This window comes from Netta rufina, assembly GCF_964035555.1.
Source record: "Netta rufina genome assembly, chromosome: 8".
Taxonomy (NCBI): domain Eukaryota; kingdom Metazoa; phylum Chordata; class Aves; order Anseriformes; family Anatidae; genus Netta; species Netta rufina.
In genome coordinates, this window is record NC_140131.1 from 4,653,559 (window position 1) to 4,724,735 (window position 71,177).

Below are 71,177 nucleotides of genomic sequence, written 5' to 3' on the forward strand. Positions count from 1 at the left end.
GGAGGAGAGAAAAGATTTTATGGTGTTCAAGATGAGCAGGATGGTCTACCTGAGGTATGGTTTCAGGGGTGCTTGCACATTGAGCCTATAGACTCCAGAAGCCTCCTATAAAGGACATAACTTTATCTTGTCCTTGTGATGTTGTGCTTAGATTTAACTAACTAATCATTTATTATGACCTGGAGGGTAATAAAAATTACTATGCTGAAGCTTTTATTGTTTCATTTTGATACACATTAAATTTTGGTGCTATCTTTTATTGGTGTTTCTCACTTCCACTTTCTGTGCAAGTTTGCATTAACAACCCGGGTATGAAAGCGGGGTAAGGCTGCAGACACGACATGTGCATGTTCTGCACTGGGTATGCCCAGTTCCCTGGTGAAGACTCTTGTCTCAATGGGTTTTATTACATCCCTTATTACATTCCTACCCTGGTCCAAATAAGTCATCTTAATGGGGGCTTCTTTAAACCTGCAGTAGTCCTGTATTGTGGTTTTGTCACCTGTGTCTCGCCACTGATTTGCAGTTACCACCACACTGCTGCTATGTGTAAAAAAACTGGTGCTTCACTTGTCATGGGCTTCACAAAGAGCTGAAGTACCAAACTGTGCAATTGCCACTGCTAATGCCATTGATGTGTGGAAAAAAAGAGCTCCGTAAATGTGGAAAAGCTGTATTTTCTCCACCTCCCTGCCTGAAGGTGTTTCTGCTGCGATGTGTGCTGGATCTGGTCAGCATGGCTTAAGAAGGTCCAGAAACAGTATTTTGGGTCAGCTGTAACTGCCAACTTTCCCAGAATGAAACCAGCTCAACTCCTGCTGCCCCCAAAATCATCAGGAATGGGTCCATTTCCAGCCGGGATTCATTTGCTGCCCAGCTTTTCCTCTCAGGTGGACACTTCACATTTACCCATGAGGCTGGGACATGGTCTAGGCTGTGGCTGGGGTCTTGTAACCCCGTGTGGTAGCCACAGGGTTTCTAAATCACTTCCCATGTTCCTATTCCTCCCTGTCAGATGAACGTAGCTGCTCCTCCCTGTATGGTGTTGCTGGCTGCAGCGGCCTACCAGCGCAGCCTACCTGCCAGCCTTTGCAGTGGTGGGGCCGGAGAGCTCGGTGACAATATCAGTGCTCCTGGCATCCCCACACAGGTCCCCAGGGGCATACAGAACAGAAATCTTCTTTACAGAGAAAGTAATGGGTGTAGAGACAGAGAGAGGTTGTTGGAAGCACCCTGGCGAGTCCTTGTGGAGGTGTTAGCAGTCCCCACATTGCCAGCTCAGGGTTCTGCTGTGCTTGCTGAAGAACCCAGTAAGCACCCCAAAAACCCGCCAGCTTTCAAGGCAAATTACACCTGCTGATCCTTTTATACCCCATTTGAACACCGTCCCACTTGCGTAAATCAACAGCACTAGAGATGCAGACAGCAATTATTACCATTATGGACATTTGTGTTTTATCTGTCAGTAGTGCAGGACTCGGAGTCCCACCATGCTGGGCATGACACAGCCCCACAACAAACACCAGCCTCCCCCAGACCCTCCAGGACCCGGTGTTTCTTTTGGTTTGGGCAGGACTGAACATTTTCTTCCTTCCTGTGCCTCTGCATTAGCACTGGACGAAAAGGGAGGTGACAATTTCAGAGCTGCTCCTGGTGGGCAATCCTCGGCTGCTGTAAAATCGCAGGCTCGGAGGGATGCAGGCGTTTGGGCACTCAGCGTGACATTGACCCCGAGGTAGGAAACAGCCCTTATCTCCTCTCCTGTTAGCTGGTTATCTGGAGCCTGCACCTTGCAACCTCAGGTGTATTGTCATCAATCATTTGCTATTTTCCGTTGCGTACTGGTTTCTCGCTGCCCTTCCTTTGTTAATAACCCAGTTTGCCTATATCCATAAAAATATCTGATTGTGATACCGTTTATCCAAAGCACCATACATCCATCATGTACTTATGAGAGAGATAAACAAGGTCTCCTGGGAAATATGCCGCAAGAAATATATAGGATAAATAACTATATCAAATGTATGTCAGTGTGCAAGAGGGGAAAATCCATTCATTAAAGCCAGGGTGGAACTGCAGTGTTTTATTGTACCCTCTAAGCTTTTAGTTTAAGTAAGAAATGTACATTTTTGCTGCTTATCTCATCTAGCACAGCTCTCATGCTGGCCACTTCAGCAGGAGATATATTAGCTTCTTTGACTGGCATTGTAAATGTGTAATTGCTCATAATCTCTCTCTCTCTTTTTTTTTTTTTTTTTTTATTTATTTATTTTTTATTATTTATTTAACAGACCTTACAGGCAGCTTCTCCCTCCCTCTGACTGCAGCTTCCCTGCTCCAGAGCTGCTGCTGGGAGGACACCCAGGCTCTGGGTGAGCTGGGAGCAAACCTCGGGGCTGCTGGTGTTCCTCTGCTATCGTCCCTTTAATCTCTTGGGTTTCCTATTGTAGTGTCAGCGACTCTCCAGCCTGGCATCTATCCTTCTAGAAAGGTCTCCAAAGCTGAGGCTGCAGGTCCCCTTCCCACAGGCCTCCTCCTCCCTCCCCAGCCTCCCAGGCACCATCTTCCCCTCTGATTACTTCTTCCACCGGTCACAGAAGACACACGCTGCTCTCTAACCCAGTTGACACTCATTTGCTCTCAGGATTTGTCCTCAGCCCTGCCTGGTCCATGTGCAGGTAAGAATTGAGCCCATGAGCCAAGCTAGCTGTGGTTATAGGAGCCCTGTCTCATGTTTCTACACAACATGCCAGCCCCGTGCCAAAGAGTGTTGATAAAACCGTGGCTGAAAACTGCTGCTCTGATCCCACATTTCACATTCCTCTGGGCTAAATCGCACCGAGTTCAATGGGTGCTTCATGCCGCTGCATTTTCCCAGCATAGAAGACATCAGATTCAAGCCCTTGGGAGCAAATTTGTCTCTGGATGAGCACAGCCTTTACCTGGAAAGGCAGGGTTGGCAAAAAGGCCACAGTTTTATCACCCATTTGCCCATGTCTTAGAAATATGTCATAGTAATTTTTCACTGAAAAATCAAATCTCAGTGCTCGAGACAACATGGTTTGTTGTTTTCTTATACAAAAACAGCCTGCAGTTTCATTTTCGAGCAAAAGAGAAGAAGCAGTGAAAAAATTGTCTTACGGCAAATATGCACACAAAAGAAAATATGGGGCCAGATCTTCAGGTAGCATAAATCAGCTGCGGTGAAGGAGCTACACTGATTTACATCACCTAAGTGTCAGACTCTAAATCACTACTGACACGCTGTTGAAAAACAAGCATTTCCAAGAATCAGAGCTGTAGCTGAGCAATTTTTTTTTCACTAAACCATGGTTCCTTTCTACTCGCTCTTTCCATTCAAATGTATATAGAAGTGCTCTTTAGTGCTTTGAGGTTTTGTTGCTGGTGTTGCTTTTCCTAATGCCTAATTCCTTCTCAGGGCTTTTTTTTTTTTTTCCCTTTCCTTCCTTGCAGTGAAAAGCACAGTGAAATGAAGTGCTGCTCGCCTTCTGCCCACCCCGTGTTTTTGCAGCAGTTCATTAAGAGCACTGAGCTGCAGGCTCTGGCCGCAGTTTCTGGATGCAGTTCAATAGCATGTGTATTCTTGTGCTGAGATTTACACCTTACATTCAAAATTAAAAAAACATAAATCAAGCAGCCCTTGAGCATCTTCTCTGGCTCTGGGTGCCTGGGAGATAAAATGCCCTTGTGCCCATACTCAGTCCATCACTGATCTGAGAGAGGAACAGCCTTCACGTGTGCGTGAACACCCTCTGTGGAACAGTTTCACTTGAGCCTCTACATTTATTATTTTATTTATTTATGTAGCATTTCTCATTAGTTCAAGTTCGCGTTTTGCAATGGCTCTTCAGTGTCTTTGGGCTGAAGCTTCCTCCCATACAGATCAGCATATGGCTTTGCTGAAAACGCAGCCCTGTCCAATATGCTAGACTTAAAAATCTGACAGTGCCAACTTATAAAAGTTTCATGGTACATATGTCAATACCAACTGCATAAAAATGCAAGGATCATGGGCTTTTAATTTGTTTTCCAAAGGCAAACATAAAAATTTCTGTGACTGAAGCTGACTTAAGTAAACAGTTTTAGTAAATGTATTTCATGAGCAGCAAGAGCCCCGTGGTCACGCAGCAGCAAAGCCTCCTGTGCTGGTTCTCCACCACCTCCTGCATTCTGGCAGCATGGCTGTGACATAGTGGGGACACCAGCTGACACGGTGGGGACTCCAGTTGACACAATGGGGACACCAGTTGATACAATGGGGAGCAGACCTGGTGGAGACACCAGTGGACCTGCTGGAGATACCAGCTGACCCAGTGGGGACACCAGTGGACTTTTTCAACCAGAGCACTGGTAGATCAGCGTGCAGCCAGGCATGCATGCAATCAGCCCGAGCAATTTGTCTGGACAGCAGCTGGGTTTCATACAACAAATCCAGCTCATCCCTCTACGCATGTAAATGCAATGATTTGTCCCCAGCGTAATTCAGTTGCAGAGTTATGCCCGCTGTATTTATTGCCCAGCACAGTCACCAAAACACCTTGAGCACATACCATTGGGGAGCAGTGCTGATTTTAGCACGCTTTGCTCTGCACGCTCGTCCCCACGCAGGGTGCCCCGCCGTGCTGCGGGGCAGGGTTGTTGCACTGCCGGCTGCGCCTCCTCGAGCCCCCCTGGCAGGGAGCCCAGGGCGACCAGCAGCTCCAGCGCCCACTCGTTCCAATGCCTGAAAAAGCATATTGAATAAGAGGCTGAACCAAACTATAAAGTAAAATTAAATATATATATATATAAAAGCAAAATATAAAATAAAATTAAGTAAAATTAAGTTAAAATAATAAAATAAAATAAAATAAAATAAAATAAAATAAAATAAAATAAAATAAAATAAAATAAAATAAAATAAAATAAAATAAAATAAAATAAAACATACTGAAAGCTCTTTCTGTTTCTCCTCTGAAGAGCTGCCATTTGACTTCCCTTTCCCAAAGGGCTGCTGGTGGCTCTCTCTGCACTAACTTTCCCACCTCCAAGCAAGGCAGAGGGACAAATGTCTCCTAATGTCACTGTCATGGAGCTGTTCTGAAAAGTCTGCCTGTCCCTTTGGAGACAGGTCATTTTGAGGCTTTTTCATTACAGGACAGACTGAGTTGTCAGGAGCGTTCGATACTATAGATCATGGTGGCACTCCTGAATGATGGGAGTGCTTGATGGCTGTCATTTACTGTCGTTTTTTATTTACTCAACTGGCCTTCATTCCTGGCTTGGGCACTTTATTAATCCAGACAGTAAAAATGGATCTGTGTGCTCTTACTTAGGGCTGGATGAAACGCTGGGGTTTCTGTCTGCTGAAACATTGGTCTTTACAAAACTGCTTTTGGTCTTAAATGAGTCTTGAAACTAAAAATCCGCTTCCTTTCAGTAAACTGGAAGCTCCCCCCAGCACTGCTAAAAGCAACGATGCTCAGAGCAGCTCACAGGAACATAGTGGTTTTCCATGTACCTCATCTCAAGCAGATTCCTTGGATTTGGAGACAACTCAAAGAACCTGATTTTTTTAATTTTTATTTTTAAAGAAACCCAGTTTTGAGTCACTGAACCAGTGCTTTTGAGTTCAGTTTCATAAACCATCTACCCAGCTCTGCTCTTAACTCCTTAGCTCATCACAGGTTTGATTTTCCAATGGTGAGACACTAAGTAAGAGCACATAGTTGAAAGCCTGGAACTCTGCTGGAACTGGTCTGAGGATGAATTTTTATCCTTATCTCTTTTTTTTTTTTTTTTTTTTTTTTTCCTGCCAGCTTCAAGTGCTGAGATTGGGAAATTTTCATCATCATGAATCAGGACACAAATGTCTAGAAATAACCCTGGCATTTTTTTGAAACAAAAGAGCATGTTCTGAGGTTAGCTTTTTATTGCCACCCATTTCATTTTTTAGAACAGAACATAAAGTAATAAAGCATAAATAAAAGCCTGTTACTTGGGGATGTCACTTTTTTTTTTGTTCCCTCTCCCCAGATTATTTGCATATAATTAAAATGTTTCTCTGTCTGAGGGGAAGCCTGGCAATTTGGCCAAAACTTCGGTTTTGGTGGCACTTCACTGGAGCATCACTTCCCAGCCACGTAGCCTGACCCTTTCAGCCTCCCTTCTTTTCCTGCCTGCCAGGGTTTGCACTCCTGCCCTTGCAGCAGGCATCCACATCGGGATGCCCCAAGTGCTCCAGAGAATCGCTGTGCCCAGGACGTGCCATGTCAGTCATCAGGGACCGGGTGACAGTCTCATTCACACCAGGGCCTTACCTGGGCGCTTGCTCTGCTCACAGGCATGGCCCTCGTACCCCGGCTGGCACTGGCAGACACATGTGTCACCCACCAGGATGGGCTCGCCGTTGTTCTGGCACGGTCCGCAGCGGCAGGCGTTGAACTCCTGCAAGTAATCATCCAGAGCCCGCTTCAGGTGCTGCCGCTTGGTTTCCATGTTGGTGAGGTCACTCCTGCGGAGAATTTCATGGATGGGTTGCAGCTGTGCAGGACAGAGACAAAAAGTGGAGTTTGGGGTTTTCATCTAGTTATAGGCCCGCGTGTTGCCAGGATGCAGTCAGGGAGCAGGGAGGTCGCTGGATGAGCTCGGGGCTGAGAAAAAGCATGTTTGTCTTCCTTGACAGCTCCATGTACACCATGAAAATACATTACCACTGATAGACCCCAGTGTGAAACCAAACCTCTTCCTATCTTAGGGGTTTTTGCAGGGTTGGCTTGCTCTGGAAGTTCAGTGTGGACCCAAATGATAAATTCAAACACCCCAGAAAGCCCATTTTTTGATTAGTTTCTTAGTGCTACCATAATAAATTTCATGTCAGAAATTTTCTCATGCTTTTTCCCTTTTTGAAACAAAACATGTAGGTAAGAGATTTGGACAGTGGGTATCATCAAAACTTAACACCGACCTGTCACTAACGGTGACCAGATCATGAACGATCCAGTAAAGGCACAGCATGGAGACTTTCACCTGCCTACATTTTACCCTTTGTTGCAGTGAAGTAATACTGAGCCATCTACAGCTTTAAAAATATGACCAGCTTGTAATATTTCCAGTGGCAAATTGCAATTCTTATATACCATTCAACAAAAATAGCCCAGTGTGGACAACTGTAATTGTAACCTGGCTTCTGCTTTCAACCTATTATATCGAATCGATTGGATTAGCCAAAGGGCAGCAGGCCCCAACGCTGGTGGCGCCGTTCTGCCTTTCAAAATGCGGCTCTTTGGGGTGTTTTAAGCATTCAGCTGTGTTTAGGTTGAAAAATCTCAGCCCTTCCAGTTTTACCAGTAATAAAAATGAACGATAAGCTGCGAGCTCCAGGCTGATGCAAGGACATATTTATAAATATGTGTGCCTGGCTGGAAATTGGTAGACAGTGGTCCCAGGGCAGTCCTGGGCATCACCTCATTGCACAAGCACATGGGGAGTGATTCGTGGGGAGGGCCAGCCAGGCTTTGGGAAGGGCTCTTAGACATATTTGCACAGACCTGTTTATCAAATGAGCGTGAGCTGCAGATAAGAGCGGCTGAAGTGGACGTGGGCGTTTATCGGCAGCCCGAACTGCTGCTGGTTGCACAGAGGTTGCTGAGCTCCAAAAGCAGCCAACAGAGAGGTCAGCATGTGGTTTACTGGAAAAGTGCAATAAGCTTTGCCCAGAATTGATGGGAACTTGTGAAGAAAGGTGAATAACCCGCAGCATGCGTTCAGCTGTAAACGAGAGCGCTTTTACTTTAGCTGGCCTTTCTGCCACCAGGGCGCTGCCCAGAAAGATTCCCATTTCTCCTGACAATAACGCAGATCATTCCCAATTCCACCTGCCCATCTCCTTTCTTCCACAGTTTGGCTTTTCAGCTGTGTGCCTACAACTGGTGATGAGAAGGATGTTTATGGCAGCGCATCTGTGCCATGACTGAGGGCCTTCCCTCACACCACAAAGCCCCGTGGGATGCCTCAGTGACCTTCCCATTTTATGGGACATCCAATAAAATAGGAGGCAGGAAGAGAACTTTGCTGATTTCGATCACCACAGACCCTCTTAGCGGAGCATGGAGAGACGGGACCCACCTAAGAAAGTGGTGTCCCCTCCTCCATAAACTCCTGGAGGCACCCAGAGCGAGACCCACCGTGGTGTGCAGAGGTCAGGCAGAGCCACTGTGTCTCTGAAGCAGGTGCAGTGGAGGGGGGGCATCTGTGCAAAGCCTTCAACGGGGGGGTGGCTGCCTCCCCCACGAGCCCCCTGCTTATACGGGAAGGCAGGAGCATTACGGAGAATAACAGGGATGGCTGCAACTATGGAGAGCCGTTCATTGGCAAGCTGCTTGGGGACACGTCAAAAACTTAACTCGGCACTAATCCAGCATTAAGCTCCTTGTCTGTCTCCCTGCTGATGCTGTCGGTGGGAGATGTACTCCCCATTGTGAAATGAATAAGAGGTTACTAGATCAGTGGCCCATTACATTTAATCTTGTTCTGTGATGGGATCACAATAAAAATACGAAATGATCTGCTCGACTACACTTTCATTCGTTATAGCGGCAGAGTTTCTTCAACTGCAGAAAGCCTTACCTCAAAATCAATAATAGCAGGATTGTATTTTAATGACCTTCCCCAGCGACGATACATGTTGCCGTCCCAACTGTTTAAGAGCCCTCCACTGCCAGCAGTATCTCCACCTTTAATCCGGGGAATAATATCTTCCACGATGGCATTGTGGCTCTGCTCATCTGAAAAGTTGAATTACACCCATATATTTAGTTACAATTTCCACGCCTACTCTGGAAACTGAGGTGATATCAGTCACAAGGGGGGCTACCACAATGCTGTGCCTCCCACATCAATGGGTGCTCTGCCTCCCCCTCAGCCTTGTACAAGGCAATGGGTGACGAGTTAAACATCCCAAATGCCCTAAAACACTGCAGCCCAAAGGTCCTGCACGGCCCCAGCCTTTGTGTCTGGTTATCACTAGTTAAAGTGATTTACAATCGGTAGCTTCCTGACCTCTTTGAGCACTTTTTATGGCCAGATTTGACTTTAATCATCACCGATGTTGCCCTCTCTGGACCAGTGTTGAGACCATGGGGCCCAGCTGAGGCTCATGTGTTTGGTCCAGACTGGTGGCACATGGGACAAATGCAGGAAGGACCAGAGCCACAAGACATTCCCCAGGGGTACCTGGGGGAGAATCGGACCTGATTTTAGTGTTTTCTCCCAGGTTCCTCCCTCTTGGCTGGGCTTGCTGAAGGGACCGGAGCTCCCCAGTCACCCACTCACCCAGCAATGTGCATTTCTGTCCAGACGATGTAACTCCAGTTCCTTTCAAGAGGAGCCAGTACTGCTGGGGACTTGGCCCTGAAGACATGTTGGTCCCACCTTTGGGCCTGAGCTGTGCCTGAGGATGGCACTAGAGCACCCTTTTCACACCCCAGCGTAACCCGACTTCTGTCCCCTGCCCCAGTGGCCACAGACCTATCTCCCCAGCGTACCCTCATCCAGAAGTTTTTTATTATCACATTGAGAGTATGACATGGATGCTCCCACTGCCAGCCCATACTTGCTGACCGAAACGCCAGCTGAGAGGCCAAAACAGGCCATGACTTCTTCGGAGCGGATTTCTGCAAAACAAGAAGGAGACCAGTAAAAGCAGTGGCTCTGTTCATTTTCCTCCTGGTATCTTTCATGTCTATTAAGAAAATACTCATCTAATTGCATGGTCTGCAACTTGAAGAATTATTCCATGGCAGAGGACAGGCTTTAGTCTTGTAGTGACAAAGCCAAACTTGTATTGGGGTATGTTGGGCCTACTGCACAAGTGAATAGGGAAACTTCCTTGACATAAAGCAGTGTCCTCAGGAAGTATTAGAAGAAACTGAATATCTTAATGCAGGGTTTCAAGCATGTATTTCATTGTTCAGCCTATTTATTTAAAAATAAAAACATTTCCACAGACTAAGTCATAACTAAAGCTGGGAACAGCAGTTGAAATTAACGGATCCTAGCTAATTTCCTAAACTGAGGGTCTGACCCGTGTATTAGCAGCTTAAGCAGCATCTTCGAGTAGCAACCTGCAAAAGTATTGTGTGCTGAGAGCTGCAAAGCCTTGCGGTACGCTGCTGTGCTGCTGCCACCAGTACTGCCGCATACATCACCCAAATTTGTAACTGGAGACCCATGAAGTGACTGCGGAGGGGAGAAGCGAGCTAACGAGGTGGCTTCACCAAGGTAAGCAATGCGCATATTTCACACAGCCTGTTTTGTGGTTGTTGTTTTTTTTTTTGTACACACTTCAGCCTCCTGCAAATATAAGGCTGTCTTCTGGAATAGTTAAAAAATCCATTGATTTCAATAAATACAGGTATTGTAAGTAATAGGTAACGTTCGTGTTGCTCTTTTTGTCAGAGGGTCTTAAAGTGATTTACAAAGCAGCCCGGCAATCAATACCACCCTGTTGGAAGGGAGGCATGGAGGTCAGCAGGATTTGTGCATCGTGGCTTAGCAGTTTAATGATCGAGGCTGGACCCAGAGTGCCGAGCTGCTCTGCCTCACCCAGTACCGGGGATCAGAGCCTCATCTTGCTCGTATTTAAGACCCTGATCTTAATTAGCTCCTGTAGCTCCTGCTCTGTGGGAGAGGCCAGCTGGAGCTGTGTGGGCACGGGGCTGCTCGTTGGCTTGGAGAGGGTGCTCAATGTCCCAGGAAAGGGAGTCCAAGTCCTGGAGCCAAAGAGGTGGGACCTGAAGCATGCTCGAGACTTCATGGAGAATTACATCCCAATGCAAAATGGGCCCCTTGAGGAAGATTAAATGTGTAGCACTCAATTACTCGTAGTAAACTGTTCAACAGTTGTAAATGCAGTGGGTAAAGTTCATTCACCCAAAGCACCGTGAGTGATTGCTCATCTTGGTGTTGGAGTGCCATAAAATTAAACTTGAGGAACACCCTGATTAATTGATTTGCCATGGTTCCTGTTGAGTAATTATGTTCAGCAAGGGTCTGTCAATACAATTTGCTATTGGTTGCAGCAAGATCAGATCTTGATAAATGAAAAGTGGTTATCACTGCAAAAGGGTGGTCATAGAAAATATTGGCACTTGAGGGGGGAGCCCTGATAGTTTTTTATAAGATATAATTTGTGATAGTTGAATGTGCTCAAGTGATAAGATTTACTGCTGCATTTTGAATTAATCAGAATATATGAAGACTCTTTCTAATTTACTCTGAGCATAATGTTTCTCCCATAAATGTTCTTGTAATGTGTGAACACATTATACTGTTTTCTGCTAAATAATAGAACCATAACAATCTATTTTAAAAACAAGTAATGAAAAATATTGATGGCAGAGCAACAAGGGACCTCGTTCTGACATATGTATTTATTTCACTCATGACCACATCCATAGAAGCCCTTGCAGCCTGAAAGCTAGAAACAGGTCTGGCTGCAGAACTGCCATCCTAAACGTTGCACAAGTGGGTTGTGGTCTCTTCCTGGGTGTCCAAACCCAGAAGGTGATTTCATTTTCAAAATTAAAGTTTCCCATATGCTTAACATCCAGCTCATGCCTATGCCTAGCTGGATGCTCAGTGACCCCCAGGTATCTTTCATTTAGAGAGGACTCAGCCTGGGGACGTTATTTCCTGGATACAAATGGCTTAGTCACCAGTCTAGGGAAAAATAAAAAATAAAAATAAAGGAGCATATTTTCTTTCAAAGCATTTAACACGTAGCCTCCTAGGTTAGGTGAGCTCTCAGGATGCATGAGTGGATCTGAAGCTGGTGCTGCTCAGTCCTGCAGGGTCTCAGCAGTACATCTCTAGGCATCTGCAGAGCTTCTAGATCATTATCTGAAGCTCTTGTTTGCAAGATTTGAGCACTTATACCCTGATCCTGACCAACCCTCAGGAGACATGGCTAATCCTCTTGCAAACACAGCCTTCAAGCATGGTGGCGATCGCCAATGGGAAGACATTTTTTGACTTGACAAATGTGGACTTTCTAGCAGAGTCTGAGTTAGATGAAAATTATACAAATGTGCTACATTAAAACGAAAATTGCATCTCTACTGGGGCACATTTTTGTCTTTTGCTGAATTTCAGCATCCTTCTTTCCTAAAAGAGGGCATCTTGTAGCAGTAAATCTCCTCAGATACACAACAAGCACAAGATAAAGTAAAATAATAGCTTCCCTCCACATGCTCTTGATTCATTCTTCCTCTGAAATTGGCAGTCTGCTTCCTGAAGACTTGCTTGCCAAGATGTTATTCTTGTTCTATATCACTCACTCTTCAAAGTGAATAAATGATTTGAAGAGGCATCATGTTTCCAAACATTAGTAGTTCAGGGACTTAATGAAAATTCTCTCAATTGGTAGTTGCTCACAGGAAAAAAATGGCATGGTTAACACTCATTATGGACTGTATGTATTGTTATCCTAGTTCTGATGGTACAAAACCATTTCAGACTGGAAGGTCCATGGCAGAATTTGGGGCAGACTCATGGAAATCAATGGAATTATAGCAATTTGCACCAACTGTGACAATTTACACCTGCTGTCCAAGGTCACAATTTTCTTTTGCATAAACATTCAGCCTGAAGTTACCAAGGTGGAGTTACCCTCAGAAGATCAGGGTGATTATGTTTAGGCAAAGTGGGATCTATTGCACTGTCAACACCTTTGCAAAAGTCGGCAATCTGGTTAGTGTACTGAAGTACCGCATTATTGTTGTTCTGCATCTTATGTTTTTGATTAGGAAAAATGCTATGCTTTAGCTCTCCAGTAATGGCTATTCTTGTAGTCCAGATATCTGGAGCGGATATTTCATATAACTGAGATTTAGGGGTATGGCTCTCCAGCCTCATACACTCTAATTTGTTGAGAACTGGAGCTAACAGAGCTCTGTTAGTTTTCAGATATGACACTAACCAGAGTAAAGTGGTGGTGGTATTGCCAAGTGCAAAGCGTTATTTCCATTTACAGAAAATTGAAACTCTCACTACCAGGATGCTAAAACATCAGTGGGCTATTATTCTTTACTCTGGCTGAGTTTGCAGTCTTTGAGCGTTCATAAGGATGGCCAGAACAAAGATTATAAGCAGTAAGAGAAGTTTAGAGAAGTCTAGTAAACAACACTGAAAAAAGGGGAGAAAAAGTTATTCAGATTCCTTCCTAAAATATAAAAACTTTACCCAGATTCTTCTGAAATTAGCTCAGGAAGTAGTTTGTGACACTTGAGCTTCTCTCTTGCTATGTGGTGAGTTGTGCGTTCATCTCATAAAGAGCACATGGATACCTGTACCCCATGCCAACTGTGCATTTTTGGTGCCTATCACATAATAGGACACTCCAGCTACCTTGGCAAGGAGAGGCTGATGAGTATCCACCCTCCCAGGGCCCAGGGAAATGATGGGTGTGGGGAGCAACCAGATGAATTATTCAGGTGGGCTGGACCCAATCCATGGTCTCTAGGTTGGAAATGCCTGGTTTAGAGCAGAAAGTTGTGAGCAGAGAATTTTGTGCATTATTCTAACCTTTTCGTCTCATTTCCTCTTTGTTAACAACAAGGATGTACTCAAAGACACCTCCCATAGTGCCGGATGTCATGAAATGGGTGCCGTAGTCGTCGATAAATTTGGCGTACATGCCATAGTTGTATGTGTCTGGAAGCTCTTGCAGGGAGAGGAGCATGTCTTCATCCAAAACGATGTTGTTCCTTCTCATCTTGAAACGGGCTGTCTGTACCTTGGTCACAGCTCTAATGAATCCAACATCCTGTGGGCAAAGACTGCCAATCAATATTCACTGAAGAAAAAAAAAAAAAAGTAATTTCTAGGCTGGTTTGCAGAGGAAAACCTGAATCTGTAACTGTCACTGTATGTTAAGGGCTTGAAAAACAGGCCAACTTCAAAAGAAATCAGTGGCAATTCTTTTTTCCAATGTCTTTTTCTTGTGTGTGGAGGGCAGAGTTATGGTGTGGGTGTTTTGGGTTTTTTATTGATGTGCAAATTTCTGCTATTTCTGGATTTTGTTTCCATGCTGTTTATGCCTTTTTTTTTTTTTTTCTTTTATTTATTTATTTGTTGGCAGCCTTGACCAGTGATGTGGGACAAAGCAGCAGGGGGATTCCCTGGCTGGGAAGGTGCTGACCCAGGGGGATTTCCTTGTTCTACCACCAGCTCCATGGCTTCTCCTCTAGACTGGCCATTACCCCAGGCAAGGTGCCAGTGCAACCGGACCAGCCCCTTCAATGATTTCTCCAATAATTGATCATTGTTCAGCTGCAAACATCGTGTGAGTCTAGACAAGTGCACAGTAAATACTCTAATGGTGCCAATTTCAAACAGCTTTTAAGGGCATTTCAACTCGGAACACCATCAAAGTAATTATTCTGTATTGTTTGCTGTCAGCAGCCAAGAAAGAAGAGAAGACAAGGATGGTATATGTGGGAAATACCAGTGTTCATATTATTAGATGGGAAAAAGCACCACAGCTATTCCATGATTTAAACTCATGAGAAATAAACCTTTTTAATGGAAGCTCTTTTTTTTTTTTTTAATATAATGTTTTTTTAACCTTTCTTCAAAAGTAACATATTTCCCTATCATAAGGCAGCTTGTATTAATTGGAACAAGATATATTTGCTACTGGAAATCATTCCCCGAGGAAAACTGTTTTGATCAACATCTTGATATTTCCTCCTCCCTCATCGTCACTTTAAACATTTTTTATTTATGTGCTTAACATAGCCATGAAACAGGATGGGGTGAGATGACATGTGTTGTGGTACTTCGTAATTCAATTTTATTCCCACTCCCTGTTTGCTAAAATGTAATAAGAACAACAAACAGGATTACTAACGATCATACATTTGCAATTACACGAACAAATTAAGGTACAATTGCTATGTGTTAAAAAATGCAATTAAGAGAATAAACAGACGTAACTTACAGCCAGACCATGCAATGCACAGATGACATGATTGGAGTTTACGCATCGCTGATTTTTTTTTTTTTTTACCTTTGCATTGTATTCTGTGAAATTCTTCAGGGATCCTTTGCCACGTGATAAAGAAAAGCCAAGGTTTAGCTTTACAGGTACTGATTTAGGTCCAATCCCAAAGGTTAAACCGCCTCCTCTGCTTTTACTACTTCCAACAGCATTAAGCAGATCTTTTGAATCTTCATAAAACTCAAAAGAGAATCCAGAATCAGCATGAGCCTAAAGTGAAAGGAGCACACATTAATTTTTCAGGCATTTTCCTTCCTTTTTAATCAATATTTCTTTAAGGAGCAGATCATACCTCCATTGAGGCCAGTGATGCTCCTGATGGCACCAACACTGACTTCAGTGAACACAGAATAAAGAATTCAGTTGTGAGCCATTTAATTTGGAAATATGTGAGAGATGCAGATAAAGCCATGCATTTTGTGTCATCTGTCTCCAGACAGGGGAAAGGTTTGTGTTTGGCCCCAGAAAGCAATGCCATTACAGGCAGATCTGGTAACAGTGTCTAGTAAGCTACCTTGACACTTTCCATTATAAAGCCCTCCTTCCAGTTCCCTGCAACTCTGCCAAATCCTGACTATTTGGAGTGAATTTTTTCCCACTCCTGCCTGCTTCTGGATGAATTTCTTAGGAAAAAGATTCAGCAGCGGTGATCCAGACACTTACGAGGGCAACATCAGAAAATAAACATTGTTCTGCCTGTTTTAGAGAAGTGACCTTTCCCTTGACAGCTCTGCTTTGCCAGCACATGAAATTTAGCAGCCTTGCCGAGTCTGGGCTGTGCCATTTGCCATCTCTATAAAAAGCCAGATAAATTTTCCAACACTGAAAAATGGCATCTGACATGGTCGTGAGTGTCTTCCTAGACCCAGGCAGGTACAAACTCCAAAGTCAGCCTAGATGTGAGACATTCTTGAGCATCCCTCCCCATGTGTCTGTGGTACAGGTGTGCTTCCACCAGCAGCAGCAGGTAAAAGAGGGAAGAAAACATTGCTGGTGTGGTGGGTCTGTCTGGGTTCAACTGGGGACTAAGGAATTCTGCCTGTGGTGAGCACGTGAGAGTCTATTACATTGGACTTTTAGCTGTAATATTGCCTTGGAATAATATTTACTTCATTCATCCATTGCAAAAAAAAGCGTGACAGATGCTTTTTTTTAGCTGTAGCGAGGCCACAGCTCCTACTTAGGACATGGGACACCCAGCTTAAGTCCCCCCTCTGCTAGGTTCAGTTTCAAACATCCAAAGTCAGATGCCACCCCAAAGCACACAGGTGTTGTGATACATGTTGTGATGGCTTTCAGGATCTCTGTCTCACTCAGAATTCAGATTTATGTCCCTTGTAGCCATGCCATAGACTTAAATGCTTCCAAAGATTGAACTGGTAGCATTGTTCCTATTTTACACATGGCCAATTTCATCCCTGGAGAGGCAAGTGGCTCGCGCAAGCTCTACAGCTCATTAATAGCAGAATTTAGTAAAAAAACATTTATCTTGGCTCTGACTAGGCCAGAATAAGCAGTGGGGATGCCTGGGTGATAAAGCACGTTAGTGCCTTGATGTGCCATAAAACTGCATTTATATCACCGATTGCCTGTTGTCCTGGGGACAGCCGGAGGAAGGTGCCTTGAAAGACAACACGCAGCGAATTCTCCCCGATAAAATGTGCACAATACCTTTATGAAACATCGGGCCCTTAGCTGGGAAATCATTGCCGAATTTGACCACACGAGGTACTCACTAGGAACTGGTACACGTGGAAGTTGTAAGGCTTGCGGAAATACTTCTCGTCGTCCCCGTAGTAGAGGCGTTCGCAGGCAGTGTCATACTTCAGCTCCCGCCACTCCCCGTTGTAGACATACTCACAATGCCCCCCTCCAAAATTGGGATCATACACGTACTGCTTCTCCTCCTGTGTTAGGATGTTGTATCTTTGAAAAACATAACATTCAGAATGTTATACTTTTTTGTTTTTGTTGTTGTTTAGTTGGTTGGTTTTTGTTTGTTTGTTTGTTTTTTTTGTTTTTTTTTTCCCCAACAGACACTGTTCCCGTTTCTGTTCTCCTGACACTACGGCACTGCATGTAACCTATACTCAGGTCTCTGGCTTAGAACTGAGATTACAACGATAACCTGAGGTTTGGATCTTCTCTCTCTCTCTTTGCTGTCTCCTTCCCAAAGCTAACAGGAGGCATTGTTTCAGACTCAGATCCTAGAGATGGAAGAAGTCAGTTTAATTGTCCAGTCCATCCCCACGAGTCCAGTTGTGAAAGTCCGACGGCACTGGGATTCCTCCAGTCCCAGCAAGGCTTTCACTGCCTGATGCATCTCCCTACCACAAAGGGTTTCCTGGCAGCCTCTGTAATTGTTTCCTATCTTAATTTCATCTCCTTCCTTTTAATAGCGGTCTCATTTCTCAGTGGAGTTAGCACCCTCCCTAGACTTGAAGCCTCCTGTTTTGCCAAGTCACTTGCTTATTATTTCCTCACGCCTTTCTCCTCCTGCTTTCCAGCCATCACAGCTGCTGCCCTCCCAAATCCTGCCTGTTACTTAATATTCCCTGTAATTCGGTGGCTCAAAATGAAAGCATTATTCAAACTAGACAGCAGCATTGCTCCTCACAACAGGGAATCATCTTTAAGACCAGGATAGTAAATGCTATTGCTTTTGTGTGTTCTGCGGAGAAAACAAATCAGAGAGCAGTATTAAATGCGGTGCTGACTGCAAATTAATAGATGTCTTGAAAAACTTTTGATGGACTTTCCCAGGCCCTGGGCCGGAGATGCATTTATCTCATTGACTCAGGAGAGTGTTGGATAGGAGAATTATCCAATGACTGGTTGCATTGTCATGCCATAGCTCATGCTCTCCAAATGAAACTAAGCGGTTGTGTTAGGACACAGGATTTAAAACAAAAATTTCACAATAGGAAATTTGCCTTTAAATTCATGCCAGTCTTCTTTTCTATATTGCATAATTAAAATTGGAAGCTGAATAGCCTAAAACATTTTCATGCATAGAAATACTTACTTCAGCTTATTTCCATTTGGTGCTCAGGCTCTCTGCCCTCAGTATATACTCTGAAGTCCTAAATCCTGGAGCCATTTTCCATAAAACTGGAAGCCACCAGAATGCTGCACCTCCAACACTTACTGTTTCCTTTAATATTTGCTTCTATCAGCTATGGAAAGGACTCAGAGAACTGAGATATATTGTTATATGAGCATAAAGGGTACACTCACAACTACCGAGTGTCTGAGAGAGGCCAAGGTCAGGCAGTAAATCTGAGGAGAATTTGGAATAAGAGCTGGGCTGAGCCCTCCAGCCTCTGACACAGCTACCCATGGCTGTGTGGGATGGACACTCTCCTTTGGGTTTTGCACAGCACGGTATTAATTCATGGAGTACTGTTCTTACTAAGCAGGAGCAATATGAAAACCTTCCTCCTGCTTTGATTGCTAGAGTAGCAGCTATTGATTAATTACTCACCCCTGTGCTGCTTTTTCAGACCCTGGGATTGGGAACAGGTCTTCACAGGGGCTTTCAATATCTTCATCCTCACAGTTATTCTCATCAGACCCATCTCTGCAGTCTCTCTCACCGTTGCACACAAGATGTCGTTTAATACAGCGACCTAGAATGCATAGGGACAGGAGATCCCTTGGCTGCTTTCAGGAGAACTTTTTGGCAGCCTGATTTTGCTGCTCTGCACACATATTTCAGTGCCACAGGAAGCCATGCTGTGCGTTGGACACTGCACTGCTCCATCAGGAGTTTATTGCAATAACCATAGCACAAGAACAGCTGTTTGCAGGAATCACAACCCGAAATGACTTTATTTATTTATTTTTTTTTAATTTCTGGGGGTGAGGAGAAAGCCCTGACATGGCAGTCATGGAGGGAAGTGGTGGAGCAGCAATGACATGCTCCAGCTGAGGAGCTGCCCCCAGAGCTGCTGTGCATTGCTAAATTTCATTAGGATTTTCATTACATGCTCAAGGTGGGAGCTCGAGCCACTCATGCAAAAGGAAAGATCTGCCAAGGTGAGCCAAACGTCCCGAGAACAGCCGCATCACATCCCAGTCCTCAGAGCTGGGAATGGCTAAAAATAAATAATTCACCCCAACAGATTGCTGGTTGGGTTCAGGACTGAGCTGCGTTATTCTCAGGGAGAGGAAGCGTGTGTTGGGGGAGCTCTGGTGCCCACAGAGGGGGATGTGAGCACACAGCACGGCTGTTGGAGCAGAATATTTCTAGAATCTTTATTCCACTGAAAAATTAACCTTTTCCATGTCACACATGCCTTCATTTCTCTCCAAATGGAAGTGTAACATGGAAGGACTTCTGTAAAAGTGAAAAAAAAAAACCAAAGATGGGGGAAATCTCATATTTTTCCTTGCACTGTTTCACCATCCTGCTGGCCAGCCTGAATGCATTTTGGCAAAGCCCTGCCCACAGCAGATGCCATTCTGTCCCACCAATGTCTGACCCACTTCCCCTCGGTCTGTCCACCCGAACCCGGAGTCTGAGCCCCGTTCACTCACCGGTCTCCTCGCACTGAAAGTCCTTCCCGCAGCTGGGGGCTCTGGTGCAGGTCTCCTCAGCATGGCAAGCTTGCTCGTCCCAGAGATTCCCCACGCAGCGCTGCCCTGCGAACCCCGCAGGCTGCACCAGTGTCCGGTACCGGTGCTGGGTCATACAAGAGAGAAACACCTAATTCGTGTCCCCCTGGCATTACCACCACGGGCAGTAATGCAATTATACCTATAGCTTTTATCTAAATTGTTATTTCTCTGTGCAGTCCTCATATGCATAGCCTTGTGCATAAGTGGAGGAGAATCAGCAGAGAGGTGGGCGCCCAGGAGAGCTGCCCGAAGTTAAAACAAGTGAATTTGGGGTGGAATGGAATGACTGTTTTTAAAATCTCTTCCTATTTTATACTTCGGAAGCAATAAAGAATTTTTCCAATCGCACATTTTGTACTGGAATGTAATGGGTTCAGATGGACATAGACACTAATTGCAATGCTGGTTCTGAAACATAAACATTTCTGATGGATTATTAATGAGGATTGCTGCTCTTAAACCAGGAAAAAAAAAAAAAAAAAAGAGAGAGAGGGAGAGAACAGCCAAATCATTTGCTGATTATAAGCACAGGAACAAAAATACAGGGATATAAACTAAGCAGAGAGCAAAATTATGTCAGGTATTTGAAAATAAATTCTTGAATTATGAAGACATATGTGAAATTATATCGAAAATTGAGAACGGGAGCTGATGAATGAAGGTTGCTTTTAATTTCTTTTCAGTAGAATATTTGCATTAAGAATCAGGGGATACTTAATTAAATCTGAATTTGAAAAGGAAAATCTTGGCCAAGTATTCTGGCCTGATTCTTCCACATTTTGCCTTGATTTTGTGTTTTGCAGCTCTGCTGCCTTAAACAAATTTATTCCCTGTTTACACCAGGGAAAGTAAGAGCCTCTCTATGAGAGGAGCACCTCCATCATATTTGGATGAGTTTACGGGATGCTTCAGAATGATTAATATGTATAATATATATAATTAATGTGTGTACATCCTTGTTGCAGACACATCTGAGGATAAATGAATGCATAACGGTAGAGCCTTACTTTTTTCTCTTGGCAAGGAAAGCAATCAGTCCACGCTGACCACTGGCTCAGCTGACAGTTGACAGGAGCTGGGGAATTAACATCTCTGCTGCTTCTTCTGAGGAGAAGAGAGAGTGGTCTAAGGGCTTTGAAGGTGTGCTTTAAGAAGGGTTGGAGGCCAGCAGGGAGAATATAATCTCTGTGTGTTCTTCCACTAGGAACTCATTTTGTAGGAAACGGACACTGGGGTAGACCCTTAGTAGGGTTGGCCGTCCTACCCCGGCTGCCCTGTCCAAGAAGTCCACCCTCAAAGTATGGTCTGGGGCAGCAGGTGTAGGACCTGAGCATTTTGCTTCTGGTTTCCTGCTCTCCTGGGAGATCCTAGCTCTTTCCAACAGTTGGATTGCAATAAAATGTATGTACACCATACACGAGAGGCCAAACACCCTGAGAGACAGAAGGAATGTCCAGAAAAGACAGGTTTTAAGGAGAAGTTTCTTTAGGACTTTCTTCTCTGGAGCACCTCACAAACTGCAGGATTACTGATGTTTGTCACCTGGTTTGAAATCAATCAATTTCACTTTTTTTACACCATTCTGAATTGTCAGTATTTTTCCACACAGGGTTTGATGCCCGTGCAAGCTGTAGTGGGAACGGCTGCACCAATGGTGCTGAGCTGCAAGCCATGAGGCCGTGCTGACCACGAGGATTTGTTGGCTGACTATTTCTAAAAGGAAATACCTAGATTCTGTGAAGGGGGAAAAGTTAAAGAAAGAGTATAAAAAACAGAAAATGGCAAGAGTTGTGTATCACAATGGTCTCTGGACATACATGTACATTGAATGTTGCCATACAGTAGCAAGAAAATACTTGTCTTGCTACCTAGCCCTGTCATTATATCTCTGTGTTTCTGTCCCCACTCCTACAACCTTTATTTTCACACTTTTCTTTGTCTTGAGGAGCAGGCTGTGGCATTAAGAAATGACTCTCCAGTTGCCACAGCCTTCTAAGCATTTTGAGGGGTTATTCCAAGCCAAAACATTAATATCATTATTTTGGTGATTAACTAATGAGCAGTCTGTTTTACTTATAAGACTGCAGCCCAAAGAGAAATCCCGATAATTAGCAGAGGTAGGGAGCACGCTGGGCATTCATCAGCAAGGCCACCAGACGAGAGGCACAGCGGCTTGGGCAGGGAGCCTGTGGGCACAGATCACCCACCAGGAGAACAGCGGGATCCTGGAGACACACACGGTGCTGGAGGAGGCACCCGTACTGATCCCTCCCGGCTCTGACAGGAGGTTTTGTGGGCCGTGTCCTTCAGCACTTCACCAAGCACTTAATTGGCTCACCTTCGACTGGATTTCACGTTTACCTCTTCATTATTCTGCCTTGTTTGATAAGTTCATCAAACATCAAAAATCTCGTCTTTGTTCCCTTTCAAAAGGGATTATCAGAATAAGCCTACATAATTAAGTGTATCACTACCATGATTTTTTTTTTCCCTTCTGCCTTCTCCTAGTCTTCACATTCCAATTATCAGTGATACCTTTTCTTGATCCTTCTAAATCACATTTGCTTTTACAACAATCCTGAAATTAATAACTGTAGGAAAAAACAAACAAACAAACAAAAAGACAACTCTTCTCCTATCACGACACTGTAGCTTTAGAAAAAAATAACTTGTATATCCCCTTCCTTCAAAGCTTAAATGACACTTGTATATGTTAATAATATTGTTCAGAGAAAAAAAAAAATAGAGGTACATGATTCTGGCTTGGATTGAAAATTGGGTTGTGTACAAGCACATGTTAATTGTCAAATGCAAAATAATTATTATGAGAATGAATAGGAAAAATCACAGAATCACAGAATCACAGAATTTCTAGGTTGGAAGAGACCTCAAGGTCATCATTTCTTTGTAAGTCTTCCTGTGTAAGGAATTCACTCCAAGTGCCCCAAAATAATACGGTGATTTTGGTAAAAATGTTTAAGCAGGCTTAATAGTCATCTGTGAAAGAAAACCCATTGTGCAAACAGTTCATATAAGAAGGAATTATGATTCCTCGCTTGGGCTTGGATAACGGCCAACATTTTTTTTTTTATTTTTTTTTTCTGGAAGCTGTTTACAGAGAGCACAGTGTGCACATGCCTCAAGTCAAGACGAAATTGATGGGCTGACTGACTGGCCCGCAGTTTCTGTACGTAAAGCTGGGTGGAAGCAGACTTACCTCTGGGAAGGCGCCGCCACCGGCTCCCCGTGCGCCGCAGCCGTGCCCCAACGTGCTGTTAGAGACAGCGAGCATACAGCAAGAATCAAAAGAGAAACCTGACGCAGGCTCCACTGCATTGTTTTTCCATATGTAAACGTTTGCTATTAATTAGCTGCAAGCAAAAGCTTGAGGCTTTGGTAGGCTGTGGGGACAGTGCTGCTGGGAGAAGTGCGGAGCCCCCCAGGCGCAGCACGCTGCGGTAAATCATTGACGACAGCACCCATCAGATCATGAAGAATCAGGACACGTCCCAGAGGCCTTTGCCCTTTTGGAAACAAATTCCCAATCTTCTGGCAAGGGAATATATTAAACTGTTTCCACATGAAAGTCAGTCAGGCCCTGTCAAGGCGGTCATGTTTCTTGCCCACCCTGTACCCTCCAGTTCATTTGAAGGAGGAAACCCATTTTATTTCCCACAGCACCTGTAATTTTGGCCATTTCCCAGCACAGCCAATTGAAGATTCTTAGAAAATTCTGTTATGAGGGACACATACCATCCAGATACATCACGGAGAGGTCAGTTCAGCTTTTTCCCTTTTCCATTCCCATAAGGCAGTGTCCCATGTCCAAAGCCACCAGGAATTATAACCTGACTCAGAAGGGCTTTGGGATGGTCCTACACAGTCACTGCAACATGGGGATCTAAACACTCATTTTTTAAACTGATTCAGAGTGAGGAAGATGCCCCCTCACTCTGAAATTTTGTCCTGTCCCAGCTGCTGTGTGAACCTGTCCATAAGGTGGTGGCTTTAATGCTTTTAGTAGGCTGGGATCTCAGTGCAGGAGTAGTGGATGTGCAAGTGCACAGGTGTAAGACAATAACACCATACAAAGCAAAACACCATGGGTTATTTATTATTAAGAGAATAGCCACAAGATAAGGATATTTACTTTTCACATGTTGAAAAAAAAGGGGAAAAGCAGCCATTGGAAAAACACTTGCACATAGGGTTGCATATAACCTTCAAAATCCCCCCTGAGGGTTTCTGGGCAGGAACAAAAGTGCACAAGGACTCTGTAACATTATTAGTAGTTAAAATAGAAAAAAAAAAAAAAAAAAGATATCTGTGGAGACTTTTGTATTTGAACAAGCCTCCGTGTCTCCCTGCTTTTCTTCTGCCTAAGAGGGCTGAGATACTTCATGCATAAATGAAGCGTTCCCAGCAGATGACTGGAAACTTGAACCTCAATAAATTTGAGAGAAAGTGTAATTATTGTAGGAAAATCTGGTCTTGGGCTATTACGGCTATTAAGCGGACAGTGAATTGTTCTCTGCTCACAAAAGACTGGGATAGAAGTGTCACTCTGTGTATTTCCAAATTAATGTGAAGCTCGTTTCAATAGCCGGTATTGTAAATTATCAAAATAAAAGGACCTCTTACCGTGTTATTTTAATGTAATTAAAGTTTAGAATGACCCTGGAGCTTGTCTGCACTAAACAAGAAGAAATGTATCACATGGGTAAACTCTGTAGTGAGATGAAATGAAAACTGCCTTTTTGTGACCTTCAGGAGTATGTTAATGCAGTCCCTTACCTACTAATGTACTTCAGATGGGTTCAGAAAGACCTCCTTTCTTCGCCTACGCAAGAAGAACTCAACTAAAGTTTTAATTTATTATTATTTTTTTAATATTAGGCCTAAATTGCTTTTACCTGGGAGAAAAGCACGGGACTGAAACTGGCATAAAGTGATACGCACCATTACCTCCCTGTTACACATTGTAACCCCTCTGCATGTCACTAAGAACAATAAAGAAGGGTCCTAGCAATGCTTACAGAGATCTGGTGGGGACAATTCCACTGTCCCCAAGGAGGGAGCCTCCCCTGCTGTCTGTCTGATCTGTCTTCGGTCCAAACTTCTGCCGTCCTTTGATATAAATGGCTGCACTGCAGTCAAATGCCTCTTCAGCATCCAGCAGGACTGGAGAAGCATTATATCTTTTCTGATAGCAGCATCAGAAACACACCATATATATAATGAAAGTTATTTGTGGACTGTCTCCCAGATAAAAGGCTGGGCCAGTTTGTGCAATCAGGCACATCAACAATTTCGCACTGATGGGTGAAGTCGTTTGGGGGGGGAGGCATGCGAGAGATTTAAGCTGCAAGCGATGCACACCACGTTAGAGGTGAAATTAAAGAACCTTTCTCAAAGGTGTTATGTTCCAAAAGCGATATATATAAAAGTTATGGTTCCATTTATAACATTATGAATTGAACTTGTCTAAAATGCTTGTTGGATCCTCGCCTTTAAGCCTGAATTAACTCTGAACCTCAGCGATGCTGCCGATAGCTGCGCAGTCACCTTCAGGAGGCTGGGCAGTGGGATGGGGACTGGGGGCCAGTCGGTAGCAGGGAAATTGGGGCTGGGGGCAGGTGTGAGAGGAGTCAGTGGTAAATCTGGGTGGGAATTTGCATCAGGCACTTTGTGAGTATTGCAAAACTCTTTTCCTTGCCACCAAAGAACTCTCCACAGCTAATATTTGATTAAAAGACATGCAGATCTTCACTGAAAACCCTTTTAACCCCATATAGCTACAGAGTCCTGCCCTATTTGATTCCATCCTGTGCACTATACCCTCAGTGCTGTACCCCAGGTCCCTGCTGTCGATGATCCCACTAGGTGATGTGGCTGCCACCTGCCATGTGCTGTTTGCTCCCCGGGCAGACAGCCTCTCTTTTAGGGGTAGCATCTTTTTTCCTTTAATATAGGGGTGGTTGCAAAGTACAGAGGTTACAGAGATGTTTGGTAAGGCAAGAGCAAGGAATTGTGCCCAGCGATTGGAGCTCTGCCCTTGGGAAACCTGCCATTTCACACCTGCTTTCACAGCACACATGGGCTCCCTCAGTTCATCCCCTCCACAAGTGCCAGCAAGTTTTCCCTGCACAGGAGCTGGGTAAAATAACTTCTGTTTTTCCACGGCAGCAAGGCTGCTTCTCCAGGTCTTCATCTCCCAGCTTCAAAATCAAAGTCCCGGAGCAGATACCTTGGAGAGAAGGGCTTGGATTAAGACGAGGGCTTTATATTCTGCAGCAAAACCGGAGACATCAGCACTGCTCTGGGGTTTGGAGGAGGGCTTCATCCACCAGCCCTGCTCCTGGGGAGCAGCAGGCAGGGCACAGGCGGTGCTCGCTCCCCCTCTGCTGGAGCCCCGCGGAACCGCTGCGGGAGGAAAAGGCTGGGGAGAGCAGAATTGGGGTTAGGGACCCGGCAGAATAAGGTAAAAGCTGGGCTGCAACCCCCCCCCCCCACATGCAAACACCCCCCCCCCCCGAATGGGATTGTGCCCTGCTAGCCGCTTGTGGCCATTTCTCTGAATTTGGAGATGGGCATCCTGCTCCAGGGGTGGCATCCCTGCACACGGGGGGGCTTGCAGCTGGGTGGGCTGCAGGATCCCTTCTGCCCCTAAATGCTGTGTCCCTTCTGTCCCCAACCAATTCCAGCCCAGGCCAGCCATTTCCATCTCCTGCCCATCCCTGCCAGCTTTAACATGGGAAAAAAATCTCATCAGGCTCTCCCTTGCCAATAACATTTTGTCCCTGCTCTGTTTCCAGTGATACATCACAGGTGAGTCAATCTAGCTGTCTTGAGGAGAAGGGTGGATTGTCCTAAAATTTCCCTAGGCTGCACCAGGCACACCAACCCCCTTTCTGAAAGTGCGAAAGATTGGGGTAAGTGATACTCCTGAGGTGTTCCTGTGGCTAGTCTATGGTAAGACTTGGGAAATCCAGAAAAAGGACTGCCCTGGACCTGTATAATATACCTGTAACATACAATAAACTCTATTGTTCATAAAGTTGCTAAAAAGAATAAAGAAGGGAAAATAAATGTGCTTGTAGCCCTTGGACTGAGGTGTGTATATAAGAGGGTATTGAATCACTGCAAAAATAATAACATGTATATATTTAATAGGTTTAAGTCCTGATTTTCTGCCCGGGTTCTCCAAGGAAGCTCGTGGTGCCTCGTGACCCTTTAGGTGACTCAGCCTGGAGGAGATGAGCAGAGCTGGCTTCCCCTGGGCACTGCTTGATGTGTGCAGCACCGTGGCTGCCCCATGCTCCACCACAGTTATTATGACCCAGCACAATTTATGGCAGCCCTGGGGCTGCTTTCGAATGAGGTGAGGCAAGCGGGGGTCCCACCAGGGCTAGCACTCACCAAACGCTTGTTTTAGAGACACCTTTGGCTTGTCTTTATTTCTTTTAGGGCCCGCAAGGAGGATACTGCCCTGTCCCTTTCCGTAGGACCCCAGCTCCAAAGTCACAACCTCCCTGTTCTCCAACACTGCTTTAATTCAGGGCCTGTGTTCATAGCACTGGGCGGCTCGTAAATCCTCCCCAGCCCCTGTGCACAAAGCCACCATTCATTCTGGTCACGCCACAACTCCAGGCTGGGCTTGGGGGACTTCCCTGCCGGCGCGCGGCTCGGTGGGACCCCCTCTTTCTTCTCCGAGACCACCACGCAGCAGCAGGGCTTTTCATGTGGCCAGGAGTGAGACTTAGGCTTTGAGTCATGTCTCCAGTGACCAAGCCTTTTATTTTCCTTCTTTTTTTTTTTTTTTTTTTTTTTCTTCCCCTTTTTTATTTTATTTTATTATTTTTTATATATTTTTTCAAGCCATCAGCAAGCTTGGCTCTGACAGGCTGGGTCATGAGAGCACCAGTCCTGCTCCCAGGGGTGGTATGGGTGGTTGGGCAAGGCCTGATGCCCACATGCAGAGAGGCAATGCCCATCCATAAGCCACATACCACCCCTATTACCATCAAATCATTGGAAAGAAATTTCAGATGCCTGAGACACCAGACACACACGGTCTGCCAGCAGGTCCCACACATCACAGGCATGTTTTCCTGCAACCACAAGGCCTCCTGGTGCTGCAGGGGTTCTTTTCCAGGCAGATCCTTGGGGATGGTCTATGTGAGAGGTAGCTGGGAGTAGGGCCAGCCTGACAGGGGCAATCATTGCTTAGGAAACTCACCTCTGAGTACTGCCCAGCTAGGGCTTGATGCTGCTGCCATCCCTCTGGTCTACAGAAGAAAGACCAAATAAATCTGATCAGTTATGGAGGGAAAGAGGAATTCCCGTGGTTCTCTTCCTGCCAAGCTCAGCAGCTTTGCTTTTCCTGGGAGATGTGCTCTGCAAAAGCACGGGATCAATGTTTGGACAGAGCCTTTCAGGCTCTTCTCCAGGACCAAAACATCCATGAAAAGCCTTATTTGCTCATATTTAGCTGGCATGCCCTGTGGACATCAAGGAAAAGCTCACTGAGAGGAGGAGCAGCTTCACCAGGGAACAAGTACAGATTTCAGCAAGGACAACAGTTTTTGCTGGGCTCTGCTATCTAGGGATGAAGCAAACACATTTTCCCTCTGGGAAAATGCCTGCTTTAATCCCTGCGAGCTCCCCAGCTCAGGCTTGGTGGATGCAGTGGGATGGGCATTGCAGCAGGGAGACCACAATGAGCAGCAAGAGTCAGTGGGGCTCTTTGTATTTTAAAGGTTAGGGGCTGTGTGTGGTGCTGCTGGCCACCCCTTCCCCACCTCCAGCCAGACTGCGAGCCTTTTCCACCAGCAGTGGGAACGAAACCAAAACCTAGGCAGAGGACTTGTGACAGTTCGATCCCTGGCTTGCAAAAAGGCAAAACCTCCCTCCAGCTGGAGGGCTGATAAGATAAGCAGGAGGGAAGGGCTGAGCCCAGGTGAGGTTCTCCCCACCCCGGGGGCAGAGCCGTGGCCCAGGTGTGTTTCGGGCTCGCTCCGCCTCGCCGGGCAGCAGGAAGGGTGACGGAGCAGGAGGCAGGAGGGCACCGTGGGGCTGGATGGGTGACGCTGGCACTGAAGAGCCAAGCCATGGACGTGGTAACTCCCTCGGGCTGCTCCTTTCTGCTACAGCAGGGGCTGAGCTGCATGAAATGCTTGCTGCTTGGCTCCCCTCCACATATTTATATACTCAGGGCTGCGGGTAGTAGCTTATCCTCCTGGTGAGATAAACGCTCCTAGAGCTGTTCTGCTCTCTGTGGAGCCATACGGGGATGTTTCCCTGCCCCAAAGCAGGCACCAAGGGGCTGCTGGTGCCTGGCTTCTTCCCCACCGATCTGAGATGAGTGGCAGTGGCTCCCTTTTAATTTACTGAAAAATAGAGGTGGATTTTTAATTTTCCTAAATTTTTTTAGAAGAAGCCGGTGAGTTAATGAGTAGCCGGCGGCTACGTGTGGGCAGAGGGCAGCGCCGGTTACACATTCACCCATGGGAACTCCCTTGGTGATCCAGAGAGGGGAGGAAAACAGAGGCACGTCAGGAAGGGAGCGAGCAGTCCTTCCTGTCCCCGTCTTCACAAGGGTTTCTCTCCCTCTGTCGATTATTTCTAGAAAAGCAGAAAGGTACTGAGAGCTCAGGCTCCTTTTGGGCAGCCCTTATAACAGCACAGACCTCCAGCTGCTGCTCTCTCAGAAAGGTGCCCATACTGAAGCCCTAGGCTGAGCTTTATTCTGCTTCCTAGCATGATATTAATGTTAGAAGAGCACTTTATTTATAGGGAGAAAATATGGAAAGTTTAGCTGTCCCCTGACTCCATAATGCTTGTAGCTTTCCGGCCAGGAAAAGTTTGTTTCCTTTTTATTCTCTCCCTCTCTCATCTTGCATGCTCTTTTGCCAAGTGCATTATTATTCCCGGTGAATTATTTGGCCAGATGTAGCTGTAATGCACGCCGTGAGCTTTTTCCAATCCTTTAAATTTATGGGTGGCTTCTCCCCACTGTGCTGACCACTCTGATTTACGGCTGGGTGCCTGGCAGCCTGGGCTGGGGGGCAAGGACTTGATGTGTGCCCTGAGCTGGGCGAGGGGCTTCCAGGGCTCATTTCCCTGAGCTGGCTACAGGCAGAGCTGGGGAAAATGCCCTCTTGAGACCTGGAGAACTCATTGCACAGCACAGGACCTTGCTGAGTTCAGCACAAGCTTTGTGGGGAGGGAGGTGGCATCGGGTTTGGGGTGAGATTTATGCCGAGCATCCCTGCAGCCCCTGCCAGGAGGTTTGGGGCATCCAGTTGGGCTGTCTGTGTCCCTCCTGGCTTGTGGCATCACCACAAATATCCCAGGCGGCTGCAAAATGGGGAAAACCCTTGTGGTGAAGGGCCCTGCGAGTGTGTTCAGCACAGATTACCTTCACATTAATTACACGAGTGGTTTGAAGCTGCCATTTCAAGGCGAGAGCAATAACAAGTTGAAGAGAAAAAAGGGAGCCTTGAATCCACCTCTGTGCAATCCAGGGGGCTGCCCTGTCTGCCCCAGCAAGTACCCAGCCCCAAATCCTGTTTTGCCTTGCTTGCGGTGCTGGGCACGCTGTGACACGCAGGTACTTCTTCTTTTGCTTTCTCTATCTCCAAGGGTGCTTCCGGGGAACTACGTGTTGCAGAAGCAAAAGGAAATCAGTAAGGAGAGGTAAACAGCGCTGAACTCTTCAACTGTTGCTACAGCACGTGCAAAAGCTTGGTGCAATCGCATTAGGGCACCGCACTGCTTTATTTCCTGTCTGGCATCGCTGGAGGGATCTGGGACACGTGGGATTTGTTTTAAACCTGATTCATCCTCCGTATGCTTCTGAAAATTCCCACTCCCTGTAGGCTCTCTGCTAGATTAGGCTGTCTGGGCAGCTTACACGGCATCACACTGCTGACCACTAATATGAAATATAATTGGAGCAATTCAAACCTCTCCCCCAAGGGCTGGCTCTTTACATCATGCACTACCCTGTGAAAGTAATAAAGTTAGTGAAAGGGGTTATTCAAGAGAAATTGTCAGTGTTTAATAAATCGTGCAATTAAATGCAATAAAACCTCAGTATGCTATTCATCTGTTCTGCCTTAACACTTAAGGCTGGGGCTTTTTTCAGAATAACGAAGTTCTGTCCCAGATAATTTTTTCCAATTTCCTCATTAGACAGGTTCTCGTGAAGCCTTACAGTTCTCAGCACTGAACTACACTGCCAGAGTAGTGCACCTAATGTAATCATGGCATATAAAAAGTTATAGAGCAGTTCAAGGACTTAAGTAGCTCATAAATTTTTCTTCATATTTTCTCCTTAGTTCATTTTGGGGCTGAGTTTAAGCTGCAGCATTGCAGCCAAAAACTGGGGTCTTCTTTCTGTAGTGGGGCATCAAGATGTCTGGGGAGAAAGGGATGAACAAAATGTTCTTTAAGTGACCTTTCAAAGTGTGGTATTACTGATTTTTATTTATTTATTTATTTATAATCAAAATCGTATATAACCTCGGGTCTGGTAGCTGTATGGGAGAGGAATCAAGTGTCTTAGCCAGTGTTCATCACCCAGCCCAGGAGGTGCTTTTGCTGTTCTCGTGTGCCACATGGGTGGTTTGCATGTCCTCTTCGCCATGGGGGTGGTAACAACAGCAAGTCTGAAGCCTCCTTTTCTCTGAAACAATCACATAAATTGCCTCTAAAAGCAGATGTTTTCTGCTCTCTTTTCTTCTCCCACCCAGGAAGGTGTGACTGATTTCAAAGCCCTCCGAGCAAAATTTCAGAACGACTCCAACCTTGCCAACAAGCTGGTGCGGCCATGCCAGAAACCTCCACCCAAAATCGCACCCAAACCGGGCTCTGGAGGCAGTGGCATGTCCAGCCCCGTGCCAGTGAGTAAGAGAGAAGTGCTCGTACCCAAACCCAAGGATGAACTTCTCCATCCTGCCTCCCAGCCCTCTGCTCTCGCGTGGTGGGCCAAGCTGGAGCGCACGGAGCCGACGGAGCATAAGGAAGAGAGCAAAGGAAATATCTTGGAGAAAGGGCTGAGCTCCCCCAGGATCAGCTCTCGGAAGCCTCCAATGCCCTGTTGCACTGACCAGCAAGGACCGGTCCCTGAGGATGCTCCGCTCTCCAAATCTTTCCACCGTGCCCTGCAGATGTGGGAAAACACTTTATCCTGTGGGGAGAAAGCAAGCACAGAGCTCCCAGCCCAGCGGGTGATGAACTTGTATGTGAACCCTCGCCCGGAGCAGAGGGTGATGCATGCTCCCACTGTGCTGGAGAGCAGCAAGATGCAACCAGATGGAAACCAGCCTGCCTCATCCCAGAGGAAGGATGCTCTGCGTGGCCTCGGGCTGACTTCTCCCCAGGCTGCCAGGAGAGATGGGAGAGCTGCAGAGAGCACTGCAACAGTCACATTGCAACCTGAACGCCATAAAGGTATAGTAAGATATAATCTTATTATATACATTTTATATATTTATATATTTATTTATTTATTTATATATATACACGCACGCACGTGAGCGTATATAGGTGCTCTGAATCTGCAAGGTACAGCACAACAGGTAGGAGAGGAAGGCAAGAGCATGCTGGGCCCCTCAAAGTGTGATGTTAACTGGCTTGTTGGAGCGCTCCCATTCTTCCTTGAAGGTCCTGGAGATAGGGGAGGGTTCCCTGATTCCACTGCATTTTTCAAAACCCCACTCTAAGAAATTGCCAAATTTCTGAGAGTAGAGTAAAGTGTGAGAAAAGGAGAGCATCTTATTTTCATTTGCCTTGGCCTACTGCAAGGTAAACATGACTACAGCCTGCTTTTTGGTTTTCACACAGACGTACAAAGGCTTTTCTTTCCTGCAAAGGTAGTTTAGTTCAAATAAAAGTGGTTTAAGCCTGAAGTCTCTGTACGCTCTCAGTTTTGCAGCAGGTCACACGTCAGCAAGGAGAGCGTGTTCTCCTTGCAGTATTTCTTGCAGAAAGGGGAGCTGAATGCAGCGAGGTTCCCCTGGCCAGCATCATGCTGAGCAGCAGGGCACTGCAAGGCTGAGTCTTTATTTACTCTGGAAAGCTTCCCCGCTTGGGTTGGGTATAGAAAACAGCCACAGTCCCAAATCCTGGCAGATTAAAGAGTTATCGGTACAGAAAATTAGGCTAGTGTTTTATAACCAACAGGAAGGGAGCTGTTGAGAGTTGAGGCCCCGACATGGCAAACTTTGTAAAAATCTTGAAAAGTGACATTTTTCTCCACTTTTCCATTCTGGTAGTGTGGTAAGAGCCTGTGTTATGGGGACGCTGACCTCAGGGGGAAGCAGTGATGGTGAGAAATCACTGTGTAGAAACTAGTGATGCTGGGCAGATTTGTGCTGCAAGGAGGGGTAATTGTGCCTGTGTTTGTGGTTCCCTGGAGCAGAGCCGGAGCATCTCCTGTGCGATCTGGGAGTGGGAACAAGGCTGAGCAGCCTGGGCAGCAAGCCACCAAAAGTGAAACCCCTTCCTTCAGCTGCGTCCCTGGGTCCTGCCCCCAGGAAGCCCCCAAGACCCCCAAATGTTGATCTCAGCTCTTTCCGAAGTGCAATGCCTTCAGTCCACAGAGGAAATGAAACAAGTAAGAGATTTCTAGCCTTTCTCCCCAAACCAGCCCTTCAGAAAATGAATGAAAAAGTACAGTTCATTGACATCTATAAGACGTGTGGAAATGAGGGGTCGTTGCTCATTTCTCGCATCCTCCTCAAATATTAGAAAGAGCTGATCATTGGCAATGCAGATGTTTTTTGCCCTTAACCTGGGGAAGGGATCTAGTGTTCCTTGTTGGGCGCCATCCCCCGTGCAGAAACCTGCCTCCCTTCTTGCTGCAGCTCCATTGCGAGCGCCGGCAGCTGCTGCGGTTTTACGGCCAGCTGCAAAGCACTGCGAGCTGATCTTTATCGCCCCGCTTCAATGCGAAATGCCTTCACTCTGGAGCACACGGCTGTGGGAAGGCACAATAAAATCGGTAGAAACCAGTCTGCTAATCCCCCCCCCTTATGTTTTAAATACAACAGAGGGCAACGTCGTTAAACATTCCAACATCAAGAAACTCAAGAGTTGAATTTCCCATAATAAAACCCTATTGATGTTGCATAATAGAATATTTTGGCCTGCTTATTAAGCTGCTAAATGCTGTTTCTTTATAGATACAGGCTTAATTACAGCCAGATCTGTAGGCACAACTTTTGCTGAATTCAAAGGGTTTCTAAGAAGGGCTCAGCTAAAATCTTGTTGGCTTACTGAGCCTGTGTTTGTTGCTCTGCTCTGGGCTTAGCAGGAGTCACAGGCAGAGAGATTTTCACTGAAAGTCTTCCCTAATGTGCCTGCCTTTTCTAAACATGTAAATGGCACAGAGGAAACTAGTTATTTATATGTCATCACTTGCATGCCCTATCAATATTGCTCAACTATTGATCTCTAGAAGACCTGAGACTGTTGCCTGGAAACACGAAATAATGACATATTAACATAGCCACATCCACTGGCAATCCTATTTCATGCCCATCCCTGTGTGCTGCCTCGAGGAAAGGCCTCCCCATTGCACCTCTCCGTCCCTGCAGATGCTTTTTTGCCTCCAAAAGCTAATCCTCTGTGTGTTTGTGTGCAGCTGCTGAAGACGAGGATTACCTGATCCCCGAAAGGTGAGCATGTGGTGGGGGCACCCTGCTCCCTCTCACCCACCAAGGTTTTCGGCAAGGTGATGCTTTTGAGAGCTGTTGCAGAAACAAAGCCCTGGCAGGTGTTGGGGTTTTGGCAGCAGCCTCGCTGTGTGTTTGTGCAGCAAGGGCAGTGCTGCCCCTGCCCTCCAGCTTCAGCTGCCTCCAGATGCCCAGGTGAGAATTTTATGGAGTGGCCACCCGAAACCCTTCACTGGGCGATGTGAGACGGTCAGTTCAGCTTCTGGTGTGGCCATGTATGAAATGGATCAAAAAAATCTCAGACACGATTGTTTTGGTGTGCTAGGTGATCCTGACTTCTTCTGGTATGCCTCTGATTTGTCATGAGGGGTCGTAGGGTGATCCCAGATCTGTACCAAAGAGATGTTGGTTTGTAGGGAAGTGTTCATATACCTGTTTTTGACAGGTTTATGGACGTATATATATATATATGTACATATATATATATATATATGTATATTGGATGCACGAACATACTGTGAAAATGGGAAACAGAATGGCTGAACTAAAGGAAAAGGAGCCAAATTCTTAACATATCTTCAGCGCCCAAACAATGAGCTCTTGCAGCAAACAACACAGACAATTGTGCTTCTCACATTGTGAGGTGTTCCTGCCAGGGCGGGCCTGTGTTTTGATTAACTTTCAGCATTTACTTGTCAAAGGAGAACTGGTCAAAAAATAACCAGCCCAATAACTGTTATGCACCACAAGGAAGCTGTCCCGGTAGTTCATTACATCAAGATTAGCAATCTTTCTCTCATACTTGTGATATGGCCTTTACAATAGGTCACTTGTTAAATATTAACCATGTTGTAAATGGGGAAACGAATTAATTGCATAACAGCAAATAATGGGAGAAATTTTCCTCCCTGAATCCCAGAGCTGGAAGCCTCACCAGCTCTTAGGGACTGTAATAAAAAACAGTCCCTCAAAGCCCCTGGTGTTATTGCTTGGGGCACCTAATCCTGGGCTCCAGCTCCTTGTTTGGGGATAAACAGGCAGGGATCCACCTGCCCAGCTGTGTTTCAGGTCCAGTGGAGCACTGTGGTGCTTACCAACCATGGTCTGGTGCCCAGCCAAGCACCAAGGATGTTATTTTACCCCAGGAATGGGGAAGTGAAAGGCCATGGTTCTTCCTGACCAGGAAGTCCTTTGGTGTCAGCACAAGTTTCTGCCCAATTCTAGCTGTCATTTCTCATTCTGACTTCACAGCTGTCCAAACGCACCTTGAGCTCTTTGTTCCTGTTGCTGCAGTTTGCAGTGACTACCTGGTTCTTCCTCTGCTGGAGCTCAGTTGTGACAGCAGGATGATTAAAGGGAAACCAATCCTTCCCTGAGGTTTATTATAGACTTGGTGTTAACAGATATCCCGTGCAGTTCTTGCTACAGATCTTCCTGATGCTCTCTCACCCAGTGGATTGCCTCGATGGGCACCCAAACAAATGAGCCGAACTTCCCTTCTCCTACTGTTTCACAGGTGGATGGGGTTGGAAGAGGCTCTTTCCCCCACTCTCTTTGTGTTATTTTTTTAAGTTGTTTGTATGAAACAACCTAGCTTTGCCTGAGAGGACTTGTGTTTCTCCCTGCACCCGTTCCCAAATGGCATTAATCTGAATTTCTGCAGGAAGAAAGGGAAAAAGGAGGTTGAGGAGAGAGGGTCTGGGGTGGGAATCCAAATATTGAGGCTGTGTGGTGTGGGGCTGGATGCTGCCAGCATGGAGCCCCTCACTTTTTCATACCTTTGTATGTACCCTCTGATACCTGTTTTTTTTTTTTTTTTTTTTTTTTTTTTTTTTTTTCCTGCCTGTTTCTGTAAGTGAGAAACAGCTTGCTGAACAATGCAATGGGATTGTTGTTACTATTTAAGTAGTTGCAGTAAGCTTGAAAATTGTTGCACTCAGATTTCCATGGGCTTTTTGTTCCATTTCTCCTTGAGGTATCACTGTAGGCAGAGGACCATAATCCAAGTACAAAGACCCCTGATGTGCTTCAAGCTCTGTATCTGCAGCAGAATCTCCTAAAGGAAAAGCAAGTGGCAGTGTGGGGTCACGGGGAGGCTCAGCTGAGCCCCACATTGTGCACAGGTCTCCTCTCCCTCTGAGGAATTCTTGATTTCACTTCGCTTTCTTGTAGGTTCGGTATCAAAGCACTTGAAGCTCTTGTCCTTAAGATGAATACATTTTTATTTTTTTTCAGACTTCTAAAAAGGCCAGAAAAACACTTTTTCTCTCTTTTCTCTCATCCTCTCAGTGCTCAACTTGAAGAGCAGCATAATTGCGAAGAAACCCTGATGTACCCGAATCAGTCTGGAGACACCACAACCTTGTGTGTCATTGAAGGTACTTTGCAAGACTAGACTGTTAAAGGAATCGCATGTTGTCTGGGACAGCCTTTAAAAAAAGGCAATATTATCTCTTCTTCAGCTGAAAAAAACAACAGTTGCACATTGGTTGGGCTGAACAGATGACTGCCTGTATTGTCTCTCTGCACACTGGCAGGGTATGAGGACTCTGGGGCACTGACCAGAAAATAAGTCAGCATTTTGGTGGTGAGATGCTGCTTACAGTAAAAGTGCAGTGGGGAGAGTTCAACAGACATTGATCATGTGGAAGGAAAAGGGAAGAAGAGAGTAAAGTAGACCTAAGTATTGTCTTGGCAATGAGGGCTTTCAGTGTAAGGCTCTCTTCCACCTCCTCTTCCATCACTACTTCATTCGAGTATAATTTTCTCTATCAGAGTTGCCAGTGCTCTGTGGTTGTTTTGTTTTGTTTTGTTTGTTTGTTTAATATTTGCCACTTGGAGGTGAAATCAGTTTTTGCCTTGTTTTTTTGTTTTAATCTCCCATTGGAATGGGAGTAAAACAACCTCCTTGGGGAGACCCATCAAAACCCTCTTGGGTTTGCCCCAGAGACTGTGAAAATTGTGGCCAGCCTGACTTGATGCTGCAGTGCTCAGAACATAAACCAGTGCTAAACAACAAATTCAAGGACCCTGGGCAGTATAACATGGTGAATGTGTGCCTGGATGTTGAGCATATGGGCTAAATTTGGGGACTGCAACTTGAAGTACAGTGATCTAAAAACTAATACCTGTTCACAAATATCTTTTCTAGTACCGAAGGTAGAGCCTCAAGAACAGAAGGTAAGTCTCTTCACAGCCTGTTTTGACCTTTCAGGTTCAGCTGTACTGTACATCCAGTGTTTTCCTATCTTAGAAGCTTTTAATATTTATATTTCTTATATGCTGGGTATTTCTGTATGTTTGTTGTCTGTGAAGACTCTCAAAGAATAAATAAGAAAATGCAGAGGGGACATGAAGATTAATGAGGTTTCCAAATACAGTCGAGGTGAGAGTCAATTCCCTTGACTTCCTCTTCAAACATGTAAGGAAGTGGTAACACCATCTGGACGTTGGTAGGAGACCAAGTAAGTGTCAAGCACCAGCATCAAGATCATAAATTCTTGAAGGCAAAATCCACTGAATTGCTCTGGAAATTCCTGCCAAAGGCAAGGTGGTGCTGGTAATCCCTCTTTGAAGGCGTAAAAGCAAAAGTGAACTAACTTCTTTGTCACAGCAGCGTTCTCTGAGCTTTGGCTCATAAGTGAGGGCAAGGTTTGTGGGAATGACCATACGGGTTCTTGTCCTCTGCTGCAGGGATCCCTGCTGCTATGACCCAACACTTCTGATTGTACCCTGGCTACAAAACCGGTGGCAGCTCACCTTGTCAGGGGAGGCATCCTATAGGGTGGTGCCTGGAAGGGATTGCTACAGGTGTCCCCAGGGAAGCCCAGTGTGGCTGCACAGCAGAGTCTGTAGCTCGTGGTGGGTAACTGGGCTGAGAGAGCAAGTCCCCTCATGGCAGAGAATGACTGGGTGTCAGTTCTGCCTCTGTTAAAAGAGGTGAAACTGCTTTTTAGAAAAGGTCAAACTCCACTTTCAAATACTGACTTGCAAAGCAATCAAAATTGTCCAGGAAACAGCGTAGGCTTCCAAATGCACTTCTCTGTGCATGATTTGCAGAGAGGTTCTCTGGCTCATCTGTAGTCTTATTTTATGGAAGGTTGGAAAATCTTTAAGTAATAAAAAACCATTCCTCCTTTGTTGTAAGCTCTCCAGCCTGTAATTGCTGTTTTTCTGACCAGTAGCTCCATTGGCCTGATCCCTTGCACTGTTACGTTATTTCTATATAGTTTGTCAATATGTGTATCCCCTGTCCTGCAAGCAGAGGAAACATCCTTGTATGATGACTATTCCAAACATGAAATGCTTCTGGGTTCTCTAAAGAAATATTTCTTTAAATACTAGCTGACAGTTGAGGTCTTGCATAAAAGTTTGACTGCTGCAAAAAGCAGAGTGCCTAAAAGCTTTCCTCTTCTTTATTCTAGAAACAGAAGACTCTTCCCTTTGGCAAATCCAGGTAATTTCCTTTCCATTCTCCCAGGCTGCTTCTAACCCCACAACTAACCTAGGTTAGGGTTACGATATTGCAACGCTCAGGAAATAGAATGAAATTTCATACATTTCATGACCAGGACAATGTAGAAGATCAAGCCCTTCTGCATCAGCACTCAAGATTTCTCAGCTTGTTTCATTATAAAGAGTTGGTTGAGGGGATTGTCTCTTTCCACTGACACACAAAAAAAAAATAATTAAAAAAAAAAGTTTTCATACTGAAACCTGAACTCTTTCAGTGTAAGAAGGGAGAGTCATTGAGTTCTCAGACTGGGAAGCCCAGCTCCAGACTGGGAAGTTACAGCTCCAAAGCTGTGTGGTAAGGCAAGGCCCTCACCAAATTTCACCCTGTAAATGGTACATTTCAAACTCCTGGCAGTGTTTAATTACTGTCATTAGCTGAAGTGTTTTGTTGTTGTTGTTTTTTTTTTGTTTGTTTGTTTTTTGTGGGAGTTGAAGAAACACATGATAAAATGGTATCACTTCTTTGGGAAATATGATGCTGTGGAAAAAAAAGTATCATTGCTGCCTCTGTTGCTGTATCTCCTTCCCTAAATTGCAAAATAATATAGCAAGGGGCAAATCTCGTGAGCCAGGTACCACCTCTGGCAAGTGGATCTAGCTACTCCATTGATGTTACTAGAAAACAGTCATCTTAGCTTGTTTTTGTTTTCCAAGTAACCGGTGGCCTTTAGATCTTGGATTTGCCCTGACAGTACCGGTGTTTTTTTATGGCACCTCCCCATTCAAAGGGAAAATGAGCTGCTTATTGTGGTACAGTCATAAAGCAACATGTTTGTTGGTGACTTTACTTAAGTGTCTCTTTTCTGAGATCCCTTTCATTTCTGAAAATTTCAGTCCTTGGAGAGATACAATAGAAGATGAAAAAGAGGAGAAACCAAATCTTGAAAGAGTGAAACAGGAACTAAAGAAAATACTCAAGGTATCATATCCTTAAGACTGATTTTAATACCTACTGAAGGTTATTTCTTCTCCTCCTACCATCCTTTTGTTCATGAAACACTTGAAATATTTGATTCTTTAATCACCCGTGTTGTTAGTTTGTTTGTTTTTTTTTGTCTTCTCCTTTGTTTGCCAGTTGCCCAACTGGCACTGTCTAAAAGACCTGTAATGCTGCCAAGCAGCATGTACATCTACCAGAAATTCCTGATGGAAAATAGGTGTGAAACCCTTCTAAGTCCACTGAAGGATAACTTATATTCTTATATATTAATTTATATCAGAAAGCTGTTTCTGAAGGCTGTATCCACTGAACCAGATGTCTGATCTCAGGCAGGTGGAAACGAATACGTATCTCTCAGCAGCCAAACCAGGGAAGATGGTAGAGGTGGGATAAAGGCTCTGCATGTGAAGCAAGATGTGACCAGTACCCAGCCTGCAAAGCATCCTACCCCACAGGGGCTGGCAAAAGACAGAGCAGAGCCCCGTGAGTATCTCATTTGGCTGTTGAGTGTTTCCTCAATCCTCGGTCCCATCTGTTGCCCAAATGTCTCTTCCATATGGGAAAAGACGTTAAATTTGGATGGAACTCTTGAACCAATTTAGTTAAACCAGGGCAAAAGGTTGCATGCACATTTATACTCTGGTCTGAATCATTTATTTTGGCTTTGCAAATAGCTTCCTAAGTTGGTTAACCATCTGCATAACTCAAACTGAGGTGTTTGTTTTTCTAGCAGATTGCCCTTATCCGAGAGAGCTGAAATCCATCTCCTCTGCTCCAAATAATTTATTGAGTCTCAGAAGAGGGTTTGGCCAGGGCTTGTGGTAGAAACACACGTGAGCAGGATGAGAGCCTGGCGTCTCCCTCTGTCTCCTATTAAGATGGATGACAATTCCTTGCTCTATCCTCTCAGTGGCTCCAGTTAGTCTTCTTGTATGGTTATGGCATCTGACCTTGAGCTCCTCCTCTCAAGGTGTTCTGAGACAGCATCCAGAGCTGGTGACGTGCACCTGAGCTGCAGTTATACCCAGCCATGTCTCCTCTGTAAATGCTACTTTTGCTTCAGGTGTAAGCATGCATGAGCTGTGTATTGCTATGCCTTGACCCTGCCCCTGCAAGCCATTAGTGTTTTGTGGCAGGATTTCAGAGGTGCAGGAGAGAAATGTAGCTCTGCTGGGCACTGTGGACAGAACAGGGGTGTGATGGAGAAAGTGTAAATTGGCTATGGTTGTTATTGGTGTGGTTCTGGGGATTTGTTTCTTTTTAATTTTGAATTACTTCTTAGTCATTTTCCGGTTCGGTTGGTGTCTGTTTTTGTAAGCGGTGTTTCTGGTTTGCTTGACCGTTGGATGGCTGGAGGCAAATTCTCGTGGGATTTTTTATTTTTATTTTATTTTTTTTTATTTTTTTAGAAGTACTCATGGTGGGCCTCCTGCTCCACCAGAGGGGCTGACTTTGAGAACTGATGTTCCCTCAAGCCCCCCATTCTTCTTCTCAAGGAGAATTGCTCTCTGGGGCCTGAATGTTTTGCAGAAATTTCTGTTGTTAGCTAGAGCATGTTGTGGTGGTACATGCTTCTGGTGAGAGCCAGACACAGGTATGGACCTGTGTTCATTTAGGAATAGTATCTATTTTGATTTGTGTGGCTGCATTTCTTCTAAATATATTATTCCAACGCTTCTTTTAAATTCATTAAGCATTTAATATTGCCACTGAACAGAGTCCTCTGATAACTATCAGTTTCTAACCTCATGAGGTGCAGCTCTCATGCTTTGTTTCCATCCACTGGTGGAAAACACTTCTGGGAGGCTCTCCCTCCTCGTCTCCTTTCCAACATGTTGATTTACAGGTGGATTCCTGATGGACTGGCCCATTATTTGGGTCTCAGCAGCTCTAGAAGCCATGCTAAGCCTTCCCTTTAACCACACCTGCAAACATCTGTGAACAGTCCCTTGGGAAGTTTTCAGCTGAGGAGGAATTGGCTCAAAGCTGCTACAACTGAGAATACTGATGGATATTTAATTTATTTTTTTTTAAGCCTAAAATATTTCAAAACTTGAGGTTATTTTTTTTTTTTTTCTAAAGTCTTAAAACTTACACTATTTTAAAGTTCTTCTGAAAGTAGCTCAGAAAAGAGACTTTTCTGGACTCCAACTGCCATCCTCAACAGCTGTCCTTGCCTTGAGAGAAGTTGCCGAGAAAAGCTCCAAAAGCAAAAAATCCTTTCTTGTTTCCAGCACGCTACATGTATGTTGGTGCTCCAAGACCAGGTGAAGAAGAAAGAGCTTTGAGCCAAAATACTCTGCCAACACCAGATGATGTGTACGATGATGTCGAAGGACTGCAGGATAGACTGTGAGTATGGACAGGGAGGGGCTCATTGCAATGGCTGAAATGAAATGTCTTTGATAAAATAGGCTGCAGTAAACCCCCAAGTAATATTTCTGTCTTGTCTTCTAGCAGCCATGCATCAGATGTCTCGAGTCCATCTGCTTCAGGCAGCAGTAAGTGCAGCACATGGGGTAGCTCAAGCAGGGCTGCTTTTAATTTGGGCTGGTGCCTGGTAGATGACGTGAATACCTTCATTTAACTTTCAACATCTATAGTGTCTCCTCGGGCCCAATTGCTCTCAATTCCCATTAAAAGCAGTGGGGAGCAATACACGTGTCTAGCATGGAATTCATTTGAGCAACTTTGAAGCCTCTGTTAGGGTAACATGTAACGGCCTGGATGCAATTTGTCCAGCAAAACTCACCTCATTGCTACTGAACGTGGTTTGTGATAATGGCATGCCTTGGTTTTAAGTTTCAGGAAGCAACTGCGAAGAAACATATGAAGATGTTGAGATCGGGGGTGATAATCCAGCAAAAGAGGAGTAAGTTGCAATTTATTAGCCTGTATTTCAAACTTGATCTCACGTGCCAGGTACTGGCTGCAAGCCTTGTTTTCCTAATGCAACTCCAGGAAAGTTGTTGTATGTGTGGGTTTCTGCCCCCCTTCCTCTGTCTTTCCCCTTTGGCTGACACTTAGGGAACAAAAACCAGTCAACAAAATTAACTCCCTTAGCAGCAAGGCCTTTCTATGAGAGCTTGCAGCATTCTCCATCCACTGGAAGTGCTCCCTTACGGACCCCTGCTAGCGCAAAGTCTTGCTCCCCTCTCGGGCAAAAGCCTGGTTCAGCTGTAGCTGAGAAATGGCACCTCTTCGTATGCCCAAGGGACAAATGGGGACATTGTCCCCATAAAAAGGGACAAAATGCTGACATTTCAGATCACAGAGAGTTGGAAAGCTGAAAGGAGTCCAGGCTGTGAGCTAAAGCCTGCAGCTGACATGCTCCAAGTTACTTGCAGCCTGCTCTTTTTTTACAGGGCTTCTCATGATGTTTGCTTCCAGAGGGTGTGTTATAAAAGCAATGAGTTTTGCAGCCTCAGGTTTACACACTGCCTGAGCTTCCCAAATGGTGAAACTTGAAGTTAGTTGTGTTTTTACTTATTAGTTTTGTATGGTTCCCTGCCCTTGCAGATTTCCTGCATCCCTTTGTAAGAAATAGAGACAGCCTTTGGGAACGGCATATGGGCTGCGGATGCTGCACACAATTACTTCGAGTGCATCTGGTGGCTCTCTTCTAAGGAGCAGTGTGGGAGGAATAATAAGGTGTTTCTGTACATCTGCTTTTCCCTTATGGATGTGGGACTCATACTGGCGTGCATCTGGATTCAAGTCTAGCTTAGGCATGCATCTAAAGCTTGCTCCTCTCAGAGAGGGGGAAAAAAGCAGAGGAAACTTGAGACCCTGGAAGTGACTGGGCAGTTATTTAGAGGTGATAGCATCATTTCTCTGCTGATTGTCTATGGGAATTGTGTGGTGGAGGTGCACAAGTGTCTCCAGCCAGATGTGCTGGTGTCTGCATCCCATCCCTGGACTGCCTGCAGGGAGCTCCAACTCCAGCTTTGCTCCTTCCCCATGCCTGTCCTGCACCTCTGTGTACATGGGTGTGCAACAGTAGCAGAAATTAAAGTCTTCTAATTCATGGGAAAATGGAGGAGCTGGAATTATGTAAAGAATTATGTAAAGAATTGTTGCAAAGGAATTATTCAACAGAGCTGGGGCTGTGACCAAATTCAGGGGGTTCAGAGCTCAGTATCTTAACCCCCAAAGCACTCTACAAAACCTTTCTATCGTTCCCCCATGCAGGGCTAGCTATGCTAACACATACATGAGGTATTTTTAATAGCACTTGCGCATGGGTAATATCCCCCATGTGAGGATCTTGGTTCTCTGCAGATAGAGTAATAGAAAATCACTGTAGCTTTGCAGCCTCTCTTAAGCTCCAGAGAGGTGTGTGTGTGCAGTGGAACGCCTTTCTGAAGGGCATACATGACAGAAATGTGTGATGAAGGGTGGCACAGACCAATCTTCTGGATGTCCTCCTTTAATGTGCGTTGTGTGCCGCTGGGGAATTGTTGTCCCTTTCATCAGTTTTTACTCCTAATGCATCTGGATCAGTCTGCAGCTGCTCGGTCAGGGAAGGACAGGGAGGGACTTCGCCCCTTCTGTATTTTAACTGCAGTTAACACAAAAGTTTAAAGCTAGGCAAAAGATTTGAGCTTGGACTTTATAATTAGTCACCTTTCACTGCATCTTTGACTATCTCATTGAAACCATAATTCATCCACATGATGCTATTAAGGATAAAGATAAGCTTAAACGATATTGCTGAAGTGAGGCTTAAGGTCTGCTGACTCTCCTCTACATGCTTTGGGATCTCAGGCTCTGAATACTGCACCTCATATATTTCAGTGCCTAGTGACTCTCTAATTTAAAATCTTTTCTGTTTTGGGCAGATTGGAAAGACAAAAGAGATTTGGAAACCTCTTTAAAATAGAAAAATTGAAACTGAATACCAGGTTTAAGGAAAACTTAAGGTAAGGAAACATTGATTGTCCAGCCCTTTCCCCCTCCAAACCTGAGCAGCTGTATCTGCAACAGTCTGAGATCAGGAGGACTAGAAGTAAGGAGTGAGTAGATCTTTACCTGAAAAACAACACTCAGAGTGCTTTTGCCAACTCACTAGGAGCTGTTATGGCAGATGTGGACAGTGGCCTATCTGTGCAGCTTCTTTGGCATCAGCAATCTGGAGGAACTGGTCCTAGAGCAGCATCCAAGTTTTCTAAGGTTTTCTGCTGCCCTCTGTACCTTTCCAATACCTCAGCATGTTGCAGCTGCTCAAGGGAATGCAGAAACACGATACCTGCTGCCTGGACCTGTTAGCCAAAGGCTTGCTGATGTGGCTCCTCAGGATTGAGTGTTTTCTTCCAAATACCAGTTGTCGTCAAGCTGGCAACAGCATCTGCTGTTTAGGTTTACTGTTGAGTCTGTAGTCTAACAAGGGAGCAGCAAAAAGAAGAGAGAATATTGTATAACTTCCTGTAGGAACATACATTTTCAGGCATTCTTATTTGAGTATTTAAAACCCTGGTTAAAAGTCCATGGAAAAACTCCTTCAGCTTTTCCCCAGGTGTGCAGTGGCTGCCTGTAGAGCCTGTCCTCCACCTCTGCCAGTGTGCACCTCACCCTGTGCATGATGTAGGGCCAAGACTGAAAAAAGTTACTTTTTCTTATTATTTTGGAAATTCCAGGTTATTTTCTCTTCATTTCCTCATTTATCTGAGGAAGGGTGCTCTCTGGATGCACTGTAGACCTTTCACAACATGTTTTTTGAACACACGGCTCTTGTTGCTACCAGAGGGTAGAGATGACTAATTAGCAAGGGATGGCATTTTGGCAAAAGCTTTTGCTGTCAGGGATGCCATGCATCCAGAGCTGCCCTGCATTGCCTCAGCAGCAAATATGGCATGCCACTGGCTTGTTAGTGCTCATGACTTTTTTGGTGATGCTGATGTGAAAGCCTGCTTCTAAAAGCATCTTTCTCTCCTCAGATTGTTTTCCATTTCGGTACCAAATTTAGGTAAGCATCTTTCATGTATCTGGCTCTTGGGAATTTGTACATGCATGAAGAGGAAAATGTATTGCACAGTGGAGAATCAACTCTACAAGATTTTCAGATGGGCACAATGTGTAATGTGGCAGTGTTAATTTGAAGGCTTAATATAGGTTTATGCTGCAGTTGAGAGTTGGGGTTTTGTTTATTTTTTTGTAGTTTTGTTTAAAGATCCTGAGGATTTGGATATATCTTGGGAGGCAATATGGGCTCTCTGCAAAGCTTCATTGCTGATCAGGCATTAACTGCCTGCTGGAGGGACAGGGTTGTGCCTTCTGTAATTGGGATGGGCACACCAACTGTTCCCACCATGCGAGGGTGCCAGAGTGAACTCCCCGTGTCCTTGGAAAAGAAAACTGCCCACAAACACATCTGGCAGACCCCAGCATCTTGCCTTGTGCTGGAGTTTTGGCCATCTTCTGGAGCTGTGAGGCTCTTCCTTTCGCCTTGCCTTGGCCCCTTTGGGTTGAGTGGCTTACAGCATCCCCATCCTCTTCTGCAATAAACTGCGCTGAGTGCCAGACTTGGAATGACCTTTCCCAATTGTCTCTGCTGTATTTGGGTTCCAGCAAATGTCTCCCAGGAGGATATGGTGTATGACGATGTCGAGGCGGGACAGAGAGACCCCAGGTGAGGAGCAGGGTCTTCTTCAGGGGATGGACTAGTAGATGGGGCCCTTGGTAGGAGACTGGGGACCCTGCCGGGCTGCGAGGCACCAAGGGTCATGAGCTGGGCAGAACCCACTCCTCTGGACACAGTCCAGATGCACTCTGCTTGTGTGTTTAATTTGGCAAGAAACATCCCCCAAAATGTTCCTTTGACGTGACGTAGTTAGTGCCAAAGATGTGAAAAGGGGAGAGCCGCCCGCTGCTGTGCAGCAAAACTCAGATAGTTTTCCTAAGGAAGGAAAAGCCCAGCTCCCAGAGCTGATAATCAGCGCAGTCCTGGCAAGCTCCTTGTCAGAAAAATTACTTTTAATAGGAACAGCATGTCTTGGTGCCTGGCTGCCAGATGATCACAGCGGCAGCGTGTGCTGGTACAAAGCGCAGCACATGCTTGCATCTGGGTGGGAGATGCGGGGGGAGGCAGAGAGGGAAAAATCACGGCTTTGTACCAACTCAGGTTTGGGGAGGGGATGTGTCCTGCTGCAAAACCTCAATTTGTGTGGCTCTTTCTCCTCCCTCCTCTCAGAGAGAAGGACGACAAGTACAAAACCTGGATGCCAAAATTCCTGATGTCAAGAGATGAGAAGGACCAAAGGAAAAGCAGCGACGACGTGGACAGGTCTTTACTTGCATTAAGTGTTTTTCCTGTGTTGTCTGACTTTGTATGGGGTGTGTCGTGATGCGGTTCTCAAGTCACTTGAAGGAGCAGGATGCCCTTGCTTAAGCAAACATTGGTGTTTGGCTGCTGCTCCAGGGTCCTTTTCCTTTGAACCCAGCTTTTGGAAACTTTATGGAAAGTATTTTGAAGGCAAAACAAATTCTTGGATCAGAGTTGTGTACAAGTAGGGGATACCTTGAGGTTCTCATACTGACAGTGTATGTGTTCTTCCTGCTTCGCTGAGACAAAAAGGTGTTCCTTGCTATGCATTGGGCTGTTTTTCTGCTGTGCTCAGTCCCATTCCTTCCCTCATCATGCCTTGATTAAATATTTCATCTCCATAGATCAGCTGTTGCTGTTTTGGCAAGAACATTGTTTTTGAAGACCCATACACAGTATCCTGTGTGTTCCCCTTGCCCTTATTTAAAGTATTGATTTTTTTTTTTTTTTTCTTCCCCATCAATATTTATAACATTGCCTCTTGCTGTACCATTTGTGCACGTAAAATTGAAGGTAAAACTTTGTTACCAGTGCTGCAAAACCTTGCATGGAAGCAGGCAATTTCATTTCCCTTTTAGATCAGAAAAACGTGAGCTGCAATGAGCTTTCCATGGCCCAGACCCTGTGACTTCAAACAAATGGCAATCAGTGATATACTTTCTGGGTTCCTACCACAGAGTTCCTGCATGGGGTTGCTAAAACACTGCTTGTTGTGTTGTGCGAAGTCATGTGCATAATTGTAGGGAATATCAGGAAACTGATGTGATTTCATCTGCTCCTTAGAGAGCACAGCTCCTGTGAGTGGAGTCTGCCAACGGCAAATTTCTTAACAGTTTAGAAGTCCCTAATTTCAGCTCTTGTTTCCCCTTCCTCTTAAAATTAAAAGCATGAAAGTTAGCCAAGTGTGAATAATTTATTGCAAGTGTTGTGTGTTTTTTTTTTCCCCTGAAATGAATGTCACAACTGTAACCCCACATATAAACCAGAAAGAGTGGCATCTCCATATCCATGGCCCTTACTCCCCTTAACTTGTTTGTAAGAGCTTGTTTTTCATTTTATAGTGCCATATAAACTTCTGTTTTGGTGACATTCTCTTCCATGTGCTAAAAAGGCAACACAAACCTGCAAGGCTGTGTTGAGCCCTTCTTTCATTAACGGCTCATGATAAAAATTACCTGGGGACCCTTTTTGTTTGAATATAAATTAAAACAGGAGATAAATTGCTGGGGGAAAAGTCAACTGTCTTCTACAAAACCACGATTGATTTGAAACACTTGATAAAGTGCTTATTTGTTCTCCTGCCGTTTACAGCGAGAACACTTGTTCCAAATGGAGATACCAAATGGCTCAAGTTATGCTCACCAATAAATTTGAGTTGCATATTCATCTGTTTATGAAAATAGCAGAATGAATGGTGTGCTTCGGTCTTGATAGAGTTCATTGCAGACAAACCTGGAGCAAGGCTCTGGGTTGCATTTCCTGCTGTCTCCCAGTGCCAGAGGACACCAAAATGATGCTCAGAATGTATATTTCTCTTGATGCAGAAGTATCCTCAAAATCAGGAAGAACAGTGCAGAAAAAATCAAGACGATGGAAAAAGAAGAGAAGATTTTTAGAGAAATGTTTCTGGTATGTGAGATTTTTTGGAGCTGTATCTGTGCCATAGGAGGAAAGCAGATATGTGTCATGTTTAAGAGTTGTATAGTGAGAAGTTTTTGGTTCTTAGCTATGCTGGGAGATAAATCCACCTGGTCTGCTGTGTTCTCCCCTCATCCAACATCTCCATCAGGGATGTTGTTGGGCTTTCCCCCCCTCTCCAGCCCCAAACAAAGCCTCACAACCTGTTCCCTCCCTCTCTCCCCGCTGCCCTTGAAGACATCACACACACTTGTAGGACGATGTGTGTTTTCATTTCCTTCCTGCAGTATGACAAGGAGATCAGTGTCATCAACACCGCGACTGCCGAGTGCTCTGTCCCCAGTAAGAGGAGAGCTGATCTCCCGCTCACAGCTGGCGAGCAGCTGGATGTGATCGATGTCACAGAGGGCAATGCAGTGATATGCCGCAACTCGGAGGGCAGATGTAAGTTTGCAGAAACTTTCTAGTATGAGGGGTCATCTTTCAATCTAGTTTTAAGGAACAAATTGGCTCATCAAATATTATGTGCTTTGTGCATAGCAATAGTATTTGCTCAGGAGTTTACTGATTTGCTTTTTTTTTTTTTCCCTTTTCTCAGATGGCTATGTTCTAGTGGAGCATTTAAACTTCAGGTAAATTTGGGTTTTATTTATTGTGATGCATGTTTTCTTCTCCCTCTATGTGGATATTTGAGATCTAGAGAATCGTGCTTTAAACTTCCAAAGCCAAGGGATGGCTAATGTGAACAGACACTATTAAATATTTCTTGTTTGAGTCTGCTATTAGTTACCCAGGTTTCCAGTCCAAATGCAGCTAGAAAAAAAAAAAACGCTTGTCCAGTCATGAGCTGTATAAACTGGAGATTCTTGACTGCCTTCAGCTATGTCAGTCTCACGTCAGTGCCTGGTAAAATCATGGAGAAGTTGGTTCTCGGACTTATTGAGGCGCACCTGGGGGACAAAGCAGTCATTGGTCCCAGCCAGCATGGGTTTGTGAAGGGTAGGTCCTGTCTAACTAACCTGATTTCCTTTTATGATAAGATCACCCGTATGGTGGACCAAGGGAAACCAGCTGATGTGATTTTTTTTGGACTTCAGCAAGGCTTTTGACACGGTTTCCCATAGGATCCTACTGGACAAAATGTCCACCATACAGCTAAATAAAAACATCATACGATGGGTGAGCAATTGGCTAACGGGCAGGGCCCAAAGGGTTATGGTAAATGGGGCTGCGTCAGGCTGGCGGGCGGTCACCAGTGGGGTCCCTCAAGGCTCCATTTTAGGGCCGGTACTTTTCAATATTTTTATAAACGATCTGGATGTAGGAATAGAGGGTATTTTGAGCAAGTTTGCTGATGACACCAAACTTGGATGAGTTGTGGACTCAAATGAGGGCGTAAAGGCCTTACAGAGGGATCTGGACAGGTTGGAGAGCTGGGCGATCACCAACCGCATGAAGTTCAATAAGAGCAAGTGCCGGGTCCTGCACCTGGGACGGGGAAACCCTGGCTGCACGTACAGACTGGGCGATGAGACGCTGGAGAGCAGCCTAGAAGAGAGGGATCTGGGGGTCATGGTAGACAGCAAGTTGAATATGAGCCAGCAATGTGCCCTGGCAGCCAGGAGGGCCAATCGTGTCCTGGGGTGCATCAAGCACGGCATCGCTAGTAGGTCAAGGGAGGTGATTGTCCCGCTCTACTCTGCGCTGGTGCGGCCTCACCTCGAGTACTGTGTGCAGTTCTGGGCACCACAGTATAAAAAGGACATGAAACTGTTGGAAAGTGTCCAGAGGAGGGCTACGAAGATGGTGAAAGGCCTGGAGGGGAAGACGTACGAGGAACGGCTGAGGTCACTGGGCCTGTTCAGCCTGGAGAAGAGGAGGCTGAGGGGAGACCTCATCACAGTCTACAACTTCCTCGTAAGGGGGTGTCGAGAGGCAGGAGACCTTTTCTCCATTAACACTAGTGACAGGACCCGCGGGAACGGGGTTAAGCTGAGGCAGGGGAAATTTAGGCTGGACGTCAGGAGGGGGTTCTTCACAGAGAGGATGGTTGCACACTGGAACAGGCTCCCCAGGGAAGTGGTCACTGCACCGAGCCTGTCTGAATTTAAGAAGAGATTGGACTGTGAACTTAGGCACATGGTCTGAACTTTTGGGTAGACCTGTGCGGTGTCAAGAGTTGGACTTGATGATCCTTAAGGGTCCCTTCCAACTCAGGATATTCTATGATTCTATGATTCTATGCCTTATTAATTCATATCTGCTTCAAACTAGGCCCACTCTGTGTGCATTGCCCTTCCAAAACACATCCTTAAAACCCCTACTGCGACAGTATTTCTTTGCATGCCCCATTGTAATTGCTACAAATGAACCTCCTATTGCCAATGTGTCTGTTGCTGTGAAATTCTCTTCTTTGACAGGCACTACTAACCTCCCAGGAGCATCCCTGCAGCGCCCTTCTGAGCTTCATGGGCCTGTGAGAGTCCACATTTGTCAACGGTGCAGACCTGATACACATGTAAATAAAGTTGTTTGTTTTTTTTACACTTGTAAACATGCAAGAGACTTTTTCATTTTTTGTCTATTTTGAATGAGTTCACTGACTTCTCTGAACTTTAGCTATTTTCAGGGTTTCTTACTTTCTGGAGTACCTCCTTGTTCAGTTCTGAAGTGGCTTACATTTCTGTATTGGCATGAAAAAATCTTATGCAGAAAACAGAAATGTAATTACTCCACATCCATTCACTACTGTCCATCTTAGGGGCTGGAATTGCAAGGTTTCCATAAAGATTTGTTCCTCTAAAAATCAAATCATATAAATTTTTGATCTTGATAGAAGTATTGGGACAAGTATTTACTGCATTCTTGCTAGGTTCAGTATATAAAACAGTGGAAAAGTTGACTCATTCCTTTCAAATAATAAAAAATACATACATTTTAAAAAGTAAATAAAGCTTTCAGTAAAAATTTACTTTATTTTTGCAAGCTAACTCAGGCATCCAAGATATGTAAAGGCTGCCTTTTGGCTTCCCCCACTGCTTAGCAGCAGGTACTTACCCAACAGTTGTCCCTGTGTTTGGGCTGTGAGGCTGGGAGAGCTGAGTGCTTATTTTAAGAAAAATGCTCCTAAAAGTAGGAGGAGAAATATAAATTGCCACTGGCTTCTCCTTAGCATATCCAGTGGCTGGATACCTTTTCAACACACAAAAAATGTGGACTCTGATTTTGTGTTCCCGGGTCTGGCAGAAACAAACTTGACTATTGCTGTGCAGCCCCCACCCCTCCCCAGCGCTGTATCAGTGCGCTCATAAATAATCCTAAAAATGTAGATGGCTTAATTAGAAATTATTAAATGTTCCAGGCTTATGAAAACACAGCAAAATAAAAACACTATTTGCCACAGAGCCATTTGAAAACTGGCATCGAAAAGATCAGAAAAACAGAGCAAATATTTAACGTTTACTTTAAAGTCTATACAGGCATTCTTATTTATTTTACCATGTGGTTACTATTAAGTGTGTTGGCCAGCATCCACCCTGGAAAAAAAAAAAGACCAACAAAATAAAACCCCAACCCCCTTCAAGCATGCGCAGCTCTGCAGGCTTGCCAGCCCAAATATTTAGACTTTTCTAGCAGAGATGGAGAGCTGGGGAGCTAGGGTGTGTACTTGGCTGCAGAGCAGCCAGGGACATGTGTCCTTCACCCCCAGACTTCCTGGGGAACAGACCCAATAGAGGCCAGGGAGATGCTAACTTACCTTTAGGCTCTCTTGTATGGCAATATTTAGGAGTGATCCCATCAGGAAAACACCTTCCTCATGACTGCTTCCTCCCTATCCCAGGATAGCTCAGAAGGCCTCACCTGTTAATAATGCACCCAGCGGATGCGATAGGTGAGTCTTGCATTAGCGGCACGTGCAAATTCTCTTTCGTCGAGGTGAAGCACAAAGGGCTGTGCTGGTGCTGGCTGCAGCGAGCAGCTTGGATAATGCACGGAAGCCTCGCAATGCACTTGAACTATTTTTCTTCATGGCCAGGTTCCAACACGTACACAGAGGGAAAGTGCCTGATTAGGATTGACTTAAGACAATACCAAATGCTTTACATACAGCACCTTAGATTAGATTTCCTCAATTAAACCACAGATTGGCTATACTTAGGTCAAGATACTGTTTAGGAAATTGAAGTTTTCCTTTCCTTTTTTTTTTTTTTTTTTTTTTTTAAATAGCCTTGCTGGTATATCCTGAATGAATCAAAACTTAGAAAAAATTAGCATGTAAATTTCAAACTCCCATTTCTTTTCAATATGGAAATCGCTGCGTTAACATTTCTGATCTGCTGAATATGAGGGAGAACTGGAATTTCTTAAAGCCAGTTCTATCACAGAAATTGTGATTAAAGGAGACTGCAGATAGGGATGAAGCTGGAGCGCTCACTGCAGCTTTGTGCTTTATAATTGAATTTACGTCCCTCTGTATCACAGGCATACATGAACTAGCCCCCAGTTTCTTATCCAAACTCTTATTTTTTGCAAAATATCTTTAAAATATTTGTTTCTGTTCTTTTGCATAAGAAGTCAAGATCTGATTCATCAGCTCCAATAGATTCATGTTAAAATAGGAGAAAAAATTGTGGGCCTGGCTTATGGTGTGCATTCTGGGTTGGGGAAGCTGGTTTTGTTACACACTCAGACATCTTAACTCCTTCCTGCCCCTTCACCCAGACAGTAAGTTTTAAGGATGTGTTGTTATCACTTTTTTTTTTTTTTTTTTTTTTTTTTGTCTCTGAGTTTATTAAAGTGCAAATATCAACCATGGAAACAGCTATCACATGCAGTGCAGTACACTGAGAACCACTTTCCACACCATCAACAGAAGGTAAAAGGCTTCTTTGTGATTATCTAATGCACAGTTACTTGCACAAAGGCCAAAACTGAACCCAAACTCTGTGCCCTTCCACAAAGGCTATACCTAGAAATAAATCTCAATTTCAATGAACCAGTCAACACAACCCTCCCAATCAGTTGACAAAGTACATAATGTCAAGAAGGATGGAGTAGTCATAGAACTCAGTATTCTCTTCTGAGCTTCATGTTAATGATATGTTGGAAGAGATGCTTATACTCAGAGCTTTTTAAAGTTCAGCATCTTAGCAGAAGAAAAATCATAAATATTCTTTATAATCCAAACAAAACCTTGCAATGGGCTAGTCTGGTTCCTATCTCAGAGGTGAGGATTGTCTGCCCAGAGATGCTGGGCCATGGGTACTACAGTTGTCCTGGGATTCAGTTTTGCTTTGCACTCTAAAAGAAAAAAACAAATGCATTGAGGTACAAAACACATGAATATAACATGATACAGAACACATGAACATGCTTTCAGCAACAAGAATAAATGTTACCATGTCTACGGTATCTACTTCACAGCTTCGTGAGATGAGGATAAATAAACTATTTCAAAACTTGGATTAAAAAAAAAAAACTTAGAGATGAGTCTTACAAATATATTTTTTTAAATTAAGGCAGCTTCAGCAAGAATTTCAAGGCTTTTTGTTGGAAACAGACTGTTTCTGTAACAATAAACATACTTTGCATCCATAGTTCTGACTGACTGTCTAATTTTGATGCTTAAAACTAGCAAAGATAAGTGCATTACGTATGTGCAGCATCAGTTCTGCTGCAAAAGTCAGTGTTTGGTCAACAGGAATAATGTGGGAATTCTGAAAATCAGTTCATCTTTCAGGCATGGAGAGAGAAACCTCTGAATGAACCTTTAAATCCATGTCCCAAGAGGCAGACTGGAAATTCAGAATTATAGGAAGCTGTTGCCTTTTTGTAAGTAAATGGTGAAGAGAAATCAATGAGGGAAGGACTCAGGAAGCCAAAGGAAAGCACTAAGTGGAGAACCCATATCAAAGTAAGACCTTAAGAAAGGTGGCTGTAAATAGTTACACAAAAATGAATCCTAAAACTTTAGAATAAAACAATACAGAAGCTGGAGCAGGGATTCGTTTGGCTCACCTGAAGGGACGGATGTGAGATTCTTCCCCCCATCCCTCTCTGAACCAATACAAAAACAAAAAAAAACTACAAAACAAATGATACTTCAAGTTTTCAGGAACATGGCCTGCATGTCTCACCGGTATGATTCTGCGTGAGCTGCGAGATTTGTGCACCTCGGGAAAAAGAGCTGCAGTTTCCAGCAGTCCTAATGTGTGTTGAAGGCACGATTTCATGTCCTGTGCTAGGGTCTCTCTTCCTTCTACATGGGTGCACAAAAGACTGATGGTAAAGAGCATTAAAATGAAACGGAGTAGACAGAACGGTTACTTTGTTCAGACTTCATCTATTCTGATATGATTTGGCATTATAATCACACAAAAAAATGTATATACAACAGATACGAACCAGTTGCTTCACTTTTTACAACACTGCCCACATCCCTGTGCTTGTAGACACCTTCTGAAAAGCTGAACTCGGCACACATGCTGCATGTGCACTTCTAACTTATTAAACTAAAACCTCCCGCTGCCTTTGCCTGATTAGCTCCAACTCCTGAGAACCAAATTGCCCCTGCCCATATAATATACACATATATATATTTGCCAACTAGTACATTACAAGCTATTTCTGAATTAACTCATCCAGGAACTGGAGGTTAATGCTGGAGCCTAACTGACCTCTGCATGGTGTCTCTCTCCCGGCTGGGCTGAAGCAACGTTCAGGTGAATCTGTGGCTTGCAAAGCACAGCTGTCCAGTGGCTTATGAAGAATTGCACTTGGAGGAATTCAAGTTTGTTTAGTTCAAATACATCTACCCTGCTTTTCCTAATAGTCGTGCACATACCAGTATAATTCAAATATCCGACCACAGTGTAACAGTGTAAAAGTTAAACTTTGCCTCCAGAAATTATAACTGGAGGTCAGTAGTTTCTTTGCTTCTGGGAACCAGAAAACAGCCTATTTGAGGGTTAAAAAAAATTAAAAATAAAAATGATGAAACCTCTCAGAACATCTCCAAATGCAGCATGGATTTAGGTAAGGCTGTTTAACGGAGAGTTTCATCTCATCTGTTCGCTGAGGAGGTCCTTCCACCAGCTCTGGGCTGGAGCTCTACATGCTTACCACCTTGACCTACTTGCTTCAATGCCGCTGCTGAAAGTAGCTTCGTCTCTTTGCTTTTCTCCATATGGAAACCTGAGACACTCTTGTTGCCTTTTTGGCAGGACTGGTGTTGCAGACCCATACATTTAGTTAATGTTTACATGGGTCTGAGAAGATGCGAAGTGCCACAAGGTCTTATCCTACCAGCTAGAAATCCCACGTGCCTCCAGGAAGCAAGTATTTCTTCCTTAGGGAACGTGCTGCTGCTTAGCACTACTAGTCCTGCTGGGTAGGAAATCCCAGAGGACAAGTATAATTTTAAGGCGAGACATCAGTACATCTACACACCTCTGAACTACAGATTACATCTAATGCACGAGCCCATTATCAGCTGGGCCACAGTTGTTTCCAGGACAAGTGCCTTGGCAAGATGCTAAATTGTGAGTGATGACTTAAACAGCCTCTTACATTTCAAATATACTTCACAGCAGGGACACGGAGATTCCTAATTGTTTCCTAGATGGGAATTCCTGTCTGTACCTGCAGCCACTTGGCCACCCTGTCCTGCTCCTTTCTGAGGAGCTTCTCTCCAACACCTAAAACATCCAGGTCTGTTTGCTTAACATTTGCTGGCATCTCAGCACTGATCCAAAAGCTCCTAAGGAGCAAGATGCTGGCCAGATTTGGCTCTAGGGCTTTTTCTTTTGTTTTGTTTTGTATGAAGGCTTCTGTATTCTCTGTTCTTTCTTATACTGGAGCACAGGAGATATGCATCACCTGATAGCCACCAGGCACACTGTCAAAGCCACCCCTCACCCCAGAGTATTTTATTTCATAAGGATAATATAATAAAAGCTTATTACAAAACCTAGGAGTACTACAAATATTTCAAGTGTTTCTTTTAAAAACAAAATTGTTCTGCTGTCAGGTTTGTAATCCAAACACTGCTGTGTTGGATTCTGCATACGAGAACTTAACAGCAAAACGGATGGGTTTTTGGCAGCTTTCTACTTTGTGCGGCTTCTGGAAAAAACGGAGCTGGAAATTCACACTAGTGAGAATCAAAGTGTAATCTGTAACAAAAGTAAGGCAATTTTGTGTTTGTTAAAAAAAGGGACTTCAAGTTGAAAATGTCCACTTAACTGCCAGTAGATGGCAAAAATATCCTGTAATTGTCTTCATTACCTAAAATGATTAGTACAAAAGGCTTAACGTGTCTTTCTCTTCCTTGCTTCTCGTAGAAACTTTCAGAAAGTATAAATTAAAGTGCAACTGTACAAAAAAAAACAATTCCTAGCAAAAACCATCTAGGGTCATAAGAAGCTATCAAAAAAATTGTTTTGTTTTGTTGTGTTTTTTTTTTTAAACATCAAACGACCAAATTCCTGGGACCAGTAACATTGGTTCTCCTTTGTTTTCTTAAAACAAAACCAAAAAAAAGTATGAAAAAAAAAAAAAAAACACCCAGGATTTTTTGGCAAACTTTTCATAAAGCATTTGTTCCTTGACTGATTAGCCTATTATGTTCCTTCGCAATCAAGTAAATGGAATTAAATACCATAGCAAAGCCAAGCAGATGCCAACGCTGTCCATGAGATTAAGCCTATGCGATGAGAAGTAGTAACTCTTTTAAACAAAGAAGTCGTCACACACGCACTAGACTTTACCCTCAAATAACAAGAATTTTAACCTTAAAAATCCCCACAGTTTGTCTGAAAGTATAAAATCCTATCCTTCAGATAGTAAAGGAACAGTGAAATGTTCAAGATATCCCTGCCTTCTCCGTGGAGCGGCGAGGTCCCAGCCCCTTCAGCATCAGGACAGCAGAGCTCTTTGTTCTCAGATCCTCCGGTGGGTGAAGGCAGGCGGCTTTGGCAGAGGTTTTGGGGTGGTGACGATGGCCAAAAGCTTCCTACGGGAAAGGTGAAAGGTAAATGTGCCAGGGCCATGCTGCTGGCTCTCAAGTGTGCAGGGAAGCTCCCCCTCCATGAGAATATTGAGGACAAAGTGCTGGATTTGGGGGGGGCTCGGGAGCATCCTGTCCCACATCTGCAATGGGAGCTTTGCACATCCCACCCCTCACCCTTCTTTAGTAGGGGAAAAAGAACAGAGGGTAGGATGGCACTAGAAGCAGGAGCACTTCAGCAGCTGCTGGTTTTAGGAGAAAAGCATTGCCAGAGGCTCACATCCTCCCCCTGCTTGGAGCAGCACAGGGCTTTCAACATGAACCTCGCTGCACACTGTGTGTGTCGTAGAAAGAGATGCTTGGCCACAGCTCTATAAATTCAGGATCAACCAGGAGGAAGGTGTCTACCAAAAAGTCAGTGATACGTTTGCTACTTTAAAGCCATGCCCATGTTTCCCATTTGGTTCACAAGGAAAAGTTCATTGTATACATTTCACCCAGGTCTAACGAGTGAAATTAAGTTATTCCTGATTTCCTCTGTGCCTTGTTAGAGGGGACTGGATCCTTTGAGAGTACAAAGGAGTACATTTTGGATCTTTTAAAAACAGGAATTGGTTCTGTGTCGCAGGCTATGGAGCGGTGAGGAGGATGAAGGAAGAAGAAGAAAGAAGGAACGGCCACGTCGGACCTGATCCTCACAGTGCGATACCGTGTGCTGGGGGAGCGGTGCCTAGCTCAGCGAGCCAGAGCCATGATCAGGCTGGCGCACATCTCGAAGAAGTCCATGGTGTGGCTGCCCAGGCGCGGGGGCACCGAGGGGATGCTGCCCACGAAGGAGCCACTCAGGGACCCCATCAGCGACTGGCACTCGGTGGCTGCTGCGGCATCAATGCTCAGTCTCGGCCGGTGCAAGCCTGCAGCAGAGCACGAGCGCTGTGGGGTGGATGAGCCAGACCTCTGTTCCATCACCTCGTCTTCAAGGAGGAGAAAAAAAAAAAAAAAGGCAAGAAAAAATAAAACACAGCATTAGTTTGGCATCCCTAACATGTTTGCTAAGGAACTAGTAATAGTAGTGGAGACGAATGGATCAGAAGGGCTTTAGGAGTTAGACTCAATGATCCTTGTGGGCCCCTTCCAACTTCAGATATTCTATGATTACAATTCTAACTGAACAGCACTGTGTGCTACAAAAGCATTCGGGAATGGAAAGAATGATTATTTTTCTTCCAAACCACCAAACTTGCCATTTTGTATGTTTTCCATCTCAAGTTGCACCATTTCCCACTTACCATCAATGCTTTTGAAGTCCAGTAGATAGCTGCGGTTGTCCACCTGGTACAGCTGCAGACTCATTTTCACGTAGTTGCCCGTCACTGGGTTCTTTCTGCGCACTCTGAGATGGTAGGAGTTCACCACCTGCAACATGCAACTGGCTTTAAGGAATACCATTCAAGGGAGCAAGAAGAATCCTTATTTTTTTCCTAAATACTAGCAAGACACCTTTTGAGGTAAATAAAACCAACGCAACAGTTTCTGAAAAGACTAATTATTTTAAAATAAGCAAATGGCTTCATAACCTATTTCCTCTTAGAATTTGTTTTTAAAAATGCTTCTTGGGGCTCTGATTCACCATCCCTGCTGGCAGACAAAGCCTTTGCAGCCTGTCTGCCAGGCACCAAGCTGACATTGTTGCTCCCTCAACAGCAGCAATGGCCAAATGAGCCACAAGGCCACTCGCACACCCGCATACGAGGACTGTGCCTGGGAAAACCGGGCAGGCTGGATGGTGGGGACCAGTAATCTCTCCCATCAGCACAGCTAAACTCAGTGTTCGTGAATCAGTCCTGAGCCATGCTACGCATTTTCTCTTGCCACTTCCCACCCTACAATCTGCTGCATCTCATTTGCAACGAGATCTTTTCTCTATGCTATATTTACGAAGCGATTGCATGGATGGGAGAGCTATTTTGACTAAGAGCCACAGCTGAAGTTATTCTTAGGGTGGAAAGGACTATTGTGAAACCTCCTTGTACAAAAAAAGCTCCACTGCCTACATAAAGGCGTTTGCCTGAGTCGCTTCGCAAAGCTACACCAGAAATACATTAGGTTTGTTAGCTCTCCTCAAAGCTGCGCAGCTAAGAAATGTCTGGCTCTTGTAGGCATGTGCATCTGGAGACAGTCCATCTCTTCACTGGTGCCATGAAAGCAGGCTTCTGGGCACTACTTAGCTTTAAATACGTAACAATATTATCAAAATAAGGAGGAGATACGAGGCTTTGATGAAAGCCTGGGATCCAGCTGGGATGCAGCTACCAAACACAAACAGCATTTCCTGCAGGCAGATGCTCGCTACTGAGCGAGATGAAGGAAGGTGTGCCAGCATGCTTGAAGGAGCAAAGCTGCATGGGCACAAAACTTGGGCATTTTCTAAGTGCTGAAGTGTGACATTCAACCTACAAAACCCTCTGGACCTGGAATGAGAAGAGTGACTCTGGTGATGAAGATCTAGGCAGAAATTCTCCTATCTTGGTCCTGATGCTTGCACAAGGCTGCAGCAAAAGGCCAGAAGAGCCCACACCCACAACTGCAATGAGTTTTAGGAAGTTGGACCCTGTAGCCATAGTGAGGACTCGCTCATGGGTTTACCCATCTGAATGTGAAAAAGATTGTGACCAAATGCTGTGTACCTCTGCTGAAGTATCTGAAGCAAATATTATCAACTAAAATGTCATCTGGGTTTAAATCAGGCTTCAAGAAGCTCAGCCCTAAACCATGGAAGCAATGTCTGGAAACACATCTGGTCACTGCTCTGGCTCTGTCAAGGAAAATGCCACCACATCAACGATACAAACAGCTTCAGTGTGGCTTCTGCCCCCAAACACCCCAGCATCTCATCTGGGCCTCTTCTATGATGTAGCAGGTTTACAGGGCAAGGTTTTGGTGGTGGGGGGGCTGCATGGTCCCACATGGAGCAGATCTCCATGCTGCAGCCCGTGGAGGAGCCCCTGGTGGAGCAGGTGGATGTGGCCTGGAGGAAGCTGTGGCCCATGGAGAGCCCCTGCAGGAGCAGGCCCCAGGCCAGAGGTGCAGCCCGTGGAGAGGAGCCCACGCAGGAGCAGGGGGCTGGGGGGAGCTGCTGTCCGTGGGGGACCCATGCTGGAGCAGTTTGCTCCTGAGGGATGGACCTCATGGTTCCTGAAGCGCTGATGCCTCTGGGCAGCCCCCACAGGATCAGTCCAGGAAGGACGGCATCCTGTGGGAGGGACCCCATGTGAAGGAGCAGCGGAGATGAAGCAGCAGGGACTGGCCGCAGCCCCTATTCCCTGTTCCCCTGCACACTTGGGGGGAGAAGGTAGAAGAGGGTGGATGGGGAAAAGTTTTTTTTAGCTTGTTTTTAGTTCCAACTGCTCTAGTCTGTTAGTAAAATGCAATAAATTACATTAATCTCTGTACACTGAGTCTCTTTTGCTTGTGACAGTAATTGGTGAGTGCTCTCCTTGTCCTTACTTATACCCATGAGCTTTTTTCATCGTATTTTCTCTCCAAGAAAAGGGAGTGAGAGAGGAGTGTGGTGGAGCTTAGCTGCCCATCAGTGTGAAATCACCACATAAGAAGGAATAAGGGAACACGTATCATGCTATTTCAGGACACATGGCTGCAATGGCCCAAGCAGAAATAATGGGACTTGCTTTTCTTGGGAGCACTCGAGATGACCTCGCAAGGAATTAGCCACTAAAATTAGAAATGTAACCAGCTCCTCTTATCCCCACAGCTAAACAAGGCAGAATTATCTTTCCAGCCAGAGGCTTAGGGCATTCAGGGAGAAAACGCTTATTTCATGCCATAAATAAATGGCATGGATACTGAGCCACAGCCAGCATCTTCACACAGTGTGTTGGTATAAATAAGCACTAGCAGGGATGATCACAAGGTGTGGGTATTTGTTTGGAAACAGGTGAGACTGACACCACACTTTTACTAACATTGTTGATCAACTCAGGTCATAAGAAAATAACCCTTGAAAACCTCCCTACAACATATTTCCTACCTTCCACTCAAAATCCAGCTGTTTCATAGCGCGGTACACCTCGGCCATAATGTCGTAGGGCTTGCTCTGGCTGCGGATCCCCAGATGCCACTTGGCCTTTTTGACAGTCAGAGGTTTGGGCTTTGTGGTGTTGAGCGCATCCAAAGGGCACCGTGCCTTGGGGCTGTCCGCTATCAAAGGTGGCATCCGCTCGGGGTGCGGCTTCACGCCAGGAGGGATGTGCATGGTGCTGTCATCCATGAAGGAGCCGGTGGGGGGACTGGAGGCGAGGTAGAACTCGCTGGCTTGGTTCATGATCCTCCGGTTGTCGATGACGAGGTGGTAGGCGACTGCCAGCTGGTCCTGCGGGTCACCACTGTACAGGCTGTTCATCACCTCTGACTCGGTGCATTCAAATTTCTCACAGACCTCCCGAACTGCGTCGTCATCAATGACGGTTGCGTCGTAGGAAGGGTCCTCTGGGAAGAGGTAACTGGGCAGCTCTTCCTTAAACCATTCGTGTTCCCTGGGGAAAGACAGAGAGCTGCCACTGTCAGCTCTGAGCAAGCACTGATGCTGCTTTGGTGAGGAACTGGCAATTTTTTGCACAGGAGAGGAGATGAAGAAAATGAGCTCTCTGGCACAGAAATTGGGTGGTTGCTTGGTCAAACTAGGACTAATCCTCAGACACAGAAAGGGGAGCTGGACCTGGTCCTGCATGGTTCCCCCAGCATTGCAGCACTGCGGACACACAGCTGCTTGCTCACCTGCCTCTGCAGCACTTAAAAGACACTCATGCTTTTTCATCCCCATGGGTCTGATAGAGATGCTGAGACTCAGAACTACCCAGGCCCCCAATTCCCATGGATTTACAATGAAGTCGATGATAATTAAGTGGGTAAAAGCCACAGAGAGCCTTGGTGCCATGTACCAACTGTAATCTTACCATGTGTGCTGCAGCTCTAACATGTAATTAAATCCTCCAGTCTTAAGGACTCAAGAGATAAAAAAAGGCGTTTATGATCTGAATTTTACTCGAATGGTTAAATTACAGCCATCAATTGCAAAAATATATCAAAAAATAGGAAGTCCTGAAGGTGTCTGTAACATTTATGTATATGCTTAGTATACCAGCTACATGTAACAGCTACCATAAATTTCATAAAATGTACATATTGGGCTCAAGTTTTACAAAGCTTTTTTAAAATTACCGAAGTCCTGTTTGCAGTCATGAACTTTTAATGATATCTGAAGGCTCAAATATCTGCTTAAGAGCCCACTTGTTCCCTTTACCTTGAATACCCACAGTGATGCATGCTGGCAAAGGCTCATGAGCAGTACACTCATTGACTACACAAGAAAAGGATGCTGTATTTAAAGATAAACCATTTGCTCACATTTTAAGCTATATCTGATATTTTAACATTAATTTAGTAATTCTTGCATTCCTCTTAATTTTTTATTGAATGGACATTAAATAAATTGACTACCCTTTTATTCTGAACTGGTATCCTGAGGGATATGTTCTTAAAATAAAATACTGAAAAATGGTTGATGAATATTAAGTTCTTAGGATTATTGTGTTATAGACCTGGTTTTCCTAAGGACTTTTAAGACATTTTTGACGTTATTTTTATCATGCAATAACACAGCATTATATATATGGAAATGTATACATATATATAAATTATATATATATACACACACACAAACATATATATATAAAATTGCAGGAAGTTACCTATTGCCCTTTTTTCACACGCATTGGTGAAGCCACTGAGAAAGAAAGTCACCACCCCAGGTTCATCATCACCCACCTCTCCATCAGCACAGAACATTGCAGGAGGGTACCAAAATTAAATCCCTCAGGACAAAACCCAGCTGCATTAACTGACTACTCCTGTAAAGCACGCTGTGGGCTGACCTGATGTCTTTGATGGTTGCTCGCTTGAGGGGGTCAACCTGCAGCATGTGCATGAGCAGCGTGGCAACAGAGCGGTTGAGGTACTCTGGGATGTAAAACACACCTCCCCGGATCTTCTTGAAGAGCGTGGGGACGTGCTCGTCATCGAAGGGCAGCGTGCCACAGAGAAGGGCGTAGAGGATAACGCCACAGCTCCAGATGTCCACCTCTGGGCCGGCGTACAGCCTGCACAAAGACAAGGGCAGGAGAAAGGGGTTACCCCTCTGCCCACCTCCCGCTCTGCTCTCCTTCCCTGGGCCCAGCTACCTTAAAAACCTATCTAAACCCAAAACCACACAAGGGTGATAGGCAATGACCTGCAGAGCTGGTGCTGGCTGACCACGTTCCTCCATGGCGTAAGGAGCAGGTATGTGAGTGTCTCCCCCAGACCTATGGAAAAGCCAAAACCCGCATTTCCAGGAGCTCTGCCAGGTTGCTTGTTCCTTTGCCCCCAGGGCCAGGCAACTCAGCCAGCAATTTCTATTCATTCAGAGAGGCAGATTAAGTGGCAGTAGATACTATATCTCTTGAGTGTTTATTTTCAGTTGAAGTTTGTGTGCTGGTATGCAAGAGCTCCTGCTTCCGACAAGCTGCTAATGTGCTCCCTGGCATCACCATGTCAGGACACCCCAAATATATGGGTTTTGCTCCTGCTCTCCTGCTCAATTTGTTTGTTGCTTTTTGCTACAACTGATGCTTTCTTAGAGACTCTGGGAGGCAGTGCTACCCTGGGGCTGAAAAATCAAAATGGACAGGGGGAAATGGAAAGACAGAGGTCCGTTCATGAAACCTAATCATCCTGCACTTGCTGCTCTTGAAAAGCTCTGCTGCAGCCACACCTGGTATACAAAAAGCACCAGTCGTGTATGCTGTCATTCTCTGAATGCTACCAGAGCACCAAAACACTGCCTTTGCTTCCAAGTGTGAGACTTTCCCTACTAAGTCCAGCAGCAAAGTTAGGGCATTTTGAAAATGCACTTATCAGTTAGCCACCCCCTGGTCCTGCCACTGCGTGCCAGCTTTCAGTAGATAGGAGGCCGGATTGTTTGGCTGGTAGCCACATTGTTTGAACAGTGGCTGGATTTTTAAGCCCAAATGAGGCATCCTTCAGTTATGCTGAAATCCAAGGTCTCACATTCTGGACCTGCCAAGGCAGCAGAGCCCTGGAAGCAGCTCACCTCCTCCAGCCTGCCATACCCACCCCCAGAGGTATATTTACCCTCTGGCAGAAACGGCAGATCATTCCTCTCCCCCACAAACACAGCTCTCGTATGCTGTTACAGATTTGAGGAAAGGGCAGCTTGGCACATAATTCAAGGGTATAAATCACAGGAGTCACTTCACTGATGCTGTGAGCGGTACTGATGCGGGATGGCTGCAGGAAACACTGTGGTTGGTGAAAAAGTGCCACAGGCAGGTTTGGTGTTGCTTTTTTTCCTTACTTTGCTTGTTAATAAGCAGTATTGCCTCTATCCTTGGAATGATTACACTCTGCATACCAGGACCTGTAGGGACTAAATACTTCTTGTTAATCTGCCAGGTGCCTTCTCTCTTACATGAACTCAAAAAGAAATGCATTTCTGGCCTTTATTGAAAAGGACAAAGAGATAATGTTAATATTTTTTGGAATCACAGCAGAGTTTCTGGCATTGTGCCCCTCTTGACAATGAGGATTTGCTTGCTTTCATATATAGAGCTGTAGTCACAACAGGCTTTTTGGATGCTGGTCTAGTTTCTAGGATACTCTGCCAACACATGCGCCTGTGTAAACAGGCATAAAATAGTCACAATCACAACTTCAAACAAAATGCTGGATTTAAAAGTTATAGGTATAAATATACTGGACTATGAAAACTAATGTTCATGCAAAGGATGATTAAAACATATAGAGCAGATACTAAGGAGACAGGCAGCCTGAAAGACCACGCAGAGGGCTGTAAATTTGAAAATCTGTGTTTACAATCTGCACTATGCCATTACAGAAAAGTAATGGAAATCGATGTAGCTTAGATTCTTGACAGAAAAACACGGGAGTTAAAATGTCTGTATCAATGTGACAAGACTGAACTCAGCCTTGTAGCCTGAGTTCAAATGCCATGTGCATGCAGATGCTGCACACTAGCAAGATGCAGCTCAGATATGCCACTGCACTGGCGTTTTGTCAGTTCAATTCATCAATTCAAAACAAAGCTATGACAGCTGAACCTACTGAAAAAAAAAAAAAAAAAAAAAGAGCCTAGCTTAAGGAACCAGAAGCCAAGGATTTTCAATACAAGAGCTTAGCGGTGTAGGGAAGAAAGTAAAGAACATACTGATTGCTCTCTTAGTGAATGGTTTTTCTCATTAACATTGTGTTTTATATTATAGGTGGGCAGGAGAGAAGGGGGTGGCCTGAAAGAGCCTTTCCAACTGAAACCTCAGTATTTGCATTCAAAGAGCAATTTTCATCCTCTTTAATTAGCAATATAAACAGTAAACATCTGCTATTAATAATTTCTCCAGAGTAAACAACTTTAGCAAAACATGTTTCGCTATTACAGCCATTGAGAAATGTAATAACCGAGAAAACCTTATTATTTTGCTAGTAGATTCACCCAAACATAAAACACAGACTGGAACCATTCAGCTGCTTTTACTAGATGTACAAAGCTGTTTCCAATCCCAAGAGCAAATTTAAAGATCACGTACTCACATGTGCTCTGATTAGAAGTGGTATGTCCTACCTTCCAGAGATGACTTCAGGGGCTGCATAATTTGGGGAACCACAGCTGGTGCGAAGAAATTCACCATCTGACATCATGTTGGACAATCCTAAAAACAAGATGTTGACAAATTGACACTTGATGTGAATGTCCAGACAGACAAGACTCAACAGAGGAGGAGAGATATGGCAAGTGGAGGGGGAAATTTGACATCATTTAGGCAGAAACCTCTGAGCTGCTTTGATAATCCTTAATATTTTCTTTTCACATCCATACAAGGAATATTGACTCCAAGCTAGCTTTGCTTCTCTGAGTTGCAAAGCTCGGAGCCTTCTATAGCAGAGGAAAGAGATATAATTCACTCCAGAGTGTGTTGTTTATATGGGAATTGTGTGGGGTTGTGAAATTTGTAAATCTTTAAAAGGATTTATCACTGCTAGAAAAGACTGAATGGGACTGAGCTGGTAACCCAGCTTTTACGTTGGATTTCAAACAGTAATGCCACTTAAAGACTCCTGTTACTGTTCATTTGGAAAATGAAGTGAGGCCAAGAGCACATGGCCATACTAAGGAGAACACACATGAAAATAAACATATGCAGCCAGCTCACCCTGGAACTAACTGTGATGAGTCTGTCTTAAACATAAATTAACTAAATCTTTATATTAGGTGATCATAATAAAACATAGTGAAGATTTGCAAGTGACCTTGCTTCTCCATTATTAATGCAAGCACAGAAGCAGCCTACAATAAGTAATCCCTGCTTTTGCTAAGAAGCCAGTGTTTATAACTGTGGGCTTTTCAGGTAGAGAAACTGCTAGTGGTTATGAAAACAGACTCTGGGTTTTGTAAGGCGTGCTACGCAGACACGCTCCAGCAAGCGGCTTGTAGCTGGCTGCATTTCTGGAATGCTGTTGGGGTCACATACCAAAATCAGCTATCTTCGCATTCATGTGTGCGTCCAGCAGCACGTTCTCCGGTTTCAGGTCTCGGTGGACAACCATGTGTCGGTGACAGTAATCCACTGCAGAGAGAATCTGCTGGAAAAGGCGTCGAGCCTCTGCCTCTTCAACCTGCAGACGCAAGGGGAAACCGGCCTGAAGGCTGCGGGGCTGGCAAGGGGAGGTTTGCCTTAGCAAGGAGCCAAAACTGTTTCACAGAGCGGAGACAAAACTATAACATGCTTGTGACCACGCTGGAACCAGGAGCAGCAAATGAAGCAAATTTCCCACTGGCATTTAATAACGTGCTCGTGTTTTCAAGTGATATAGCCCAGAACTGGGGGTAACGAGATGAAATTGGAAAACTAAATTTGGCTGAGCTGTCAAGGAGAACCTACTGGTGACACCTATCAGGCAATAGCCTGCTTTCACAAGGGGACAGGCTCTGTTGTACAGCATATGAAGATCAAAACACTGCAGAGGATGCTACAGGGATGATGATACTGCAATGATGCTACAGACAGAAAATCTACATATAAAATGATCAGGAGACTTATTGTTTATGCTGAAGACTTCCTAAATATTCCCTTCGTGAAAATTTAGTTTCTGAATGTGAGAGTTCAGAAAGGATCCAAACTGGTCATTGGACAGATCCAAGTGGGCAAAATCAGAAATTATGCTGGAATCAGAACTGTATGTAAAAACATAAATTAGTTAGCTCCGTCTACCAGTGCAATAACCTAAAAAAAATAAAATAAAATTGTAAATTGATTGACTTTTTGTAGTATAGAGAAGAAAATGGACTGATCCTTCACCTGAAGCCTTATTCTGGATGTTCATTTTAGTCCATTTTTGTCTCTTTGACCTGAGACTGCTCCCTAACTATGAGGATGTCCACAAGTGATTTTCTCTGTAACCATAATATCATATTTCATGCACTCAACCTATTCCTCAGATGATTTATACCCAGTAGGAATACTGTCATTTGAAAATGTTGTTCAGATAAGCCACATCCTTAAAAAGTCTTCAAAAAGTCTGACATGGAGCCAAGGGGGAGTCTGGAGGAGGAAAATGACTGGGATGGAGACCACACCGAGTGCTCTTTCCCTCCAATGCCCTGCACACACGTTAATCTGCTGCTGAACCAGGGGGGTTTGACAGGCAATCTATAGCGAAAAATTAAAAAAAAATAAATATATGGTAGTTTTCCAAATATTTTCGCTAAGCAACACGTTACCTTGGATATTTTGGTTTGCGTATCGAAATACATCACAGAATGTTGCAAAAAATGGCACACAACTTTTGTGCAAGGCGAGTACGAGACGCTCCAGATGGGATTGCTGTGAAGCAACTTCTATTTTGGGCCTTAACCTTAACCGTGTTCCCTGTAGCAGCCGTTTTACTTCTAAACATCATCCTCTTCCCACACAAGTGTTTGGGCTGACACAGTACTGGCACTTACGCGTCCATGCTTACAGATGTAATCAAATAGTTCTCCGCCAGATACATATTCCATGACCATGAAGAAGTCTGTTGGTGTGCTGATGACCTGGTACCTTCAAAAACACAAGGGGAAAATAGAACAATAGTAAGAAATGGAAAGGCTTTTAAACAGATTATTAGTGTCCCGTCAATCCTTAAAATAAGCAGTGCTTGGATCTTGCATTTATAATTGCTTTCCATTTCTGAAAAGCCATCTCTTATTTCGAGGGGCAAGTCAGGATAATCTTTCACTTGGCTATGAAAGAATCTCTTTTACAGATTTACCTTCTTCCTTCAAGCTTTTCAATAATCCTCTAAAATCTCTGCCAGAGAATCCTATTGCAATTAGGGCTGTCCTGACTTTCAAATTTCCATTTTGGCTATGATCTGCAACAAAATCTTCAGAAATGAAGGCTTTATTAAAATGGGGATGGGAATGGGGTATATTTGGTTTCCCTCTTGGTGAAGATAAATAAAGGAAGTCTAGACACTAGAGGGAGCTGCCCTTGGAAAGGCATAGAGACAAAGATGAGTGCTCCAGATTAATGTTATTTTTCAAACATTAAACTTCTTTATATTCTAATGATAGGTGTGTGGGGGAAAAGAGTATCCCCATTGACTTGCAAATTTACTCTCCACCTCTGCTAAACGATCCCAGAGTGCCACAAATGCACTTCAGTTTCCCAGCTGGCAGAACCTAATGGTGATGAGCTGCAGTCAATGCAGCTGTAGTAATTCATAGCAGCACCAGCTGAGGTGCCCTGTTTTAGACAGGTTATTTGCCCCCCCACACCCTTGTTGTTTTTTTTTTTTCCACAATTGGTAAATAGATTTCAAATTATTTTCAGAGATCAGCAAGTGAACAGGTGTTAGTTCAATAAGGATCAATAGGATCAACTTAATTTTTCTGAAGTGCTTTGCACCCAGACATCTAAGTTATTAGTAGCACTAATATTTCTTTCATTTATATGTAAAGTGATGGGACATCGCAACGGACTGAAAGAGGAGGCTTATGTACTGTAGTCTCCTCCTCACGTCTTTTCTTTATCACTGTATTTCAGGATTGCAGTATTTACTGTAGGACACCAATGTTTTTAAACTGGTTTTAATTTCTAGGCTTTAAAAGGTTGTTTGATAAATGTGTGAGCGGGACTTGCAGGATACTGCATGCACAGCTGAGGACTCTTGCTGGCTTTTTTGTAAAATAACACCAATGTGTTCTCCAATAAATCCAGGGAACTGTGAAGTTACTCTAAAGTCAACAGTTGCTGCATGGTTAGTTATTTAACTGTAGGGAGAATTTGTTTTCCCTTGCCTCTAAGTCCCAGGTATTTGCTATATCTCATGCCAGTTTTAAGGCTGACCTAAATGTCAACTTATCCTCGCAGTTACCATTCAACAGCTTTCTTTTATAGAAATGCCAAAGATATTATCGAGTGCCTCATTAATGTGGACTGGCTGCACAAACTGGGGATTGAGAAGGAATCCCAGAGGCTGGAGTGCAGGTGCTGATTTACAACTTAAATTCAGGTTCATCAGAGTGGCAATGTTGAAAACTTATGTCTGAATAATAAATAAATAAAAATATTCCTTTAAGCTCTGGATAATCAGGCCATTAAAACATAAATCCTATTGAATTCAGGCCAAAGCTTCACTCTAAGGGCCTGGCTGTGCTGTAATTCCTCAGGCATGATTCTCAGTAGCTTCAAGTCCTGAAATACCAACCCAAAAAAGGGAAAAATCACAGAAATTTCATATAGCATCCCAACACAGGAAAGTACAGATCCTCAGATCCTCTCCAGGCAACTTTGTAACGGCCTCAGCAAGGAAAACAGGATGTTTTGTGCAACTTTAGCTAAGCCAAACTTGGTGCGGGGACAAGTCTGATGGCCGGTATAATGGCCCAAACTCCCAATGGTAGACACATTTTCCATCGTTTCTCAATATGTTGATTGTGTCCCCAAGCAAATTAGCAGGAGGATTCTCAAAAAAACATTTGGCTCTAAAATGCAAAAACTTGACCATGCACCTAGCATCCTCTACAACTATAAGCCTTCTGTTGAAGCCAAGTCGCCATGTGAAGCCTTTGCAGATGGCGCAGTAAGGTGAACACATGGAAGAAAATGTACTTACAGTTTGATAATATGAGGGTGCCGGAAGAGTTTCAAGTTTTGAATTTCTCGTTTGATCTTCCCAACCACATCCAGGCTGCGTATTTTCTGTCTGTTTAGTATTTTTACTGCCACTTTGTGCCCTGTCAGCTGGTGTTCGCCAACTAA

The 71,177-nt window shown here is 44.6% G+C and overlaps 3 protein-coding genes across 5 annotated transcripts in view; 1 reads left to right on the top strand and 2 right to left on the bottom strand.

Annotated features, from left to right (window-relative positions):
* Positions 1–4,592: 4,592 nt before the first annotated feature.
* On the bottom strand, positions 4,593–23,017 carry C8A (complement C8 alpha chain; the record flags this gene model as incomplete). Its single annotated transcript, XM_084291144.1, has 11 exons — positions 4,593–4,744; positions 6,321–6,543; positions 8,629–8,786; positions 9,546–9,674; positions 13,585–13,825; positions 15,071–15,271; positions 16,798–16,987; positions 18,546–18,690; positions 19,601–19,745; positions 20,689–20,785; positions 22,899–23,017. The coding sequence occupies 11 exons, from the start codon at positions 23,015–23,017 to the stop codon at positions 4,593–4,595; spliced, it is 1,800 nt and encodes a 599-aa protein (XP_084147270.1).
* Positions 23,018–31,302: 8,285 nt separating this feature from the next.
* FYB2 (FYN binding protein 2) lies at positions 31,303–49,412 on the top strand (the record flags this gene model as incomplete). Its single annotated transcript, XM_084291149.1, has 17 exons — positions 31,303–31,338; positions 31,438–32,137; positions 33,108–33,302; positions 34,332–34,365; positions 36,652–36,740; positions 37,514–37,542; positions 38,787–38,818; positions 42,080–42,169; positions 42,275–42,318; positions 42,626–42,689; positions 44,659–44,739; positions 45,754–45,782; positions 46,385–46,445; positions 47,007–47,099; positions 48,683–48,767; positions 49,064–49,220; positions 49,375–49,412. The coding sequence occupies 17 exons, from the start codon at positions 31,303–31,305 to the stop codon at positions 49,410–49,412; spliced, it is 1,857 nt and encodes a 618-aa protein (XP_084147275.1).
* A 4,167-nt stretch (positions 49,413–53,579) lies between these two features.
* PRKAA2 (protein kinase AMP-activated catalytic subunit alpha 2) overlaps positions 53,580–71,177 on the bottom strand; it is a 23,896-nt gene continuing 6,298 nt past the window's right edge. The window contains exons 2-10 of one of the 3 annotated variants that reach the window (XM_084291130.1): positions 71,032–71,173; positions 68,879–68,972; positions 67,404–67,548; positions 66,497–66,584; positions 63,735–63,959; positions 61,832–62,336; positions 59,073–59,199; positions 58,493–58,757; positions 53,580–57,789 (exon numbers count right to left, since the gene is read on the bottom strand). In XM_084291130.1, coding sequence (XP_084147256.1) covers positions 58,519–58,757; positions 59,073–59,199; positions 61,832–62,336; positions 63,735–63,959; positions 66,497–66,584; positions 67,404–67,548; positions 68,879–68,972; positions 71,032–71,173 — 1,565 coding nt within the window. In that variant the 3' untranslated portion in view covers positions 53,580–57,789; positions 58,493–58,518. Of the gene's footprint in view, positions 58,758–59,072; positions 59,200–61,831; positions 62,337–63,734; positions 63,960–66,496; positions 66,585–67,403; positions 67,549–68,878; positions 68,973–71,031; positions 71,174–71,177 lie in introns of all 3 variants that reach the window. The other 2 variants (XM_084291131.1, XM_084291129.1) reach the window with 2 other exon arrangements.